Source organism: Oncorhynchus mykiss, chromosome 2, assembly GCF_013265735.2.
Source record: "Oncorhynchus mykiss isolate Arlee chromosome 2, USDA_OmykA_1.1, whole genome shotgun sequence".
NCBI lineage: Eukaryota > Metazoa > Chordata > Actinopteri > Salmoniformes > Salmonidae > Oncorhynchus > Oncorhynchus mykiss.
The window spans coordinates 8,464,589-8,536,677 of record NC_048566.1 but is presented as its reverse complement, the minus strand read 5'-3'; the positions used below and the strand labels follow the sequence as shown (position 1 = coordinate 8,536,677).

The following is a 72,089-nucleotide window of genomic DNA, read 5'->3' as shown; positions in this document are numbered from 1 at the left end:
GTTAGCAGAGAGAGCAGAGCTAACCGCTACCCCCCCCCAGAGGAGACTTAAACACGGCACCCTACTGGGTCATAGGCTAGTGATCTAACTATTAACCCAAACCTCTCGGCTCAGTCTGGACTCAATATGAACTGCCTTGTTCAGACATCCCTCCTACCGCAATCACACTACCATCAGAGTCCTTTGGCTTGACCCCAAGATATTACTCTGACGTCTGCAGGAAGCAGTAGGTGCAGACAGTAGATTTGTGACAGGAAGGTCAAAGGTTGACTTCTCTAATGGGCTCTGGACTTATAGCGTGTCGTGATCCAGGCCGTGGTTGACTAAAACGGCAGCTTTTTCCCCTGCTGTTTTGATTCGTTCAACAACACAGCCTGGCCGGTAGGCTGGTCCTATAACACATTCCTTCCACCCTTCTCTCCTTTTCCGGATTTCCCCCGTCGCTGATCCCTCGGCGACGGCTTTGAAACGAAGCGGAAAATGGAAGCGATTTATTAACGAGACATTAGGGGCACTTTTTTTAATAACCTTCCCATCCTGCCCAGCGGGGTGCTGGGGGATTACACCACACAGGTTTCGGTGACACCAGAAAGGAAGTATCCCGCCAGGCGTGTGAAGAGTGCGGAGCAGGGCACAATGGCCGGCCCGGGGTTCTCACATCCCGCGCTGGGCCCTCACCCCGGGGGAAGGACAATGGGCTAAAAAGGCATGAATGTCCCTGCCCTTCCAGGACATAATGTAGGTGCTGCCACCAGGCTGAATGGGCTGACAGAGCAGCAGAGGAGGGAGAGAGAGGCACAAAGAAGGGCCATAATAAAGGAGATTCCTCGGGTCAGTAAAGCATTGCATTCACCTCTCCTCTAGGCCTCTACAGCTAGCTCTCTCTTCTGTTGGCTCTCTCTTTCTCCCTCTCTCTTTCTCTCCTGTCTTTGCTCTCTCTTTCTCACTCTCTCTCTTTACTGTCAGCTCTCTCGCTCACCTCTTTCTCGCTCACCTTTCTCTCTCACCTCTCTCTCTCTCTCTCTCTCTCACCTCTCTCTCTCTCTCTCTCTCTTTTTCCCTCTGTCTTCTCTCTCTTCCTCTCTCTCTCACACACTAGGCTGCACTCTAAAGCTACTAGGTAGATGCTGGATAGAGACAGAGCCAATGAGGTGGACTTGCTGCCCTGAGATCAGTGGGCATGAGGATAAGTTAGGGGCAGCAGTAAGATAAGTATGAGGGTAAACTACAGACAGAATTAGTCCTAATACATGTCAAATATCTCAGCCTTTGACTCCTGTTTATGACTTACCAAATATTTGTGATTCAGTGTGAATTTTGTTCACAGATTTGTTCGGATGTACATAACAGGCTATTCAAGGAAAATCTATTTGTCATGAAATTGAACAGGAATTAGGTTGAAATCAAAAGTCTGTCTAGTGTTTCTGACAGATTATGGTCAGTCTCTGGAGAGAGGGTGTTTGACAAAGCACAGTTAGAGAGCTGCTCCACTCCCTTCAAAGCAGGAGGAAGGATTAGAGACATTCCTTCCTGGGTATCAGATGGCATATGTTCGTGCAGAGGTGTGAGAAATGAACAGCTTTACAACAACACATTACTTCCCCTGTTAGAGGCCTGTGCTTATTCACAACACTGTAATTACTAAGCCTTTGTCCGTGTCCATCTGTAGCTTACAGTTCCGTCAGTAGGTTATAGAATTCCCTATCAAAACTAAGTTGATTACATTTCAGTCAGTAGGTTATAGAATTCCCTATCAAAATTAAGTTGATTACATTTCCGTCAGTAGGTTATAGAATTCCCTATCAAAATTAAGTTGATTACATTTCCGTCAGTAGGTTATAGAATTCCCTATCAAAATTAAGTTGATTACATTTCAGTCAGTAGGTTATAGAATTCCCTATCAAAATTAAGTTGATTACATTTCCGTCAGTAGGTTATAGAATTCCCTATCAAAATTAAGTTGATTACATTTCCGTCAGTAGGTTATAGAATTCCCTATCAAAATTAAGTTGATTACATTTCAGTCAGTAGGTTATAGAATTCCCTATCAAAATTAAGTTGATTACATTTGCTTTACCTAGTTCAAAAATAGTACTGAACGTGTTATAACTTATAAATTATGCTTATAACTTTGTATATTTTTTAAAATATTTTTTTCATTCTTCAACGTATTGGAAACATCAACCTAACCCATGAATGGCATTGACCACCAATACGTGTCACTGAGACTGAGTGCGTAATCTTTCAAATGTTTAGCCATTGTCTGATTCACTGGCCGGATGGATCAGATAATGGAAGGAGACAAGGGAGCTGTTCTCAGACAGACGCATGCCTTTAGCTCACTTTAATCTAACTAAAGGAAATAAACTTACAACTGATCACCTTAGTGACAAAACGCTGCTGAGAAAGCTCATTTGCTTCCTCCCAATGGCTCCTGCAACAGATAATACAGTTTTATTACACAAAGGTCACTGGGGAAATTAACTTCTGGGCCAGCAAATAAAAGAAAGGCCCTGGCACTCAGAATAACAAGTATATACTGATTACATTGAATCAGGAGAATCCCAGTTCGATTGCGACACTGACCTTTCTGCCAACTCCAGAGAAGATCAGATACGTAGAAGGACAGGACAGCAGGATAGACCACAGCCACATTACAACCATATGTGTTGTATTGTGGGAATAATCAACCAGGGCAGCGACTACAAGGTAGATTCTACAAGTTATCAGTTTGAAAGTGGCTCGATTGTAATGCTTGGATTGAAAATGTGTGGTTTTTGGAGAGTCTTGAGAACACTAAATTGGATTAAGGATCATCAGTTGAATTCACAACAGGGAAAGTACAAAGAAGTGTACATTTTTTGGTTGCTGTTTTTTGTTTTAAGTGTCGGTTGCATTGGACATGTTGCTGTTCCTGTTTTTCCAACAGTAATATCATGTATTTGACCACTACAACCAGGCTACCAAATTCATTCTTTTTGATAAAAGTGCAGTTTGTTTTTTAAACTTTAAACTAATACATCCCAGATTCATAGCACCCTTTCATTTAATCTTCTGGCTTTCATCGTGCAGATAGCAGTCAATCAATGTCTCCTTTGGTGTCTGTGATTCATGCTAACAGGTCATTGTAATACTCTTCACTCATTAGTTAGAAAGTAACAGAGGAGAGCACTTGCTGCAGTGAGGTATGGCTTGAAATAAAGGGAGTGATTTCACTGGAGAGAGAGGGGAGAAAGAGAGAGAGAGGAGGGGGGAAAGAGAGAGAGAGGAGGTGGGGTGAGAGATGAAGGGGGGAGGGGGGAGAAAGAGAGAGAGAGAGGAGGATGGAGAGAGCGAGGGGGGGAGAGGGGGAGAAAGAGAGGGAGAGGAGGGGGGGAAGAGCGAGAGAGGAGGGGGAGAAAGAGAGAGAGAGGAGGTGGGGTGAGAGACGAAGTGGGGGAGAGAGGGGAGAAAGAGAGGAGGGGGAAAGAGAGAGGGGGAGAAAGAGAGAGAGCGGGGGGGGAGGAAAAGAGAGAGAGAGAGAGGAGGATGGAGAGAGCAAGGGGGGAGAGAGAGAGAGAGAGAGAGAGAGAGATAGAGAAACGTCGCATCAGTGTGATAATAGCCCTCTGAACTATTGCATGTTTCAATCAATGGAGACAGAAGTGAATAAAAAAGCCGGGAGGGAAGATTCACAGACATCGATCCCGTCTCAACACAGAGAGAGCCGGCTGACAATCTAAGATCTGGCCCTGTTAATGCTCCCAGTCATCCACAAAATCAATAGAAACTCATCCTTTCAATAGCATCCAATTATTAGCACAAAGTAAAGGCAGGCTACCACAATAAATCAGCAAACTTTATTGAAAAGAGACACAGACAAGATAAATGTTGATTGGAATGCAAATAATGCACAATACTGTGCTAAAAGATACAGCCTCCGATTTATTACTTACCATTTATTTGAGATGGTTATGTTTGATGAGATGGTAGTACAATTCACTGACAAGTAGTTCAAGATAAATGAACAGAATGAATATGATCGTTCATCAATCTCTCCAACTCTAAGTCATAAACTTAATGTCAACAAATTATTTAAAAGGGGAACAGGTTTACCGCCGGCTTCTCTAACACCATCTCCATGATACTGTACTGTCAGTGTGTCTTTAGAGGCTTCACTAACACCATCTCCATGATACTGTACTGTCAGTGTGTCTTTAGAGGCTTCTCTAACACCATCTCCATGATACTGTACTGTCAGTGTGTCTTTAGAGGCTTCTCTAACACCATCTCCATGATACTGTACTGTCAGTGTGTCTTTAGAGGCTTCTCTAACACCATCTCCATGATACTGTACTGTCAGTGTGTCTTTAGAGGCTTCTCTAACACCATCTCCATGATACTGTACTGTCAGTGTGTCTTTAGAGGCTTCACTAACACCATCTCCATGATACTGTACTGTCAGTGTGTCTTTAGAGGCTTCTCTAACACCATCTCCATGATACTGTACTGTCAGTGTGTCTTTAGATGCTTCTCTAACACCATCTCCATGATACTGTACTGTCAGTGTGTCTTTAGAGGCTTCTCTAACACCATCTCCATGATACTGTACTGTCAGTGTGTCTTTAGAGGCTTCTCTAACACCATCTCCATGATACTGTACTGTCAGTGTGTCTTTAGAGGCTTCACTAACACCATCTCCATGATACTGTACTGTCAGTGTGTCTTTAGAGGCTTCTCTAACACCATCTCCATGATACTGTACTGTCAGTGTGTCTTTAGATGCTTCTCTAACACCATCTCCATGATACTGTACTGTCAGTGTGTCTTTAGAGGCTTCTCTAACACCATCTCCATGATACTGTACTGTCAGTGTGTCTTTACAGGCTTCTCTAACACCATCTCCATGATACTGTACTGTCAGTGTGTCTTTACAGGCTTCTCTAACACCATCTCCATGATACTGTACTGTCAGTGTGTCTTTAGATGCTTCTCTAACACCATCTCCATGATACTGTACTGTCAGTGTGTCTTTAGAGGCTTCTCTAACACCATCTCCATGATACTGTACTGTCAGTGTGTCTTTAGAGGCTTCTCTAACACCATCTCCATGATACTGTACTGTCAGTGTGTCTTTAGAGGCTTCTCTAACACCATCTCCATGATACTGTACTGTCAGTGTGTCTTTAGAGGCTTCTCTAACACCATCTCCATGATACTGTACTGTCAGTGTGTCTTTAGAGGCTTCTCTAACACCATCTCCATGATACTGTACTGTCAGTGTGTCTTTAGAGGCTTCTCTAACACCATCTCCATGATACTGTACTGTCAGTGTGTCTTTAGAGGCTTCTCTAACACCATCTCCATGATACTGTACTGTCAGTGTGTCTTTAGAGGCTTCTCTAACACCATCTCCATGATACTGTACTGTCAGTGTGTCTTTAGAGGCTTCTCTAACACCATCTCCATGATACTGTACTGTCAGTGTGTCTTTAGAGGCTTCTCTAACACCATCTCCATGATACTGTACTGTCAGTGTGTCTTTAGAAGTTCAACACTATCCTCTCTTTAAGTTGCTAATCATTCTCTCAGCGGATTGGACCTAAACAGATGACTGGATGCACATGAGTGGCTCTCGTCTGATTGGTCCCCAACAGCTATGAAGTGAGGGAAAACAACAGTTATTCATGTTCACAGTATAGGCTTTGTAGTCATGGAGATGGATAATTACATTAAAGGTGGCCATTTGAAGTTGTCATAGAGAACTCTCACAAAGGATGGGACTAAATATGACACTATTAAATTATGTATGTTTGGATTTGCACACGCTCTCTTTGTCCTGTATGGGGGGTGGTGGGGTATAGGGGGAGGGGGGGGTGTCAACCCTTTGCTGCCCCCCCCCTCTAATAATCATTAATATCTCATCATAGTTTGTGTTAATTAAAAAAGCTGCAAAGTGAGTTGGCGTTAAATGTAATCATGTTGGATCTAATGTTCCTTTGTGAGGATCCCATCTATCATGGCTCTGGTTATTGAGACTTGGTTTAATCAAATAGAGAGGGAAGTCTTCTCCCCCTTTATGTGGAATGATCAGTTCTACTTCATCATCTCATCTCACGCCGAGACACAACACACCACTTTTCTACCATCGACTAAGACTTGCCAATATTCATATTTGCAGAGCTAAAGAAATGATTTAAGTTGACACCAACGAACACATCGTAGGTAGTAGACATTGGATGGGAGTTTAGCAGCCATGTTTTGCATATTGGGAATCTTGGTTTGTTTGCCAGTGAGGTCTTGTTCATCAGGATATGTGTTTGAGTAGTTTTATTAGGATGTATATGTGTTTGGAAGTTATAATGGTTTGGACAAGTATAGAGTGCATTCGGAAAGTATTCAGACACCTTGACTTTTTACACATTTTGTTATGTTACATCCTTATTCTAAAATGTATTATTAAATTCAATAAAAATCCTTACCAACACACAATACCCCATAATGACAAAGCAAAAACTGTTTTTTTTTGCAAATGTATTACAAACAAAAAAATGGAAGTATCACATTTATATAAGTATTCAGACCCTTTACTCAGTACTTTGTTGAAGCATCTTTGTCACCGATTACAGCCTCAAGTCTTCTTGTGTATGATGCTACATGCTTGGCACACCTGTATTTGGGGAGTTTCTCCCATTCTTATCTGCAGATACTTCCAAGCTCTGCCAGGTTGGATGGGGAGCTTCGATACACAGCTATTTTCAGGTCTCCCCAGAGATATTCGATCGGTCCAGGCTCTGGCTGGGCCACTCAAGTACATTCAGGGACTTGTCACGAAGCCACTCCTGCGTTGTCTTGGCTGTGTGCCCTGGGTCATTGTCCTTTTGGAAGATGAACCTTCACCCCAGTCTGAGGTCCTGAGCGCTCTGGAGAGGTTTTCATCAAGGATCGCTCTGCTCTGTACTTTGCTCCGTTCATCTTTCCCTCGATCCTGACTAGTCTCCCAGTCGCTGCTGCTGAAAAACATCCCCACGGCATGATGCTGCCACCACCATGCTTCACCGTATATATGGTGCCAGGTTTCCTCCAGACGTGACGTTTGGCATTATGGCCAAAGAGTTCAATCTTGGTTTCATCAGACTAGAGAATCTTGTTTCTTATGGTCCGAGAGTCCGTTAGGTGCGTTTTGGCAAACTCCAAATGAGCTGTCATGTGCCTTTTACTGAGGAGTGGCTTCCGTTTAGCTACTCTACTATAAAGGCCTGATTAGTGGAGTGCTGCAGAGATTGTCCTTCTGGAAGGTTCACCCATCTCCACAGATGAACTCTGGAGCTCTGTCAGTGTGACCATCGGGTTCTTGGTCACCTCCCTGACCAAGGCCCCGATTGCTCAGTTTGGCCGGGCGGCCAGCGATAGGAAGAGTCTTGGTGGTTCAAAACTTCTGCCATTTAAGAATGATGGAGGCCACGGTGTTCTTGGGGACCTTCAATGCTGCAGAAATGTTTTGGTCCCTTCCCCAGATCTGTGCCTCGACACAATCCTGTCTCGGAGCTCTACGGACAATTTCTTCAACCTCATGGCTTGGTTTTTGCTCTGATATGCACTGTCAGTTGTGGGACCTTGTATAGACAGGTGTGTTTCTTTCAAAATCATGTCCAATCAAGTTGTAGAAACATCTCAAGGGTGATCAATGGAAACATGATGCACCTGAGCTCAATTTAGAGTCTCCTAGCAACGGGTCTGAATACTTGTGTAAGTATGGTATATGTTTTTTACTTTTTTTAAAATTTGCTCAAATTTCTAAAAATGTGTTTTTGTTTGGCATTATTTAAGACATTTTTGAATAAGGCTGTAACGTAACAAAATGTGGAAAAAGTCAAGGGGTCTGAATACTTTCCAACTGCACTTTGTGCCAGACCATTTTTAATAAAGAGTAAGGAAGGGTTATCCCCAAGGGGTTCAGGAGTGTTTGGTCTAACAATAATGGCTCCCACTGTAGGATGGTCAGCCTACCAGCAACCAGCCAGCCACTCACTCTCTTTGATCCCCTACTGTCAGAGCTCCATATAGATATGGATATATTGGCCTGGGTGGGACACAGTTACCATGAGACACAGTAATGTTGAGAAGCAACCAAATGAAGAGTGACAACTCCCAAATAAGTCAATTGAGTCGTCTGGACACTCAACAGAAGGTAACAAATGGTTCTGTTATCGTAGCCTTGTAAAAAGTAAAGACATTGGACTGACACTGCATAATGACATTGGCAATGTGCAAGATTGATGCTCATAGCATAACGTGCTTGGTGCTTTTTTCATATACATCATTTGGCTATTTTAATGATGTAATGTGTTTTCAAACTAAGTTTGTTGCTCGTTTGTTCCTATGTCCTTCACTTACTGTATGTCAATCAAGTCAATCATCGGCCTACTCCAGTATATTAGGCTAGCAAGCTAACAGAGATGCTAAGTGACTATACTAAGTGGCTATGCTACTATTATGATTAATCTGGTTCTTCTGGCTAATGGGGCGTTCACATGCTGTCGGGGTTAACGGAAGTTAATGTTGTTACTGGAGTTGCCGAGTTGTGATGTTTTCACCACTGACCTTTCACCTTTTCAATGTTAAGTAAGCTAGCTAACTTTATTATTAGCAATGTTAGCTAGCTTATCAAGCTAGCTAAAATCGTATTGGTTGAAGAATTGGTCCGACTTCAAAAGCACTTGAACACAATCAAGTCATACTAATGACTTCCCAATTCCAAGTTTCCCACTTCCCAAAAGCACACGAATGCAACATAAAGGCTATAGCTCTGTAATAATGAGGTGTCTTCTCAATACCCACACTCATGACACAGCATGAAATATATCAGAAATATATCCAATGTCCTTCATCCTCAATAACCAGGTGGCAAATCCCATATTCTTAGTGTTTTCAAGTCTTGTATTTATCAAAACAACAGTCCTGAGGTTTTCTGTACTTACTACCCAGACGATAAAGATCATGTCATTCACTTATAGGATAGAAGGAGAATGCTGTAATACTGTATACCATAGAATCTCTATGACCCATATACTGTATGGGTAGAGTTGACATGATTGCCAACATCCCTTCACAACATAGCCTAGTCTCCGTTGTGGTAGCCTAGTCTCCGTTGTGATAGCATAGTCCCCGTCCTAATATTTTTGGTTAATGAGCCAGAAAATATGTTCCTTTACTGTAATGTTGACCCCTTAATTATAAAGTATTGCTGCTATTAAAAACCAGTATATGTCATTCAGACAAAATAGTGGAGGAGGGGAGGAGGAGGGGATTAACATTGTTCATTTATAAGCCTTCTCTCAATGCGATAAATCAACTACAGATGCAGGATCTTAATTTGATCAGTCTTTTCTTACTGATCTTTTTTTTTTTAGATAAGAAAATGGGATGATTATACAGGGCGTTCGGGAACTATTCAGACCCCTTGACTTTTTCCACATTTTATTACGTTACAGCCTTATTCTAAAATTGATTAAATAAAAAAAAACCTTATCAATCTATACACAACACCCCACAATGACAACGGAAAAACAGACTTTTAGAAATTTGTGCAAATAAAAAATTACAAATAAATGAAAAATCGCATTTACTTAACTATTCAGACCCTTTGCAGTGAGACTCAATATTGAGCTCAGGTGCATCCTGTTTCCAGTATTCATCCATGAGATGTTTCTAGAACCTGATTGGAGTCCACTTGTGCTACATTCAATTGATTGGACATGATTTGGAAAGGCACACACCTGTCTGTACAAGGTCCCACAGTTGGCAGTACATGTCAGAGCAAAAACCAAGCCATGAGGTCAAAGGAATTGTTTGTAGAGCACAGAGACAGGATTGTGTCGAGGCACAGATCTAGGGAAGGGTACCAAAACATTTCTGCAGCATTGAAGGTCCTCAAGAACACAGTGGCCTCCATCATTCTTAAATGGAAGAAGTTTTGAACCACCAAGACTCTTCTTAGAGCTGGCCGCCCAGCCTAACTGAGCAATAGGGGGAGAAAGGCCTTGGTCAGGGAGGTGACCAACAACCCAATGGTCACTCTGACAGAGCTCCAGAGTTTCTCTGTGGAGATGGAAGACACTTCCAGAAGGACAACCATCTCTGCAGCACTCCACCAATCAGAGCTTTATGGTAGAGTGGCCAGATGGAAGCCACTCCTCAGTAAAACTGCCCGCTTGGAATTTGCCAAAAGTTTGCCAAAAGGTACCTAAAGGCCTCAGACAATGAGAAACAATTTTCTGGTCTGATGAAACCAAGATTGAACTCTTTGGCCTGAATGCCAAGTTTCACATCTGGAGGAAACATAGCACCATCCCTACGGTGAAGCATGGTGGTGGCAGCATCATGCTTTGGGGATGTTTTTCAGCAGCAGGGACTGGGAGACTAGTCAGGATCGAGGGAAAGATGAAAGAAGCAAAGTACAGAGAGATCCTAGATGAAAACCTGCTTCAGAGCGCTCAGGACCTCAGACTGGGGCGAAGGTTCACCTTCCAACAGGACAACAACCCTAAGCACACAGCCAAGACAACGCAGGAGTTGCCCGGAATTGAAACCCATCGAACATCTCTGGAGAGACCTGAAAATAGCCGTGCAGCTACGCTCCTCATCCAACCTGACAGAGCTTGGAAGTATCTGCAGATAAGAATGGGAGAAACTCCACAAATACAGGTGTGCCAAGCTTGTAGCATCATACCAAGGAAGACTCGAGGCTGTAATCGCTGCCAAAAGTGCTGAATAAAGGGTCTGAATACTTAGGTAAATGTGATATTTTAGTTTTTTATTTAGAATAAATTAGCAAACATTTTTTTTCTTTTTTTATTTTACCCCTTTTTCTCCCCAATTTCGTGGTATCCAATTGTTTTTTAGTAGCTACTATCTTGTCTCATCGCTACAACTCCCGTACGGGCTCGGGAGAGACAAAGGTTGAAAGTCATGCATCCTCCGATACACAACCCAACCAAGCCGCACTGCTTCTTAACACAGCGCGCATTCAACCCGGAAGCCAGCCGCACCAGTGTGTCGGAGGAAACACCGTGCACCTGGCAACCTTGGTTAGCGCACGCTGCGCCCGGCCCGCCACAGGAGTTACTGGTGCGCGATGAGACAAGGACATCCCTACCGGCCAAGCCCTCCCTAACCCGGACAACGCTAAGCCAATTGTGCGTCACCCCACGGACCTCCCGGTCGCGGCCGGTTACGACAGAGCCTGGGCGCGAACCCAGTCTCTCTGATGGCACAGCTGGCACAGTACAGCGCCCTTAACCACTGTGCCACCCAGGAGTAGCAAACATTTCTAAATACCTGTTTTTGCTTTGTCATTATGGGCTATTATGTGTAGATTGATGAGAGGGGAAAAACTATTTCATACATTATAGAATGAGGCTGTGATGTAACAAAATGTGGAAAAAGTCAAGGGGTCTGAATACTTTCCGAATGAACAGTACATCATGATCTGATCCACCTTCTATCTCACCCCCCCCCCCCCCCAAACACCACCTATCATCATAACACAGTGTCCCAAATTGCACCCTATTCCCTATATAGTGCACTACTTTTGACAATAAACTTGACAAAATAGGTGCATTATATAGGGAATAGGGTTCCCCACTGTGTGAGCCTCTGCTGTATTAATGCACAGTGCTGTGGATGAGTGCACAAGAGAGTGGCCTGACTTTTAGTTAACGGTGTTGTGAGGGGGAAAAAATCAGATTAAACAATTAGTGTCAATTAGCCGGCGGCCAAATCATTCTGCAAACAATTGGTCTCTAGTGCCCTGCTTAATTACGGACGACTTTCAGCTCCTTATCATGAGGCGCGTCGCCCCGTGATTCATGTCCAACTCACGCCTGTCCCTCAAGCACCATCAATTATCCGCCAGTAAACAAATCCCTGAGAAGAAAAAATCACAACCACACCGGGTGGGAGGCCTGATTAGCATAGCACCGTTTGCATCCTAAATGGCACCCTATTCCCTGGAGACCCTGGTCAAAAGTAGTGCACTATATGGGGAATATGGAGCAATTAGGGACCTAACCTCTGTTATTTATGCAGGTCTGGCTGTTCTGTCTCCTGGCTGTCCTGTCTCCTGGCTGTCCTCTCTCCTGCCTGTCCTCTCTCCTGCCTGTCCTGTCTCCTGCCTGTCCTGTCTCCTGCCTGTCCTGTCTCCTGACTGTCCTGTCTCCTGGCTGTCCTGTCTCCTGACTGTCCTGTCTCCTGGCTGTCCTGTCTCCTGGCTGTACTGTCTCCTGGCTGTCCTGTCTCCTGCCTGTCCTGTCTTCTGGTTGTCCTGTCTCCTGCCTGTCCTGTCTCCTGGCTGTCCTGTCTCCTGCCTGTCCTGTCTCCTGCAGCTACAGTAGAGAAAACCCAAGTGATCAAAACCCTACCTGCCCTGATGACAGAGATGGACAGTGGATGTAGTTAGAGTCCATCCTTCCCTGATGACAGAGATGGACAGTGGATGTAGTTAGAGTCCATCCTGCCCTGATGACAGAGATGGACAGTGGATGTAGTTAGAGTCCATCCTGCCCTGATGACAGAGATGGACAGTGGAGGTAGTTAGAGTCCATCCTGCCCTGATGACAGAGATGGACAGTGGATGTAGTTAGAGTCCATCCTGCCCTGATGACAGAGATGGACAGTGGATGTAGTTAGAGTCCATCCTGCCCTGATGACAGAGATGGACAGTGGATGTAGTTAGAGTCCATCCTGCCCTGATGACAGAGATAGACAGTGGATGTAGTTAGAGTCCATCCTGCCCTGATGACAGAGATGGACAGTGGATGTAGTTAGAGTCCATCCTGCCCTGATGACAGAGATGGACAGTGGATGTAGTTAGAGTCCATCCTGCCCTGATGACAGAGATGGACAGTGGATGTAGTTAGAGTCCATCCTGCCCTGATGACAGAGATGGACAGTGGATGTAGTTAGAGTCCATCCTGCCCTGATGACAGAGATGGACAGTGGATGTAGTTAGAGTCCATCCTGCCCTGATGACAGAGATGGACAGTGGATGTAGTTAGGGACCATCCTGCCCTGATGACAGAGATGGACAGTGGATGTAGTTAGGGACCATCCTGCCCTGATGACAGAGATGGACAGTGGATGTAGTTAGAGTCCATCCTGCCCTGATGACAGAGATGGACAGTGGCTGTAGTTAGAGTCCATCCTGCCCTGATGACAGAGATGGACAGTGGATGTAGTTAGGGACCATCCTGCCCTGATGACAGAGATGGACAGTGGATGTAGTTAGAGTCCATCCTGCCCTGATGACAGAGATGGACAGTGGATGTAGTTAGAGTCCATCCTGCCCTGATGACAGAGATGGACAGTGGCTGTAGTTAGGGACCATCCTGCCCTGATGACAGAGATGGACAGTGGATGTAGTTAGGGACCATCCTGCCCTGATGACAGAGATGGACAGTGGATGTAGTTAGGGACCATCCTGCCCTGATGACAGAGATGGACAGTGGATGTAGTTAGAGACCATGACAGATAAGAAAGGAGTCCATGACACGGAGGAGGAATGCAAACAATTCCACCTTCTGTGGCCTGGTTCTGGTTCTGGTTCTGAATATGTATTGTACCGTGTGCATTTAGTCTGGGTTACAGCCATAAAGATGCACCTTAAATGGAGTTAAATAACTGTTTAATCAAGTGTCCCAAAATTGTTATGCACCGTATGCATTGCATCTGAAAATGTGTGAACGTAATGGAAAATAACATGTCAAACCAAATCACATTTGATTTATCACGTGCCGAATACAACCTTACCGTGAAATGCTTACTACAAGCCCTAAACCAACCGTGCAGTTAAAAAAATAAATAAGAGTTAAGAAAAATATTTACTGGATAAACTAATGTAAAAAATAAAAGAACAACAATAAAATAACAATAACGAGGCTATATACAGGGGGGTACCGGTACAGAGTCAATGTGGAGGCTATATACAGGGGGGTACCGGTACAGAGTCAATGTGGAGGCTATATACAGGGGGTACCGGTACAGAGTCAATGTGGAGGCTATATACAGGGGGTACCGGTACAGAGTCAATGTGGAGGCTATATACAGGGGGGTACCGGTACAGAGTCAATGTGGAGGCTATATACAGGGGGTAAAGGTACAGAGTCAATGTGGAGGCTATACACAGGGGGGTACCGGTACAGAGTCAATGTGGAGGCTATATACAGGGGGTACCGGTACAGAGTCAATGTGGAGGCTATATACAGGGGGGTACCGGTACAGAGTCAATGTGGAGGCTATATACAGGGGGTAAAGGTACAGAGTCAATGTGGAGGCTATATACAGGGGGTACCGGTACAGAGTCAATGTGGAGGCTATATACAGGGGGTACCGGTACAGAGTCAATGTGGAGGCTATATACAGGGGGTAAAGGTACAGAGTCAATGTGGAGGCTATATACAGGGGGTACCGGTACAGAGTCAATGTGGAGGCTATATACAGGGGGTACCGGTACCGAGTCAGTGTGGAGGCTATATACAGGGGGTACCGGTACCGAGTCAATGTGGAGGCTATATACAGGGGGTACCGGTACCGAGTCAGTGTGGAGGCTATATACAGGGGGTACCGGTACCGAGTCAGTGTGGAGGCTATATACAGGGGGTACCGGTACCAAGTCAGTGTGGAGGCTATATACAGGGGTACCGGTATCGAGTCAGTGTGGAGGCTATATACAGGGGGTACCGGTACCGAGTCAATGTGGAGGCTATATACAGGGGGTACCGGTACCGAGTCAGTGTGGAGGCTATATACAGGGGTACCGGTACCGAGTCAGTGTGCGGGGTAGAGGTTAGTAGAGGTAATTGAGGTAATATGAACATGTAGGTACAGTTGGGGTAAAGTGACTATGCATAGACAATAAAATAATAAACAGCGAGTAGCAGCAGCGTAAAAAGGGGGGCGGGGGTTAATGCATATAGTCCGGGTAGCCATTTGATTAGCTGTCCTACAGTCTTATGGCTTGGTAGTAGAAGCTGTTAAGTAGCCTTTTGGACCTAGACTTGGGGCTCCGGTACCGCTTGCCGTGCGGTAGTAGAGAGATCCGTCTAGGACTGGGGTGGCTGGAGTCTTTTTGGGGTGGCTGGAGTCTTTTTAGGGCCCTCCTCTGACACCGCCTGGTATAGAGGTCCTGGATGGCAGGAAGCTTGGCCCCAGTGATGTACTGGGCCAGTATGCACTACCCTCTGTAGCGCTTTGTGGTCGGAGGCCGAGCAGTTGCCATACCAGGCACTGATGCAACCAGTGCTCTCGATGGTGCAGCTGTATAACTTTGAGGATCTGAGGACCCATGCCAAATAATTTCAGTCTTGTGAGAGGGAAATGGCGTTGTCGTGCCCTCTTTACGACTGTCTTGGTGTGTTTGGACCATGATAGTTTGTTGGTGATGTGGACACCAAGGAACTTGAAGCTCTCAACCTGCTCCACTACAGCCCTGTCGATGAGAATGGGGGCGTGGTTGGCCCTCCTTTTCCTGTAATCCACGATCATCTCCTTTGTCTTGATCACGTTGAGGGAGAGGTTGTTGTCCTGGCACCACACTGCCAGGTCTGTGACCTCCTCCCTATAGGCTGTCTCATTGTTATTGGTGATCAGGCCTACCACAATTGTGTTGTCTGCAAACTTAATGATGGTGTGGTGACTTATGACTATAATACTATCTCTGTCTTCTATATTGATATGCACTGCACTAAGTTATGTGTATTTCTGCACTAAGCTATGTGCATTACTGCACTAATTCATGTGTATTACTGCACTAAGTCATATGCGTATTACTGCACTAAGTCATGTGTATTGCTTCACTAAGTCATATGTATTGCTTCACTAAGTCATATGTATTTCTTCACTAAGTCATGTATATTACTTCACTAAGTCATGTGTATTACTGCACTAAGTCATGTGTACTACTGCCATATACAGTATAAATAAAGTTTCTGATATGTTATTCTGTAATGCTGCCGTCAGACTCTAGTCTTTATCCCAGTAGTTGTCAACATTGATAACTGGGAGTTAGGTTGGTTTGGAGATTATACAGACTGTCACAAAGGTGGGCGACAGGCCGCATCCTCGTCCATACCCTCTGAGACTGTGGCTGCATGTGTCATCTGTTGCAAACGACCATGGGGAGCACCTCAGACACACACACACACCACACACACGCGCAAAACATGTTGCGGGAAGAGACCGCAGCAGGCGTGATGACATGTTAAATTACCCCGGTGATGTATAGCTTAATGAACCCCTTGTGTTGATCAGGCTCCACATTAATCAACAGCCATGAACAGATTCCCTTATTTTCTCAACGCTGCCTTGATAAACTGCAATTTCATTTAACCTTGGACAGCAACTTTAATAGCTTCCACAGGACAACTGTCAATACTTTCCGGGGTGTACAGTGATTAAATTGCAGGGCGAGAAGTGGGTCCCAGCTTCCTCCTCATACTCATCCCTCTATCCTCTTCCCTTCCTCGCTCCCCACCCCCCTTTACTTCAAATCACAGTTTGTACTTCCACACTTGCACAGTCTGCATGTGTAGGTGCCACGTGAAGTGAAAACAGAAAACAGACATTTCGTGAAATCATCAAAATAATCCAAAGATATGCATTGTGGGTTTCTCTTTGACACATAAATGACGTTGTCATTCTAGCAACAGCCCATGAACATGACATGAATGTATTGCGCCCAAAGGAGTGAAAGAAAGCCAGCGAAACCTGTTAATGTTTTGGCAACCTACAAGACTGTGTTGCTGGGGTTACAAACCAACCTCACAGTTTATGTTTCTCTCAGCAAAGCAAAACATTGCTCCAAAATACCCCACACCACTTTGCTATTCTTCAAAGACGAAACAACACCAGAGACGTATTGGCTGCCACGGCAACACATATCCTTGTAGAGAAAATATAGATGTGCACCAGGATATGCTGTTTAAAAAGCACTGAACCAAAGATATTGACGCCAATGGCCCAGTGGCCTTACCCCAGTAGCCTTAGCCCAGTGGCCTTAGCCCAGTAGCCTTAGCCCAGTGGCCTTAGCTCAGTGGCCTTAGCCCAGTGGCCTTAGCCCAGTAGCCTTAGCCCAGTGGCCTTAGCCAAGTGGCCTTAGCCCAGTAGCCTTAGCCCAGTAGCCTTAGCCCAGTGGCCTTAGCCCAGTGGCCTTAGCCCAGTAGCCTTAGCCCAGTGGCCTTAGCCCAGTAGCCTTAGCTCAGTGGCCTTAGCCCAGTGGCCTTAGCCCCGTGGCCTTAGCCCAGTAGCCTTAGCCCAGTAGCCTTAGCCCAGTGGCCTTAGCCCAGTGGCCTTAGCTCAGTAGCCTTAGCCCAGTGGCCTTAGCCCAGTAGCCTTAGCCCAGTGGCCTTAGCCCAGTGGCCTTAGCCCAGTGGCCTTAGCCCAGTGGCCTTAGCCCAGTGGCCTTAGCCCAGTCATAGTGATTTTCAGAGGCATCCACCACCCTTGTCAATTTAGCATAAATGATCAGCCTGGAGAGGCATGCTAGCTGATTAAAACCAATTGTCAGGGAAGGGAAGGACAAGGCAACCTCTTTACTGCATGATGAACTAACTACATGGAAGCAGACAATCTCCCCCCTCAGGGAAATCACTCCAGGTCTTAATTAAAGCATTGTGTTTTCGCTCAGCTTTCTGTATTATCACCACGTGTACGTACTTGAGAGAAGAATAAGGACGTTACCAGGAAACTAAGACATCAGATGAAGAGAGATGACAGCAGAGGACCGGCCCTGTTGTCTGTCAATGTAGGATAATAGAGAGGTGAAATGTTTAGTACACATTCAGTAACTAAAACTGAATAATGTTCTCCAAATGTGATAATTGTGTCACTGCTCACTCCCTCATACTAGAATATGTTCACAGGTTGTAACAATTGATCCTCCGTCACAATAGAATATGTTCACAGATTGGAAACTTTCATCCAATGTTCTGGAAAGATTGACTTACCTGAAACGTGTGTGACATGGCGTTTCACAACTCTATTATCACGTCCACAACATTGTTTCCCTGCCGTGCTGCAGCTCTAAAGTCACCACTAAGGCAATGTGAACATCACTGTTTCCCTGCCGTGCTGCAGCTCTAAAGTCACCACTAAGGCAATGTGAACATCACTGTTTCCCTGCCGTGCTGCAGCTCTAAAGTCACCACTAAGGCAATGTGAACATCACTGTTTCCCTGCCGTGCTGCAGCTCTAAAGTCACCACTAAGGCAATGTGAACATCACTGTTTCCCTGCCGTGCTGCAGCTCTAAAGTCACCACTAAGGCAATGTGAACATCACTGTTTCCCTGCCGTGCTGCAGCTCTAAAGTCACCACTAAGGCAATGTGAACATCACTGTTTCCCTGCCGTGCTGCAGCTCTAAAGTCACCACTAAGGCAATGTGAACATCACTGTTTCCCTGCCGTGCTGCAGCTCTAAAGTCACCACTAAGGCAATGTGAACATCACTGTTTCCCTGCCGTGCTGCAGCTCTAAAGTCACCACTAAGGCAATGTGAACATCACTGTTTCCCTGCCGTGCTGCAGCTCTAAAGTCACCACTAAGGCAATGTGAACATCACTGTTTCCCTGCCGTGCTGCAGCTCTAAGGTCACCACTAAGGCAATGTGAACATCACTGTTGATATCGATTCATTGGCTACTGTTCACAAGTATAAAGAACCTACCCATTGGGGCAAAAACTGGTTGAATCAATGTTGTTTCCACATCATTTCAACACAAACATTTTATGTGATGACGTAAGGTAATTTCGTATGTTTTTCACCCAACTTTTAAACTAAATCCAACAGCGGGACATTTTTGGTTGTTTTTTTGGGGTTGTTTTCGTGTCAACTAATGTTTCATTAGTTGACAACTCAACCAAATGTAAATCAAAACTAAACGTTGATGTCTGTGCCCAGTGGGTAGCTAAGTACTTTGTAAGCTAGCCATACTTCAGCCCCCATCCGTTCCGTTCAGTGAACTAACAAAACAAAGTCATGTGTATCTATTGTGTTCCATGGGTGACGTAACAAGGAAAGCAAACATTTCTCTCCTCTCGCTCGCCTTCTCCACCCACACTTGAGAGGTGATGGGCGAACACACAGACTTCCATTATTATCCCACACGGCCAGAATGCCTGCAGGAGGATAATTAGAGAAAGTTGAAGGGCCAGGGCTAATCCTAGGTACTTGACTCTGTATGCCTGCCTTCCTCCCTCTCCTCCAGCCCGCCTGTCTCTTAGGCTGCCGCTCACACAGACAAAGTGTAACGCTTCGGCTCGCTGAATGCCAATAAGAGGACCTCGTGGCCTGCAGACGCACTAGTCAAACCAAATGGCAGCACAATATACTGTAAACTGCCTTATTCCTGGACGCACCTCAGACACAGCAATCTATCGCTCCAGTCATGTACCAAACACACAGCTACTAGACATAGAAAAGAGTGAACGAGGCGTTATCAGCTAGGCCAACTGTTAATCAGTACTCGCTATAGGGATAACGCAACCACTTTGTATCTATCGTAGATGGCCAGTCATTTGCGTGAACTGTGAAGCGTATGTCAAATCAGAAGTAAACAGTAACTTCACGCTGAACACACTACTGGAGCAGATGTCTGAGTGTCTCCCAACAATGATACGTATTGATCCCGAAGTGAGAGTGAAACACACAGGCAGCTTGTGGGATCAACAGCGTGTGGCTTCATAGATAACAATTATTATTATATCATATACTGTATGTATGGACCATACAGCCAACATTAAAGCCTAAATACGACCTAAAAGTAGCAACTAAACTTCCATAATGTCTCTTTTGTTCCTTCTGTTCCGTTTCCCTTGGTTCCTACAGTTGGATCTGGGCCTACATGCCTAACAGCCCAAGCAGCTGGAGACGTGCATGTAGGCTGATGTACATAGTCCCAGTGACAGACAGGTGTTAAGAGTGATCATTAGCACACCATCACTGCCATCATGGTCTTACAGCCTCCCCCAGCCTTCACTTCAGCCTCTGGGGACATGTGTTGTTTAGCGTACAATTAGCTTGATATTATACATAGGACCAATTATGTCCATGTAAATTACCCAGTGGCTCTCTTGGTGTTGAATCTTTTCCCTGTAAACTTAGAAACGTACTGCGTTGCGTCAGCAACACCTGTGCAGGGAACAGAGAATAAGGTTCTGTTGTGGCTTGTTAAAACTCTAAAAATAGAACCATGGAGCTAACTAGGACATGCTAACTAGGACTAACTAGGACATGCTAACTAGGACTAACTAGGACATGCTAACTAGGACTAACTAGGACATGCTAACTAGGACTAACTAGGACATGCTAACTAGGACTAACTAGGACATGCTAACTAGGACTAACTAGGACATGGTCCACAAGGAAGTAAAGCATTTATTAACTATCAACTATATTCCATTACCTAACTATTACATTGCCAAAGAAAAGCTCTTTTTAAAAATGAAACCTAAAACATTTTATTACACTATTTCCCCCTCCAAAAAAAGCTAAGATAAAAGGAGGATAAAAAGCCTTTGGAGGCCCCAGCCCCAATCCATTCATCCCTGAACCAAAGAGGTCCCGCTAGACAACACCGCCAGCAGCTGGCTGATCGATATGTCACAAAAGATCAGAGGTTAAGGCAGTCAAAAGATTGTTAACTAGCCATTTTATCTGCCAGACATTTATATCATTGTTTATGGTCCAGTGCTTCTCTTCAGTACTGGCCATGCTGCACACCTGTGCCTGGATCACTATGAGGGAACACTATTTTCCCACTGTTGATGACCTCCTGGCCTGGCCCAGAAAGCCTGCCTGCCACACCACTCTCTCTCTGACGGACGTGACATCCCAGAGAAAGTAGATTACTTCAAAACGTGTAAAAAAATAAATAAAGACAGTTGCACGCTCTCTAAAATCTCCCAATACTGTAATGGATAAACACCAGAGTTTCAGCACACAGTGTCTTGTTCAGAGTTTGTTTACATGAAAACAAACATGTTGCATGTCTTTGAGAGCTTTTAAAAATAGAATCATTATGATAGCTTTGCTTGGTTTTTGAGAATTCTAGCTACAGTTTCAATGTTATTTCTTAACAATGTCTTCAAGTTGTCTGATGTCTGTAATGGCTATACGAAGGTAAATCTAGCCAACTCACCGTGATAAGATATTTAGGAGCTTTTAAATCTCTTCTGAGCGGAGCACCACCCACTGATACTAATTTACTGACACAGAGTTGGATGGGATGTGAAAGCCACTGAAATAAACTCAATTACACTATATGTTGCATTGTTGCATGACACTGTGATTATAAAGTATATTTACTCTCAATCAAAATATGGTCATCTTCGTCACCCATTGGTGTGTGTGTGTGTGTGTGTGTGTGTGTGTGTGTGTGTGTGTGTGTGTGTGTGTGTGTGTGTGTGTGTGTGTGTGTGTGTGTGTGTGTGTGTGTGTGTGTGTGTGTGTGTGTGTGTGTGTGTGTGATACTTGAGTGCTCGAGTGCAACTGTCTATACATGCATGTGAGTATCTCTGTGCATGTGTGTATGTGTTTATGTGTGCATGCATCTCTGAACCACAACAGTATGCTGTGTAACACATGGGTTTGTTTGCTGCCCCAACTCTGTCTCTGTCTCTCTGTGTCCCTGGCTCTCTGCGTCCCTGGCTCTCTGCGTCCCTGGCTCTCTGTGTCCCTGGCTCTCTGTGTCCCTGACTCTGTCCATCTGGATGCATTCCAAATGGCATCCTTTTCCCTATAGGGCTCTGGTCAAAAGTAGTGCACTATATAGGGAATAGGGTGCTATTTGGAACACACAACCTCTGTGTCCCTGCTGGCTTGCTGGGAGAGGGGAGGCCCTCAGTGAGTGTGGCTCACCCAGGCGGAGACAGGCTTCCTGCACATCCTTTGTCACACCATTTGGGCCCTTGTGTCTGTGGCTCCCCTGCTTCAGACCTACTTGGCAGCTCACAGGGCAGACAGACATCTGCTCCTCCTAACCTCCTGCATGGTGAACGGAGAGGAGAGGAGAGGAGAGGAGAGGAGAGGAGAGGAGAGGAGAGGAGAGGAGAGGAGAGGAGAGGAGAGGAGAGGAGAGGAGAGGAGAGGAGAGGAGGGAACCACCACTAGCCCACACCAGCAGTCAGTCAGTCAAAAACACTTGTGTCCCCATATCCTGTTCTGTCACTTGAGTTAACACCATGCTCTATATATGATCACATCTATGGGCAGAGTGAGTAACAATAGTGGAATAGTGGAGCCTTTCAATCCTATTATGTCACTTGAGATATATTGCATAAAACAACATATCATAGGCTAAGTATGGCAGGGTTGAAACATGGGTTTGATAGGCATCTGTAAGCTACCCTAGGACACTCAACTCTTTATTTCTCTTCATTTAACATGAGGTGGTGCCCCTAAATCCACAAACAATGGTTTCATTTTTGTCATTCTTCCAAGACAATTATTTGCATGGTTTTATGCAAAGATCTAATTTCACCACGATAAGTCGACTAATTGCTGTGGCAAGCCTGAACCTGTAGTTTACTTGCGAGCATGGATCTTCAGCAGTAAGACCCTGAGATGATCAAGTTGCTTTGTTAAACACCACATTTAGAGCAGAGTTCTCCATCCCTTTCATCCGGCTACTTCCCCCTCAGACTCTCCTTCCCTTCATTTTCTATGCAGAATAATTGTAAAGAAGACAATATTGAGCACATTTTGTTCGTGCTCAGCGGCCCTGAATAACGCGGTCATTATGGCGGTGAAAGCGACAGGTTTGGAGTTTGATTTCATGACGGTAATATAGTCCATGCGTGTAGGAGAAAGAAAGCCCTAAATGGGGACATCTGTTCAATGTGACGTACAGTTAGTGGGGAGACAGGCGATCAGAAAGAACAACCTGTGCCCGGCCTCACCATATGAACTCAGGCCAACCCACCCTCACTGTGACTGGAAGGTTTATGGGAGAGAGTCTGTGCGCACAAATTGCCGACAAAGGGAATTGTTTTAATTGTAAAATCCGGATGGGTAAAACCACCCTAGTAAACATGTGAAAGTCAACTGACCATTTGGAAGTGTCCAATCTCTCTCTACCATCAATGATGTAGTTGTCCATCAGTGACATGTTGAAACATGTTGCATGGGGAACTGTGATCTTGCTGACCTATCATATCAGCCTGCTTGATAATACAACCCAGCAATTTGTCAATGTGACATACCATGGTTTCCACACATGGGGACTTGTTTATAAAGATAACCTCTCCATCTTTCCACATCATAGAAAAATACAGCATCACATGTTTGCATCCCTTATGTTAGCTCTCATACCTACCTGGGATATTTAGGTAAGCACGTGACTGCGCAACCTTGTCAGTTGGCTAGAACACATGTTGTGATTAGACCACCGGTGGACGAGCAAGCCTCTCTCTCCTCAGTTATTCCTAATTAAACGCAATTCCCAAAGTACCATTTATCTTGCAGGAGACAGGGTCTACTGTTGTACCGCCTGCGGGTGGAGGGGATGCAGCGCTGCGCTCAGCCTCGTGCACTACAGACAGAAACATCGAGGGTCAATCGATATCAATATGGCGCCGAGTGGAGCACGGTATGTAAGCCTCTATCTAGGCTACACATTGTATTTTTTAAATAATTTGGTGTATCTCTTTAACGTTTTTGGACTTTTTGTTGTTGTTGTCATTTGACCTAAATTGTTTAGGAAGAAATGACGTCAACTAATCAACTGATTGAGTTCTAGTATAGCGTGTACTTCTATTCTTATGGAAACTCTGTATTGTTTTTTTATGGTTATCATACATTTTAAATAGCATATTAGTGAGTTTTAAGTTTAATATTGGAGACCCAGTTTTCCCGAAATTATAAGCTAAATGAATGGGTTGCATTAATTAAGCTACAGGCAAGTTTTACAAATCTAAAGTTTGATTTATTTTCAAAGAAGGTTTCTATTTCAATATTTGCAGAAATCACAGTCAATAACAACCAATGATAAAATGTAAAACTGAGATGTGAAGAACTCAAAAGACGTGTTTTTAACGTAGGCCTACTACAATTGTTAAACTATTTCTACAGTTATTGAATGAACACGAGAAATGATTGTCAATATTAGACTGGTGCATAGACATGACACAGCACAACTGTTACTTAGGCGATATCAACGACATGTAGAGTAATCATTTTTAGTCCAATGCTCTCTGTTACTTAGCCTAGATATTTATTTATTTCATATTTTGTTTTTCCAGCACTATAGACACATTTTGACTGCACCTTGTTCGCTCTAGCAGCGTAAATTAAATCCAAAAAGCTGTTGTCCAATCGAAGAAACAGAGGAATTAATCAGATAGTCCATCTATCACACAGTGTAATAAAGGAAGCGACATGGGTTAGGCAGATGATGTGATGAATAATCCCTGGTCGTTTTAATTAACTTTTCGCTGTCTTGTAATGGCCAAGCTGGTCAACAGACCCGGTCAATAAGCATGTTAATATCAAACATATAAAACTACGCATGATTAAAAACCTCCTGCGTTATTAAATTTGAAATTCAAATTAAATGTATGCTGCCAATGCACATTGCATGCTAATATAGCGAGGGGAAGAGAGAGAGAGAATGAGAGAGAGAGAGAGAGAGAGAGAGAGAGAGAGAGAGAGGGAGAGTGACAGGGAAAAGGAGAGAGAGAGTCCCCGGGTTGTTATGGCCTTCAAGTCCCTGTTATGTAACGAACGGAAGCTATTATTATTATTATGTACATGATGCTACATGGGCTCATAACAGTTGAGATGTGATGGAACATATTCGATATTATCAAAATAGCTTTTAATTTTATATTTGATCGAATGTGTAAGATCCGCAAAGGCTGTACGAAAACAGATAGAAATGTGCATTGTATCGTTGTAATGCGCCTGTAGGCTACACTGTTTAATCTAAGATCCCATTGATTAATTATCAACGATATAATGAGGCTACACAGACCTCACCTGGACACACAAAACAGGGAAAGGTAAGAATGATTAAATTAAATGAAGCTAATTTCCTTTTATTTGAGATGTGGTCTGTTCTCCTTTATGCCTCCTCCATCTCTCTTTCTATCCGCACACACACACACACACACACACACACACACACACACACACACACAGTAACTCCGTGGACTGATGTACCAATGTAAACGAACTAGCTAAATGAAGTGTATAATTATTTTGTCAAACTATGAAGTTAATGATAAAGTCAGTCATCTATTTTCTGGAATGCAGTGCATTGTAGTTTTAATCAAAATTGTCAAAATAATTGAATGCAATTACAGTAAAGTGACATTTTCAAAAAAGGTAATATTGGTCCTGCATGTGAAAACAGTGGAGTCTTTTGTAGGCTTCATAATCGTTGTTCGCATGAATTACTTAAAAGTAATGACAACAACATTAATGTAAAACTTCGAAGGGAAATACGCCACAGAAGGTTAGCTAAAACATCTGTGTCCTCAATGTAACACTGGTAGAAAGTGAAGCAAAAGCTTTGAAAAAAGGGATTGAAAATCTCCTAAATAGTCATATACAAAGGTTTGATACCACTGTAATAACCACAAAATATAAATAACAATAACAGCAACAACGAATAATAACCTAATAACAATAATTATGATAACAATAAATAATAGCACAAGTAGTCTCATTTTAATCGTAAATGAATACAATTCCCAAATTTCCTCTTTCAAATTTGAATAAGTAATTATTTTCACTCTCATTTAACTTTACCTTCTTCCGTTCTTTTATTATGAAGAGGGTGGTGAAGGGGTGGAGAGCTGTCTGAAGTAGTCTACTGATGACCTCACGTTAGAATGTGGCAGTGTGGTGGAACAGAGGCGCTGATTGGTCGCCCGTGTCACAGCGGTACTTCAAAGCCGGAGAGGACCTACAATTGTGGTGGAATGGGCGGAACACATCATTGTATTGCACACCTCTAAAAAAACACTGCTGTGATTCATAAATATAAAAAGATCCTCTGAGGAGGGCACTTTTTGTGATGGCAACTTCACTTCTAGGGGTGAGTCTAAGGGGTTTCTTGCTGGTTTAATTAGTTATTTTATTGTCCAGCGGAGGGGATTAACATTGCTTCCGTCACACTAGGAAAGACAGTTCGTTGATTATGTTTTAAGCAAGTGGGTCACGAGTAAAACGCTGAGATTCATTTCGCAACGACAGAGAGACGCGCGCGGGATATAACTTTCTACTGATGTGCACAAGACGCGCATGTTGTTGTACATGTCATATGTAACGTCATTTAATAGTTTTGTTATAGCTACATTTTGGTGCGTTCTATTTCATCTCAGTCTACAGGTATGTTATGACTCTGTTATGACTTGGAAAAGATGCCTGTTTAAACTGTCCCGCTAGTTGGCCTATTGCAAATGGAAATAGTTTACAAAGTAGCTTTTGCATTAGCACGGAATTAACTTTTCACCGACCAAATAATCATTGTTATTGTAGCCTACTATAGGAAAGGCTATTAGGCACCAACTGACCAAGCAAACTGAAAGGTGCGTTATCGATATCAACATGTTGTTTCTTGTCATTTCAGGAGGAGCCGAGGCTAGGATCGACTCCTTTAGCCATGTTGGCTGCGACATGCAACAAGATAGGGAGTCCGAGCCCATCACCATCCTCCATTTCGGATAATTCTTCATCTTTTGGGAAAGGCTTCCACCCGTGGAAGCGAGCCACCGCCAGCAGCTGCAGCCTTGGGTCCGGCCTGTCCGGTTTTGGAGTGTCCCGTAACGGAGCTGGTCTATCGGATTCGTTTGGCACCAACAGCTCTCCCGGATCCAGTGCCTTCTCCCTAACGTCCGGCAACTCATCCACGCCCCACTTTGGAAACGACTATTCTGTATTTCAGGCCTCCGTTACAAACAGTTCTCAAGAACCCAGCCATCAGCCCGTCTTCATTTCCAAGGTGCACTCCTCAGTGGACAGTCTGCAAGGCATCTACCCGAGAATGAGCGTTGCACATCCGTACGAGTCCTGGTTCAAGTCGTCCCATCATGGTATCCCCACAGGAGAGGTTGGCACCACCGGCGCGTCTGCATGGTGGGATGTGGGAGCGGGTTGGATTGATGTTCAGAACCCGAGTGGAGCAGCTCTACAGTCCTCGTTGCACTCCGGTGGACTCCAGACATCGTTACACTCTCCTTTAGGGGGCTACAATTCCGATTACTCCAGCCTAAGTCACTCAGCCTTCAGTACAAGTCCCTCTCCACACCTTTTGACAACCGGACAACACCTGATGGACGGTTACAAGCCGGTGTTATCCTCTTATCCGGACTCCAGTCCGTCTCCATTAGGCGGAGCAGGGGGGAATATGTTATCTGGGGGGCCAACGGCCTCTCTAGCGGGGTCTCCCCGGTCCTCCGCACGGCGCTACTCTGGCAGAGCCACCTGCGACTGTCCCAACTGTCAGGAGTCGGAAAGGCTGGGGCCGGCAGGAGCAAGTCTGCGGAGGAAAGGGCTCCATAGCTGTCACATTCCAGGCTGTGGAAAGGTTTACGGCAAAACGTCGCACCTCAAGGCGCACTTGAGGTGGCACACCGGAGAGAGACCGTTTGTGTGTAACTGGCTGTTTTGCGGGAAGAGGTTTACGCGCTCTGATGAGCTCCAGCGACACTTGCGCACGCACACCGGGGAGAAAAGATTCGCCTGTCCGGTCTGCAACAAGAGGTTTATGCGGAGCGACCATCTGAGTAAACACGTAAAGACTCACAGCGCCGGGGGCTCCGCCGGGTCTGGCTCTGGCAGCGGGGGAAAGAGGGGAAGCGATACCGACAGTGAGCACAGTGCACCGGGGAGCCCTCGATGCCATTCCCCCGACCTGTTGCAAGCTCCCGAATCTACCCCGGGTACGGGAAACGAACGGCCTTTCTAAACTCTCTCGACTAAGTATAATATCTGAGAAAACATATGATCTGAGGGAAATGGCTAAACTACAGTGGACATACGTCGAGTATGCGTAATTATGCTAATGTGTGCAAGTTGAGTTAATCAAGTGATTTAGACTACTGATCAAATGATATCTCCTAGTATCCTATTGATGACGTGGGGTGTACAGGTCAAATACAGTACTGGTAAAGTAATCCTGAAGGCACACTGGAACACTGGGGCACAATGTAAACACATCAGTGTTCTTCTAACGCACAGACTGATCCAACCGGGGACGCCTATACTTTGGTGTATGTACCCTTTTGAGTGTTTTTACGCAACCTGGTTATTACATGGGTATTACAATAAGCAAGAAATAGACAACGTTGTTCTATCACTTGGTGATAATATGTGTCCTGCAATATCGTGTTACTGCTGTGCTGACGTACTTTTATTCAAAACCAAACTGTGGCACTTTATTAGCCTGTTGAACACTGAAATGATCAGTACTCGTCCTTTTCGACGGCTCCTTTGTAAGAACAAATCACTGTAGCTGTTTATGTGCGGTGATCCACGTTTTGTTTATGTCCTGATCTACCCTATCGAACACTTCGCCTGTTTATTATTAATAATGGAGGAAAAGTTATGTCACCCGTTGGTAAAACGCTCCACGGATACTATCAGAAAGAGCCTGTCCAAGTTTGTAATGAATACTTACATTTCACGTCACTGCAAGGCTGTATATAATGAGAAATGTAATAGCCTAGAAAATTATTCCGCACCAATGTAAAGGTGAGTTATGTATTTGTCCATGAGACGATTTTGTATAGTCATTTCTAGTTGTACATTTGGCTCTAGTAAATATCTGAACATGTACGGAAGTGTATTTTGACATTATTGTTTTATTTTGTTTTGTTTGTTTGTCAGGATATAAAAAATGTTATTGTGGGGAGTTGTATTTAACCACGAGTTTTACTTGTATTTCTGAGTCTTTTAATAGACGCACTTTGAATTTATTTGTAAGAAGATTTCGAAATCATTCACTGTTTATTATTCTCATCTTTTAATTTAAGTAAGCATGTTGTAAAGTGACGTTAAATTCACAAGCATCATTTCTCAGAGACTGGCTTTCTAATTTAAGCCACTCAATAAAGTCGGTATGGATTCAGAATCAATTCGTTTAGACTGAGTTTGTTTGCTTCCTAATTGAAATTGAACACGTCATTGGCACAGTCGACAATGCTATTCTCTGCAATTTAGAAGTAGGCTAAAATTGTTACTGGTAGAGCCCACCCAAAATGTTGCTATGCTGTGGCAATTTCATAAATAGTTGACATAGGCCGATGCTGCACATACATTTGTATGTACAATTTACAAGTTCATTCAATCAAATGTCTTTGATTCTCCGATCTGCTGCTTCTTAAACAAATAAGAACGTTCAAACAAACGATTTAATAGAACATATTCGTTCATCAGAATTTCATAGCCTAAACCATAGGTTTAGTTTTTCTTAATAAAGTAGTATTAGCGCTGAACTTTCTTTCTGTGACGTTTTACATCCAGATGTGCAAAACATTTTATATAAAAACAAATACAATTCTATATTTGAATGTATGTAATGAAATTGTTATTACCTATGGGCAATTATAATAAAAGTATATAGTATATATGACGTTTCCACGCCAAGATACGTGTCTGACAGTTTGGGTAGTTTGAGTAAACGAACATCCACATTAAAAACAAACATTTCAGCTGGATTGCATGACCATGTTTGAAAAATAAATACTGTAACTACTATTTTAAGTATTATAATTTTCCTGTGATCCCATCTCATTTTCTGAACATAAAAGCTCGCGTCCAGATAAAGAAAATGCTGCGTGCTTAAAACCTGTTCCATATTTGGTTGCGAATGTAGCGTGTCACTTTTAGAAATAGACAGAAGTAGTTTTTCTTTCTAATATGTATAAGTTTACAGCACTTGTTAATTTGCCATAAGGTAATATGTATAGGATGTTTTTAATATCAGCATTATTCAAACAAAACCAAATATAAAATGGGCAAAAGTCGGATGAAAAAGTTGAGGCGCAAAACTTTTGTAGATCCGTCAAATAATTTTCATCATAATACTTATTATATTTATTGTAGTGCAAAACTTCTCTAGAGCCACAAAATTATTCGCACGAAATAATATATTATATTTATTGCTTTAAAAAACTATAGCCTGTCTATAGTATATATTTGAGTAATCTCGGCAGTAGCACCCAGAACCAAATCAGCTACTGGATTTGGGAAACAGTGCAGCGGTGCATGTTTCACCTGCTGTGGGAAAAATGTAGGCTACGTTAATATATACAACTCTTAGAACTATTAATAAAACAAATATGTAACGAAGTGAATACATTGGCGAAGAATAATACATGTCTCCCAAAATGTTTTAGGTTGACTTGACTGAGAAGAGCATGTACGATAGCGATAACTGGTTCATCGCTTCATGTTGGGCCTTTTGAAATAGGCCGACATCGTTTAACACCAAGCCTGGGACTATCGCGATTTTATCATTTTACGATTTTGATGACAACAAAAATATTTTAACGTGTTTTTTAAATCATTTTCTTATGGCCAACTGTAGACTATTATTTGATTGAATTCGGGAGGTTGAAATACAATTAATGTTGCCGACGTGCAAGATAAGAAATGTTACCTTTACACCATTTTTTGGGGAATGTAAACCAAATAAGATAATTTCCATAACACTAGACTAAAACGACGTGGTCATATATTTCTACAATTATGCCACCTAGTGCTATTTAAACCTTCTTTTACAGTTGGAAAACAAGTGGCATTTTTACCGAAGTTAGCCGTGGTTTGAGATAGGCTACATTTAGCGGCATTTGAAATAGGCCTCAATCGAATGGAAGTCTTTTCAAAGTTCTACTACCCCACTAACGTGTGTCATTGGCAACGGGCGCCATCTTGTGTCCATCAGCCCTCTGTAGCCTTCAGTAGCCTATTTAGTCTCATTTAAAATGAACGAGTTCCAAGTTTATTTGAAAATGTATTGACATATTCCCCACAATCTAATTTAGATTGTAGATTAATCATTATGTCACTTTAGAATCAGGTTAAACATGACATGTTATGGGATGTAATGTTTTATTTGAATGCATATTTACAAACAAGTAACAGCCTTACATAGTGTACTCATTTAAATATATAGATATTCTTCAAATGCATACTTTGCCTTTTAGAGCATAAAGAGTATAGAGCATAGAGAGTGTCCCTGTTTAAAATAATACAAATATCACAGTATACAATAACATACAACAGTCTTCTGAACATCAACCTCTCATATTTACAAGTATACAACCTTTCCCAGTCACTGCTTTTATCCAGTCATTTAACTGTGATAATGTGTCTTTCTGTTTTTCTTATAGAAATACATACTGTACCTGTTGTCTTCAGACAATGAAAGGTGCCATGGTCAAGAACAGTTCATTCATTCGAGGCAGCTTATCAAAACTTATTTGTGCTGATGTCCGTGCTCCAGCATTACTGCTAAAGTGAGTAATACAGTGAGTAACCAATAGCACAGTAACCCAATAGGCTACATTTCAGTGCACCACCTACATGTGATCAAACCAATTGACACTGAGACAGTTTGTATCATGCAATTGAACATCATTTTAGCAGTCCGTTCAAAGTGAGTTATGGCTGCCATATCATCGTCCATATAGATTCCTTATTCTTTATACATTTTTATAAATAACCTTCATTTAACCAGGAAGTCCCATTATGGACAGGAGACCTCTTTCTCAAGGGGGACCTGGCTAAGAAGTGCAGCTCAATAAAAAGAGCTCACAAAACAACATTCAACAGAACAGTACATACGCTGCAAAACATCAATCTGAATATGAGTTAGTGGTTGACCTGTGCGTTGACCAGGGCATAGTAAGCCCCCCCTTTAGCCATGAGGTCAGTATGTGTACCCTGCTCTGTCACCTGACCATACTGAATTACCGCTATCTGGTCTGCGTTCTGGATGGTAGACAGGCGGTGGGCGATCACGATGCAGGTGCGGCCCTGCCGGGCGGCGTCTAAAGCATGTTGGACAATCTGGGGGAGGGAGGGATAGGGAGAGAGAGAAGGAGGGAGGAAACAGAAAGACAGAGAGGTTATTTGGGAAGGAGGGAGAGGACAGACTGTGTGAAGATAAGCATTTGTGTGTGACCTGGCCATTAAGTAATTAATGAATTAATGAATAGGTAGAAAATGAGATGGCGGCACTCAATGTCCATGCGACTTACCTTCTCACTCTCTGTGTCCAGGGCGGAAGTGGCTTCATCCAGCAGCAGTACTTTAGGCTGCCTGACCAGTGCTCTGGCGATGGCTATCCTCTGTTTCTGACCTCCAGACATCTGGGTCCCCTTGTCCCCAACCCTGGTATTGTATTTCTGACAAAAACAACACAAATTATAGTGTTTGTCTATATTGAACACTTTTAAAATATAAATTAAAATATAAAGTCATAACAGCCCGTCTTGGGCTAGTCAATAGCTATTCTATATGAATATCTGTAGAGACATTAGTTTAAGTTCTACTGTGACCTCACCAGTGACATTTTTTGGATCCCCTTTGAGAAGACTTCAAATATCATCCTACAGCTACAGCCTATCCTGTCTACTCCAATCTCCCTCACTATACTGTTACTATACCTCTGGCAGGCCCATGATGAAGTCATGGATGTTGGCGTTCTTGGCTGCCTCCTCTATCTCATCCTGAGAGACCTCTCTGCTGTTGTCCCCATACTGGATGTTCTCTGAGATGCTGCAGTCGAACAGGATGGGCTCCTGGGACACCAGGCCCAGCTGAGACCTCAGCCACGACAGGTTCAGGGTCTTAGTATCCAACCCATCCACTAACTGAGACACCACAATAATACCACAGATTTAGGTCAACCCCTTCATTAACTGAGACACCACAATAATACCACAGATTTAGGCCAACCCCTTCATTAACTGAGACACCACAAGAATACCACAGATTTAGGTCAACCCCTTCATTAACTGAGACACCACAATAATACCACAGATTTAGGCCAACCCCTTCATTAACTGAGACACCACAATAATACCACAGATTTAGGCCAACCCCTTCATTAACTGAGACACCACAATAATACCACAGATTTAGGCCAACCCCTTCATTAACTGAGACACCACAATAATACCACAGATTTAGGCCAACCCCTTCATTAACTGAGACACCACAATAATACCACAGATTTAGGTCAACCCCTTCATTAACTGAGACACCACAATAATACCACAGATTTAGGCCAACCCCTTCATTAACTGAGACACCACAATAATACCACAGATTTAGGCCAACCCCTTCATTAACTGAGACACCACAATAATACCACAGATTTAGGCCAACCCCTTCATTAACTGAGACACCACAATAATACCACAGATTTAGGCCAACCCCTTCATTAACTGAGACACCACAATAATACCACAGATTTAGGTCAACCCCTTCATTAACTGAGACACCACAACAATACCACAGATTAAGGTCAACCCCTTCATTAACTGAGACACCACAATAATACCACAGATTTAGGCCAACCCCTTCATTAACTGAGACACCACAATAATACCACAGATTAAGGTCAACCCCTTCATTAACTGAGACACCACAATAATACCACAGATTTAGGCCAACCCCTTCATTAACTGAGACACCACAATAATACCACAGATTTAGGTCAACCCCTTCATTAACTGAGACACCACAATAATACCACAGATTAAGGTCAACCCCTTCATTAACTGAGACACCACAATAATACCACAGATTTAGGCCAACCCCTTCATTAACTGAGACACCACAATAATACCACAGATTTAGGCCAACCCCTTCATTAACTGAGACACCACAATAATACCACAGATTTAGGTCAACCCCTTCATTAACTGAGACACCACAATAATACCACAGATTTAGGCCAACCCCTTCATTAACTGAGACACCACAATAATACCACAGATTTAGGCCAACCCCTTCATTAACTGAGACACCACAATAATACCACAGATTTAGGCCAACCCCTTCATTAACTGAGACACCACAATAATACCACAGATTTAGGCCAACCCCTTCATTAACTGAGACACCACAATAATACCACAGATTTAGGCCAACCCCTTCATTAACTGAGACACCACAAGAATACCACAGATTTAGGCCAACCCCTTCATTAACTGAGATACCACAATAATACCACAGATTTAGGTCAACCCCTTCATTAACTGAGACACCACAATAATACCACAGATTAAGGTCAACCCCTTCATTAACTGAGACACCACAATAATACCACAGATTTAGGTCAACCCCTTCATTAACTGAGACACCACAATAATACCACAGATTAAGGTCAACCCCTTCATTAACTGAGACACCACAATAATACCACAGATTTAGGCCAACCCCTTCATTAACTGAGACACCACAATAATACCACAGATTTAGGCCAACCCCTTCATTAACTGAGACACCACAATAATACCACAGATTTAGGCCAACCCCTTCATTAACTGAGACACCACAATAATACCACAGATTTAGGCCAACCCCTTCATTAACTGAGACACCACAATAATACCACAGATTTAGGCCAACCTTCACAAATATTAAAATGCTAAAAAGTGGCCTAACAGTTTTACTATATTTGTTGCATTCCAATTCACAGTATACTGGTTTAGCACTTTGAAATAGTTATGAAAGCGTGCTTTATATTACATTTATGATTTGATTATTTTTGGTGTTGGTCTCACCACTTGTCCTTCAGCAGGGCTATAGAAGCGCTCCAGTAGTTGTATGGAGGTGCTTTTACCACAGCCACTCTCCCCGACCAGGGCCAGGGTCTGACCAGGCCCCACTGACACGTTCAACCCCTGGAGAACCCTCACGTTCTGACGGGTCGGGTACGCAAAGTGGATCCCTCGGAACTCAATGTCCCCGACAAAGTCCGTCTGGAAAAGACAACATTGTCCCAGACAAAACACAATGTTATATCATTGTCCCAGACAAAACACAATGTTATATCATTGTCCCAGACAAAGCACAATGTTATATCATTGTTTTTATGTTTATATTGGAGTAAGACACATTATATCTCACTCACTGGCTTCTCTCCCTCCTCACTGTAAATGTCAATCTCTGGTTTCTTCTCCAACAAGCCAAGAATTCTCCCCGCAGCTGCTTTCGCTTTGGCAAAGTCAGGAGCAAAAGATGCTGATTCTCCTATGTTCATGGCAGCAAATATGATCACAGAAAACACACTGCGAAAGAAAAGGACAATGTTGTACTATCACTGCCACTATATCGGCAGACCCTGGTCATGACCCAACTCAACGAGGCTGTCTCAGGGAGATTTGGGATATGCAAAAAACACACATGTGCATTAATACACATGTGTGAAATAGGACAAATATAAGCACCCACCAAATTAATGTTATAATTATATTATTACTATAATTTTTATGTTACCGTGTAGTGACAATGTGGCAGCCAAGGGTTCTAGTCAGGGTTGGGGTACATTCCATTTCAATTGCAATCAATTCAAAACCCAATTCCAACAGCACATTTTCCTCAATGAAAAGCTTTGAAGACAACTGGAATTGGAATTTCAGTGTACTTCCTGAATTGACTGGAATGTAAATGGAATGTACCCCAACCCTGGTGTGAATGTATTCATTTGAGATATAACAGTACCAGAATGTATACTCACAGGAAAACATTTTCATATTCTGTGTGACAGTGAGCAATAAGCCAGGACCCGAAGCGGAAGATTGCAGCATTGACCATGTAAGGGATTGCTTGGGCAACGGCAAATGTTAGTCCGTAGATGGGAGCCTTCACCAAACCGTTCCTGATGTATTCAGTTGAAATCTAATCAGTACTTGACTGTAGGTTATAAGGTCAAACAATCCAAAAGCTGAGTCTATAACAAAGTGAATAACTGTACTCTTACTGGTATGGTCTTTCTAGACTGTCCATGAACTTGTGAAAGAAGACGTCCTCCCGTGTCAATCCAACAACTGTCTTGAAGTTTTCAACGGTCTCTGTAGATATCTACAAAAGATGAATAAAGATTTATTAACGTTTTATTTGAACACATGGTGTCACACACTGATATAGCCCACTGTCTCAAAGTGCATTGCAATTAGGGTTGCATAATAGCAGTAACCTTCCTGAAATTCCCTGGTTATCCAGATATCCTGTTTTAAGGTTTCCCCGATTTTCTGCTTATTCCCTCCTGATTCCGGAAAACCTATAACTGGGATTACTGGAAAATCTGGGAATTTTGGAAACATTTTGCAACCCCAATTGCAATAGAAAGTTGATGTTAACCTTCCCAGACTGCTCCAGGGCACCCTGGTCTTTGGAGGCGTGGCCTGCCATTGCCCTCATCTGAATGAAGTTGGCTCCAATGAGGAAGGGCACACAGGCGAGGATGAGGAGGGTGAGCTGCCAGCTGTGGATAAAGGCCACCACAATGGCGATGGTGAGAGCACAGACTGTGTTGGTGGCCAGACCCAACCTAGACCCAGTCGCCTGGTGGTGAGGAGAGAGGAAACAAGTAGGTTCCATCCATTATCAGACATTGCAACTCTAAAGAACGCAACTGTAAATACATGGAAGCATATGTACAGGTAGACATTTTTAAAGATTTGTACAGTAGAATGATTCTGAATTGACATCGACTTGATGTGATAGATTTTGATCGGTATCTCAATGTGTAAATCAGAGCATTGTGCTTACTTACCCCTTTAACCAGAGATGCATCTGTGGCCAATCTGGTGGTTAGAACTCCCACTGCATTGTTGTTGTCATCAAACCATCCAATCTCCTGTAAGGAATGCATTTTAGCAAGGTTCTGAGGCAGAACACTGCAAAGTGGCAGTTCAGAATCGTAATTTTAGCAAGGTTCTGAGGCAGAACACCACAAAGTGGCATTTCAGCATCATCCTTTTGCTGGTATTATCAATACAGTAAAGTAAATTAGCAATGACAAGTCAGTCTTTTTAAATTGATGTACAATTGCTGAAGTATACATGTTCCCGCATGACAGTTTATCCTACCTGTCTCATCATGGCATGGAATACCTGCCTCCTCAGCCTCATGGTAAGAAGCTCTCCTGATTTTCCAAACATGTAACCCTGAAACATAGAACATACAGCAGAAATGTACCCAACCAGACATACCCACAACATATTACATGTTTGAGATAGTGCACTGTATAGGGCATAGGTTGCCATTTTGGACACAGTTTAGATCTATAAATTAGAAAACCTTTAGGAAGTAGGTGACAAAAGCCACTCCTCCGATGAGAAGGAAGAGCAGGGAAAACATCATGGTTTTCTGTCGTTTGACTTCCGGGTCAACCTCGGAAAACACCTAGAGAAGGTCACGGGGTGGAGAGAAACCCCCCCAAAAAATAGATAACAACAGAAAATGGAAAGGCTGCTTTGGAAAATAAGAGCCAAAACCCACCAACCAACGACCATCAAATAAATGATGTGGAAAAATAAGACCACCTTGTTTAAATCAAACTCAATGAAGACACCTAGGACATGTGAATAGTCTCTGCAGTATTTAACAATGCTTCATATTATGAAGACAAGGAGGTGGTCTTGTGAAACACTTACTCCAATGATCTTGGCGAAGATGATGGCGACACAGGGATAAACGGCTCCCCCCACCAAGCTAGACAGGGTTCCTACCAACATGTACGGCCACTCGGGCTTGTTCAAGGCCAGGATTCTGGTGAAGGGGATGTCTGGAGCTTCATCTGGTTTCTTTTCCTTCTGTCATCAAACATTGTCATCAATGACAAAACTAAATGACCAAGGACCAACATGATGTAACAGATCTTATTTCTGAAGACAATGAACTACCACTATATACAGTAGGGTGGCAGGTTCGAATCCCCGAGCCGACTAGGTGAAAAATCTGTCGATATGCCCTTGAGCAAGGCACTTAAACCTAATTGCTTCTGTAAGTCGCTCAAGAGCTTCTGCTAAATTACTAAAATGTAAATGAATGCAACCATACATTATATACCATTCATTATATTCACCATACATTATAAACCATACATTATATACCATTCATTATATGCCATACATTATATAATAGGTATGATGATAGTTTAGCAATAGCACTATAACAAAGCCATGTTCCTATATAGCACATGAAGGACGTCATAAAGGATTATCTATGTAATAGTACCTTCTTGTCCTTCTTGGACTTCTTAGATTTCCTCCTGGTCGGTTTCATTTCCACACGGCCACTGCTGATTGAGTTCTTTTCAAAGCCGCCGTTTTCTATTCCTTCCTCGTTTCCCACTTCCAGCTCATCCATGTCAGATGAGTCATATAGGACATAATCCAGATCCTCATATTTAGGAGGGTTATCCTCTTCCACAGGGTCCTCTTCATCTTCCTCTGGCTTCCCTTGACTCTGAACAACAGACAAGGTGTGATAGTGGATTTGAACATGTTACACACAGAGCCTGTTTATTACTGATCATATAGAAACAGGCTTGATAAGGTATATTGCTCTGATACTGATGATATACGTCTCTAAATATGACTCTGATCAACATGATTTAGACGTTGGCTGATTCTACTGTTGAGGCAGAGTTGGGGCCCTGGTGGTCAAAAGCAGTGCACTATAAAGGGAATAGGGTGCCATTTGGGATGTAGTGAGCGTGATACAGTACCTGCTGCATGACCAGAGAGTAGTAAACCCCCTTCTTGGCCATGAGTTCCCTGTGTGTTCCCTGCTCCACCACCTCTCCGTTGCTGAAGCCAGCGATCACGTCAGCAGTTCTGATGGTGGACAGGCGGTGGGCGATCACTATTGTGGTGCGGCCCGCTCTGGCCTATGGGAATGGGAGGAGACAATATAGCCATCATTTGTTCCAAATCATTTTTTTCATTACGTCTTCATTTTGGCTGAGATGGATTCCAACAGGATCTCATGGATTCACTCTGATTCTTGACGTTTGTCAACTGCTGCAAACGTGAACTTGCAAGGCTGCAGTCAAACAAATCGAATCAGGCTATTAGGTTGCGCAAAAGCAGGTTTGAGAACAACCTTAACCATGGGTCTGGTCCTCAGGGAGGGTACTGACCTTATCCAGAGCGGCCTGAACGACCGACTCACTCTGGGTGTCCAGGGCGGAGGTGGCCTCGTCCAGCAGGAGGATCTTCGGGTTTTTGACCAGGGCCCGGGCGATAGCTATCCTCTGCTTCTGTCCTCCACTGAGCTGGGCTCCCCGCTCCCCCACCATGGTGTTCAGCTTCTGTTAACGCCACATGAAATGGGATGGAGATGAAATAATCATGTTTCAATTTGTCCATTGGGATAACATCATCACTATTTGGCCATTTCCTTACACTGTATACAATTTCAAAACAAAAACCAAAAAACATTTCAATTCAACACAGTCGCCATAGAAACAACAGAATATCTGCTGTCCTACTCACTTCAAATCATTTGTACACCATAGATCATTTAATGTATAACACATGTGAAACACTAAAGCCATTGTATGTACTCATTTGTCAGTATCCCCACGTACATCGGGGAGTTTGGAGATGAAGTCGTACGCGTTGGCCTCTCTCACAGCCCGTTCGATGTCCTCATCTGTGGCATCCTCTCTGCCATAGCGGATGTTTTCTGCAATGGTTGTTCCGAATAGCACAGGTTCCTGACTGACGATACCCATATTCTCCCTCAGCCACTTCACATTCAGGGTCCGGATGTCCCGACCATCCAGGGTAATCTGACAACAAACCAGGGTCATATTCATTAGGCATGCAAATGTCTCTGCTTTGCTGACAAGTATTTTCTATGCTCATACAGGAGTAATAAAGGTGGGAATGTTGTTTATTATTATTGTTGTTATTTATTTCTTATTTTGATTTATCAGGAGGTGCTGCAGCAGCCTAAGCACCCCTACCACCCTCAGCTATGCAAACAAAACATACAGCGTTTCTGACAAATGATATATCAACATTCCACAAGAGGGCACTACAATACTATTTGACTTTTTACTGAACTGAATTCAACACTAAACCTGATAAACCAGAACTTGGGAATGAGTGTACATGAGTGAATGTTTTTGTGTACATTACACGTGTGTGTGCATGTGAGTCTCTGTATGCACTATGGGTCAGGTGTTTGAACTTTAATGCGCTCGTGTACTGCATACCTCTCCTGAGGTTGGATCATAAAGCATGGTGGGTGGAGCTATTGGAGGACGGGCTCATCAAATGCACTTTAAACACACTTTGAATAAGCCTCGATCAGATTTGTTCATACCTCTCCTGAGTCTGGATCATAAAAGCATGTGAGTCCTTCACTGGAGGCTGGTGGGTGGAGCTATTGGAGGACGGGCTCATCAAATGCACTTTAAACACACTTTGAATAAGCCTCGATCAGATTTGTTCATACCTCTCCTGAGTCTGGATCATAAAAGCGCTGCAGTAGCTGAATGGTGGTGCTCTTCCCACATCCACTGGCTCCAACCAGAGCTATGGTCTTCCCACGAGGCACTGTCAGATTCACTCCTTGAAGAATCTACAGCGACAGGGAACACATCCCACAACGTATTTAACGTGTATTTTTACCTGTCATTTTACAATTGTACGGCTTGTCATTTTGTTTTTGCTAATCCAACTGGAAACTGAACATTTAACTTAGCTTCTTCCTTATTGTGCATTTTTTCAAATCATTTGGAGACAGGTTAGTGTCTGGATCTGGTTCGATTCAAATCCACTACTTACTTTGACGTCTTTCCTGGAGGGGTAGCTGAAGTGGATGTTCTTGAATTCAATGTCTCCTTTCACACAGTCTGGTTTGTGACCTTCCTTTGAACTGCTGTCTATGGGCCGCGGCTATGACAAACAAATCAACTCATCAACCGCGGCAGTAGGACAAATGTCTAAATTCGACTTGAGTTCTTGAGATCATGTTGTTCTGAGTGAGTTAGAGTGAGTTCATACGGAGTCAGTGCTATGGTGATTTAGGGGTTAAACTGAATACTTCCGGTACCTGGTCAATGGTATTGTAGACTTCATAGGCAGCACCCCGGGCTTTGGCGATGGCTTCCAAGTTAGGCGCACCCTGGCCCAAAGAGAACGCCCCAATCATCACAGAGAAGAAGACCTAAAAATAGCAGCAACAAAGAATGTAATGAAGAAAGGAATTATATTAATATCAGACAGAGTAACAGGTGTGAAGACATTGCAGAGGCCTCTTCACAATAAAATGTAAATGCATCTATTGGAAAATAGTAAATTCCTACTTAAAATCTTCCATAAAAGCTTACTGTAATGGTTTTTCCAATGGTGTAGTTTTCAGGCTCGTCTACAGAGAGCTTGGTCCCGTACCAGAAAGCCAAGGCGTACGTCCCAAATATGACAAACTGGGTGAAGCCCATGGACACGTTAGTGGTGATGGCTTTCTTTATTCCAAAGTTTTTAGCATCCTCCAAGTTTCTTTCATACCTAAAATATATAGAAGACATGCCTAAATAGGGGAATGTGTCTTGGTTTTGGTAAATCATATGAATAATTATGGAAAGATCCACTGTTTTATGCAACTCATTAATTAGTTAGTAACTGACTAACCTTTCCACAGCTTTCTTCTGTCCATTGAAAGCCACAACTGTCCTGATAGCCACCAGTATCTCTTCAGCTACCGCCCCTGCTTTGGCATAGGCAGACAGCTCCTTACTGGTCAGGGTGGCAAGTATCTGAAATCAAATAGAAACTGTTCATGAATACGGTATCTTACAATGCTGATGTAAAAATGTCTGTGATGTGATTGTGGAAAACTGAGAGGATTGTATAAGCATAAACTAGGGGTGGATTTGGGATTGGGCACAAGAGTAGTGATGCGACCACTGTTTAGTGACACATATGAAAACAATATGGCATCTTATTCCCTATATACAGTGCCTTGCGAAAGTATTCGGCCCCCTTGAACTTTGCGACCTTTTGCCACATTTCAGGCTTCAAACATAAAGATATAAAACTGTATTTTTTTGTGAAGAATCAACAACAAGTGGGACACAATCATGAAGTGGAACGACATTTATTGGATATTTCAAACTTTTTTAACAAATCAAAAACTGAAAAATTGGGCGTGCAAAATTATTCAGCCCCTTTACTTTCAGTGCAGCAAACTCTCTCCAGAAGTTCAGTGAGGATCTCTGAATGATCCAATGTTGACCTAAATGACTAATGATGATAAATACAATCCACCTGTGTGCAATCAAGTCTCCGTATAAATGCACCTGCACTGTGATAGTCTCAGAGGTCCGTTAAAAGCGCAGAGAGCATCATGAAGAACAAGGAACACACCAGGCAGGTCCGAGATGCTGTTGTGAAGAAGTTTAAAGCCGGATTTGGATACAAAAAGATTTCCCAAGCTTTAAACATCCCAAGGAGCACTGTGCAAGCGATAATATTGAAATGGAAGGAGTATCAGACCACTGCAAATCTACCAAGACCTGACCGTCCCTCTAAACTCTCAGCTCATACAAGGAGAAGACTGATCAGAGATGCAGCCAAGAGGCCCATGATAACTCTGGATGAACTGCAGAGATCTACAGCTGAGGTGGGAGACTCTGTCCATAGGACAACAATCAGTCGTATATTGCACAAATCTGGCCTTTATGGAAGAGTGGCAAGAAGAAAGCCATTTCTTAAAGATATCCATAAAAAAGTGTCATTTAAAGTTTGCCACAAGCCACCTGGGAGACACACCAAACATGTGGAAGAAGGTGCTCTGGTCAGATGAAACCAAAATTGAACTTTTTGGCAACAATGCAAAACGTTATGTTTGGCGTAAAAGCAACACAGCTGAACACACCATCCCCACTGTCAAACATGGTGGTGGCAGCATCATGGTTTGGGCCTGCTTTTCTTCAGCAGGGACAGGGAAGATGGTTAAAATTGATGGGAAGATGGATGGAGCCAAATACAGGACCATTCTGGAAGAAAACCTGATGGAGTCTGCAAAAGACCTGAGACTGGGACAGAGATTTGTCTTTCAACAAGACAATGATCCAAAACATAAAGCAAAATCTACAATGGAATGGTTCAAAAATAAACATATCCAGGTGTTAGAATGGCCAAGTCAAAGTCCAGACCTGAATCCAATCGAGAATCTGTGGAAAGAACTGAAAACTGCTGTTCACAAATGCTCTCCATCCAACCTCACTGAGCTCGAGCTGTTTTGCAAGGAGGAATGGGAAAAAATTTCAGTCTCTCGATGTGCAAAACTGATAGACATACCCCAAGCGACTTACAGCTGTAATCGCAGCAAAACGTGGCGCTACAAAGTATTAACTTAAGGGGGCTGAATAATTTTGCACGCCCAATTTTTCAGTTTTTGATTTGTTAAAAAAGTTTGAAATATCCTATAAATGTCGTTCCACTTCATGATTGTGTGCCACTTGTTGTTGATTCTTCACAAAAAAATACAGTTTTATATCTTTATGTTTGAAGCCTGAAATGTGGCAAAAGGTCGCAAAGTTCAAGGGGGCCGAATACTTTCGCAAGGCACTGTAGTCTACTACTTTCAAGTAGTGCACTACATAGGAAATAGGGTACCATTTGGGATGAAGCTTTTGTCTTTGCAGATCATTGGTAGTCTTACTTTGGACCAGACGGCAGCTGATCCTGCCAGGAGAGGACTGACGGCCAGGATGACGAGGGTTAGCTTCCAGCCGAAGATGAAACCAATGATGAACCCTGACAAGAAGGTGCAGAAGAACTGCACGAACACACAGATCTTGTCTCCAAGGCCTTCGTTGATTGTGTTGATGTCACTGTAGAAAGTAAAAGTATTAAATTATTTATATTATAATAATTTACATTATTGAAACAATCTGTAGTTGCTCAATGTGATCATATATGCTAAAATATGACATTGTCTTTGATTTAAAAAAAATCCCAATCATTCATCCAATGTATCAAACTCACTCTGTTAACCTGACGTTGAGAACTCCTATCTGGTGTGTATCAAACCAGGACATCTGTTGGTGGAGGATGGCATGGAAGTATTTCTCCCGGATCCGTTTGGTCTGTTTGGTGGCTGTCAACAAGAACAACATCACCTGAAAGGTCCCCAGCAGGAACACAGCACAACCGATCCCAACGAAGTAATAGGCATGTCTGGAAATTCAAATGTATGTATCACACAGTATGTTTTTAAGCAATAAGCAATGGGGATGGGGGGGTGGGGGGGGGTGTATATGGCCTGTTCTTATGCACGATGCAATGCAGAGTGCCTGGATACAGCCCTTAGCCGTGGTATATTGGCCATATACCACAAACCCCAGTGCCTTATTGCTATTATAAAATGGTTACCAATGTAATTAGATAAGTAAAAATACATTTTTTTGTCATACCCGTGGTATACGGTCTAATATACCACGGCTGTCGGGCCAATCAGCATTCAGGGCTCAAACCACCCAGTTTATAATCAGAAATAAAAGCCACATTGTATTTACATGAGGATATATTTATGATATAATATATTGATAATGTGTGTCTGTTATCTACTGTACTCATTATCACTTGCCGAGTCATTAGAGCCTCTATATCAACTCCAGGAATTTGAATACATCCGTCAGTTGAGTTCAATAAAGCGCTGATCTCCTCCACAGTGAAATTGGCTGTGGAGAAATGACAAAACCAGTAGTCAATGTTCACAATCTGGCGTGCCTAACATATGATATGTGTAGTATAAAACATAATCCACAAATCACCATTGTACATGGTGAAGATATGCCTAAACAATGCAACCCATAATATAAATAATCACATATGTAGCTCACTGTAATACATGGCCACAAAGGATCCCTGCACTTTATAGCCAATACACAGATGTAAAATCTTAATTTGAGCCAGTTTGTTACAGCAGGAAAATAATCCTGCAGCAACAGGACAGGTGGATTATAATGAATGGGCATTGAATGGTGCTGGATTGGATAGCGGCCGTTTGACTAGTTCCTGACCAATTCTGCTGTTTAGTGTATTTTTTTGTGTGTGTTTTTTTTGCATATCCCCCTGTGTTTGATGGTCTTTTTTGTTAGGCTACATATACATTTTACACACGTTTTACATACATGGCACTTTTTTAATGATAAAAAAAACTATTTACATACCGTCAGGAGTCAATTATTTGAGTACACAATATGACATTTCATAGGAAGGAAGTAGAGTTTCTAATACAATATGACATTTCATAGGAAGGAAGTAGAGTTTATAATACAATATGACATTTCATAGGAAGGAAGTAGAGTTTATAATACAATATGACATTTCATAGGAAGGAAGTAGAGTTTATAATACAATATGACATTTCATAGGAAGGAAGTAGAGTTTATAATACAATATGACATTTCATAGGAAGGAAGTAGAGTTTATAATACAATATGACATTTCATAGGAAGGAAGTAGAGTTTATAACACAATATGACATTTCATAGGAAGGAAGTAGAGTTTATAACACAATATGACATTTCATAGGAAGGAAGTAGAGTTTATAATACAATATGACATTTCATAGGAAGGAAGTAGAGTTTATAATACAATATGACATTTCATAGGAAGGAAGTAGAGTTTATAATACAATATGACATTTCATAGGAAGGAAGTAGAGTTTATAATACAATATGACATTTCATAGGAAGGAAGTAGAGTTTATAATACAATATGACATTTCATAGGAAGGAAGTAGAGTTTATAATACAATATGACATTTCATAGGAAGGAAGTAGAGTTTATAATACAATATGACATTTCATAGGAAGGAAGTAGAGTTTATAATACAATATGACATTTCATAGGAAGGAAGTAGAGTTTATAATACAATATGACATTTCATAGGAAGGAAGTAGAGTTTATAATACAATATGACATTTCATAGGAAGGAAGTAGAGTTTGTAATACAATATGACATTTCATAGGAAGGAAGTAGAGTTTATAATACAATATGACATTTCATAGGAAGGAAGTAGAGTTTATAATACAATATGACATTTCATAGGAAGGAAGTAGAGTTTATAATACAATATGACATTTCATAGGAAGGAAGTAGAGTTTATAATACAATATGACATTTCATAGGAAGGAAGTAGAGTTTATAATACAATATGACATTTCATAGGAAGGAAGTAGAGTTTATAATACAATATGACATTTCATAGGAAGGAAGTAGAGTTTATAATACAATATGACATTTCATAGGAAGGAAGTAGAGTTTATAACACAATATGACATTTCATAGGAAGGAAGTAGAGTTTATAATACAATATGACATTTCATAGGAAGGAAGTAGAGTTTATAATACAATATGACATTTCATAGGAAGGAAGTAGAGTTTGTAATACAATATGTTGTATATTATTCTCAGAAAATAAAATGTCGTCCCACCACTCACATGGTAGGTCTGTTGCTTGGTCAAGAGTTGTTGATACCTGATACAGTTTTACATAATACGTCCCATGCATCAACTTTATTTGTCCGAGCATTGTTTATCACAGCCACGGATCGCTCTATACAAACATGATCTTGAAAATATGATAAGCATGTTTGTGGTGAGAGGATTGCAGGGGTAATCGAAGCACTAAGGATAACTTGTTTTGTTGCTGTTAACTCTGCATAAATGAAATGGTCATTTTCTGAACCAGCTGCAGTCATACATGGTACTTTTATACACAGTAATTACACAACAAATATATCTGTTTCTGGATTATACACATTACATTTTGGATAGATACTGGATATGTACTCAGTGTTTTCAGTAATAACTATCACTGATCATAAGCGTTTTAATCTCACCCCTCTACTACTCTCAGTCCAGCCCACCTACAGTAAATGTAAGACCATCCTCTTTTGATTTCCACGAGCCATATATCTTTCGACTGTGCTGTGATGTCTTATATGAATTTTGAACCTTTCTAATGACATAGTATCCAGGGATTGTAAGTTTTAAAGATGAATATTTTCACTAAAATTATTATAATATTGTTGAATGATTGACTTTCCAAATCTCCCAACAGTGCAAATAGCCGAGTTAATTTTAGGTAAATGTAATAATTTTTCAGCCATTCCTGAAACTGAGACCAGAAACAAACTCCATTGTGCTGATCTAAACTTTTTTGTACATAATGTTTCCCCCATGGTTTGCTATGACCAAAAAGAGCTTCTGGACATCAGAACAGCAATAAATAATCTTGTGTTGGATGAGGATTTCTACTTCAACCAGTTGGCGGTGCAGGACATACTTTTCACCCCGGACCAGACCCTAATCCTCTGCACTCGGAGGAGAAAGTGCAAGAGAGGCCGACGTGCGGGCACCCTGACAAAACTACAGTCGTGGCCAAAAGTTGAGAATGACACAAATATTAATTTTCACAAAGTCTGTTGCCTCAGTTTGTATGATGACAATTTGCACATACTCCAGAATGTTATGAAGAGTGATCAGATGAATTGTAATTCATTCCAAAGTCCCTCTTTGCCATGCAAATGAACAGAATCCCCAAAAAACATTTCCACTGCATTTTCAGCCCTGCCACAAAAGGACCAGCTGACATCATGTCAGGGATTCAGTGATTCGTTAACACAGGTGTGAGTGTTGACGAGGACAAGGCTGGAGATCCCTCTGTCATGCTGATTGAGTTCAAATAACAGACTGGAAGTTTCAAAAGGAGGGTGGTACTTGGAATCATTGTTCTTCCTCGGTCAATCATGATTACCTGCAAGGAAACATTGCCATCATCATTGCTTTGCACAAAAAAGGCTTCACAGGCAAGGATATTGCTGCCAGTAAGATTGCACCTAAATCAACCATTTATCGGATCATCAAGAAGTTCAATTGTTGTGAAGAAGGCTTCAGGACGCCCAAGAAAGTCCAGCAAGCGCCAGGACTGTCTCCTAAAGTTGATTCAGCTGCGGGATAGGGGCACCACCAGTCCAGAGCTTACTCAGGAATGGCAGCAGGCAGGTGTGAGTGCATCGGCACGCACAGTGAGGGGAAGACTTTTGGAGGATGGCCTGGTGTCAAGAAGGGCAGCAAAGAAGCCACTTCTCTCTAGGAAAAACATCAGGGACAGACTGATATTCTGTAAAAGGTACAGAGATTGGACTGCTGAGGACTGGGGTAAAGTCACTTTCTCGGAAGAATCCCCTTTCTGATTGTTTGGGGCATCTGGAAAAAAGCTTGTCCGGAGAAGACAAGGTGAGCGCTACCATCAGTCCTGTGTCATACCAACAGTAAAGCATACTGAGACCATTCATGTGTGGGGTTGCTTCTCAGCCAAGGGAGTGGGCTCACTCACAAATTTACCTAAGAACACAGCCATGAATAAAGAATGGTACCAACACATCCTCCGAGAGCAACTTCTCCCAACCATCCAGGAACAGTTTGGTGACGAACAATACCTTTTCAAGCATGATGAAGCACCTTGCCATAAGGCAAAACTGATGACTAATTGGCTGGGGGAACAAAACATCGATATTTTGGTTCCATGGCCAGGAAACTCCCCAGACCTTAATCCCATTGAGAACTTGTGGTCAATCCTCAAGAGGCAGGTGGACAAACAAAAATCCACAAATTCTGACAAACTCCAAGCATTGATTATGCAAGAATGGGCTGCCATCAGTCAGGATGTGGCCATGAAGTTAATTGACAGCATGCCAGGGCGGATTGCAGAGGTCTTGAAAAAGAAGGGTCAACACAGCAAATATTGACTCTTTGCATCAACTTCATGTAATTGTCAATAAAAGCCTTTGACACTTATGAAATGCTTGTAATTATACTTCAGTACTCCATAGTAACATCTGACAAAAATATCTAAAGACACTGAAGCAGCAAACTTTGTGAAAATTAACATTTGTGTCATTCTCAAATATTTTGGCCACAATTGTACATAGATGAATACATAAACTGCCTCTACCCTCTGTTCTATTAGCGAACGTGCAAGAGAACAAACTGGACAAGCTCTTTTCGAGACTATCCTATCAATAGAACCTGAAGAACTGTAATATCCTATGTTTCTTAGAGTCGTGGCTGAACAAGGACACAGATAATATACATCTAGCTCAGGTAAGATCAAGGGGGGAGGTGAGTGTCTCTGTTAACAACAGCTGGTGAGTGATATTAAGGAAGTCTCGAGGTTCTGCTCACCTGAGTAAGAATACCTCGTGATAAGCTGTAGACTATACTATTTACCAAGATAGCTGTGGATTTAACACCACAAGCCTAGAAGACGATGTGTGCCCTCAGACATGGAGGGAGGCAAAGGTAATTCCGCTACCCAAGAATAGAAGAGCACCCTTTAATGGTTAAAACACCTGACAAGTCAGCCTGTTACAAGTGCTTAGCAAACTTTTGGAGAGAAAAAATAGTTTGATCAAATACAAAGTTATTTTACAGAGTTAACAACAGACTTTCAGCATGCTTATAGGGATGGGCACTCAACATGCTCAGCACTGACAAATGGCTGATGATTGGATGAAAGAAATGAATAGTACGAAGATGATGGGAGGTGTTTTGTTAGACTTCAGAGCAGCTTTTGATGTAGTGATCCTAACCTATTGCCGAGGATTTTCATCCGCTGCCTTATTATGGATTGAGAGTTACCTATCTGATAGAACACAGAGGGTTTTCGTTAATGGAAGCCTCTCTCATGCAAATTCCGTTGAGTGTGATGTACCGCAGGGCAGCCGGCTAGGGCCACTATTGTTTTCTGTTTTTACAAATGACCTTCCACTGAACTTGAATAAAACCTGTTTGTCTATGTACACAGACAAAATCAACAGCATACACGTCTTCTGCAACAGTAACATAAATAACTGACACCCTTAATATAGAGCTCCAGTCAGTTTTAGAATGGGTAACTAGCAATATTCTGGTGATACATATCTCAAAACAAAAAGCATTATTTATTTAACAAATCAATCAGTCAACGTTAAACCTTGATTAGATCTATTTCTGAATAATGTGGCTATTGAGTAAGTTGATGAGACTAAACGTTAAAATTAGCGATGTAACCCTAGGTAGTAAGCTGTCATGGTCAAAACATATAGACTCACTGGTTGCTAAAATGGGAAGAGATCTGTCCATGATAGGGCATTGCTCTGCCTTCTTGATATCTCAGTCAACCAGACAGGTCCTACAGGCCCTAGTTTTGTCACTTCTGGACTACTGTGGTCATGTGCAGCAAAGAAGGGACATAGGTAAATTGCAGTTGGTCCAGAACAAAGGAGCACATATCGCACTTAGATGTACAGTACATGGAGGGTAAGTGTCAGTAACATGCATATCAGTCTCTCCTGGCTCAAAGTTGAGGAAAGATTGACTGAACCACTATTGGTCTTTGTGCAAGGTATTGATGTGTTGAAGATACCGAACTGTTTGTTCAAGCAGTTGGAACACAGTTCGGACACTCATCGGTACAGCACATGACATGAACCAGAGGTTTCTTCACAGTCCCCAGGTCCAGAACAGAGGCTGGGAAACGTACAGTATTAAATAGAGCTGTGACTACATGGAACTCTATCACTCCAGGTAACTCAAGCTAGCAATGAAATCAGTTTAAAAAACAGGTAAAAGAACACCTCGCTGCACTGCCATTTTATATATTTTGTACTGTAATGCTAATTGCACTGTTTAGATCTAGATATTGTGTGTATGTACTGATACGTAGGCTATGTGTGATGTTTCAAATGTATGCATTTCAGTGCTTAACTAATAATGTGCTGTACTATGTATGATGTTAGTATGTTTCATGTGGACCCCAGGAAGAGTAGCTGATGCTTCTGCAGCGGCTAATGGAGATCCTAATAAATGTCAAATACCAAAACGATGCTGGCACTAAGACCGCACTCAACAAGCTGTATAGGACCATAAGCAAACAAGAAAATGCTCACCCAGAGGCAGCGCTCCTAGTGGATGGTGATTTTAATGCTGGAAAACTGAAATCCTACCAGCATGTCACCTGTGCAACTAGAGGTGAAAAAAACTCTAAATCACCTTTACTCCACAAAGAGAGATGCATACAAAGCTCTCCCTTACCCTCCATTTCTGCAAATATGACCATAACGCTATCCTTCTATGCTCGCTTCGAGGAAAGTAACACTGAACCATGTATGAGAGCACCACCTGTTCTGGATGACTGTGTGATCACACTCTCCGTAGCCAGTCTGAGTAAGACCTGAAGGGCTCTTTTGCTCTCAAAACAGCCTCAATTCATCGGGACATGGACTCTACAAGGTGTCGACAGCGTTCCACAGGGATGCTGGCCCATGTTGACTCCAATGCTTCCCACAGTTGTGTCAAATTGGCTGGATGTCATTTGGGTGGTGGGCCAATCTTGATACACATGGGATACCAGCAGCGTTTCAGTTCTTGACACAAACCGGTGTGCCTGACACCTACTACCATACCCTGTTCAAAGGCACTTAAATATCTTGTCTTGCCCACTGACTGCTCCCTGAGAGCCAATGACATCGATTAAGGCAGCCCCCCGCACCTCTCTGATTCAGAAGGGTTGGGTTAAATGCAGAAGACAACAGTTGTGCAACTGACTAGAGATCCCCTTTCCCTTTCCTTGGCTGAGATGGGAGAAGCTGCCAGAAGGACAACGGTCTCTACAGCACTTCACCAATCTAGGCTTTATGGGAGAGTGGCCAGATGGAAGCCACTCCTGAGAAAAAAAGAACATGACAGTTGGAGTTTGCAAAAAAAAGGCACATGAAAGACTGAGATCATAAGAGAAAAACATGCACAGCTCATCACCTATTTAACACCATCCCTACCGTGAAGCTTTTAAGTGGCAGGGACTGTGAGACTGGATAGAGGGAACAATAAATAGAGCCAAATCCTTGTTGTGAACATGCTTCAGAGTGTAAATTATCTTAGACTGGGGCAAAGATATTTTTAGGGGTGTACTTTTTACCCCAATTTTGTGATATCCAATTGGTAGTTACAGTGTAACTCGTTGCAACTCCCGTATGGACTCGGGAGAGGCGAAGGTCAAGAACCATGCATCCTTCAAAATACAACCCTGCCAAGCCGCACTGCTTCTTGACCCACTGCTTCCTTAACCCGGAAGTCAGCCGCACCAATGTGTCAGAGGAAACACCGTACAATTAGCGACACGAGTCAGCGTGCATGCGCCCGGCCCGCCACAAGGAGTCACTAGAGCACAATGGGACAAGGACATCCTGGCCGGCCAAACCCTCTCCTAACCCGGACAACGCTGGGCCAATTGTGCGCCACCTCATGGGTCTCCCGGTATCGAACCCGGGTCTGTAGTGATGCATCTATCACGGCAATGCAGTGCCTTAGACTGCTGTGTCACTCGGGGGGCTGGGGCAAAGATTTACATTCCAAAAGGACAATGACTGCTGACAGAACCAGGAAGTGCTGGAGTCAGTCCACATTCTCAGTGGGGAGGGGTGAAGTATATACAGTAAACATTCACAAGGTGGGATACACTAGCAGGGGGGACAGGATGAAGTATATACACTAAACATTCACGAAGTGGGATACTCTGGCAGTGGGGACAGGGTGAAGTATAAACAGTAAACATTAGCTGCGTTGTTGGGAAGGACCCACTCTATTTTTAGCTGGCGTTATGGCAGGGCTAGTGTCAAACTCACTTTCATTTGCAATTTCGACCTCTTCAAACCAGCGCTCTGCTATTGTTAAACTATTGCACAAGGATTGGTCATTTCCCTGTCTTGTTCCAGCTTGCTTGCGCTCAGATGGGTGGAAATATTTGAGGTGCGTCCTTAAAAACATGATCAAAGTGCTAATTTCAGGGAGTGCTGGCAGGGATATTTAAGACCAAACAGAAGATGGTTTTACCGATTTATACAGCGGATATCCAGCTGTGACTCACACTGCCCATATGAACATGGAACAAGAGTAATGGGCTTTTGGTGCCTGTATAGGCCTTCATAGTATTTAAAAACATAAAACACTATATTTTCCCCCCCATTTTGTTTTATTTGATAAAAAACCAAGCATAGCCTCCGATTCTGTCAATGAAGGCTGTTTTCTTTTTGTCCTGCCCAATGCAATCAAGTAGGCTAGTCAAGATTGTAAAAGGGTTGGAAACAAATCTTAATCACCAAAGCTTTATTAAAAGATCATGTTTGAGAGGAGTAATTATGGAGCCTGTAACTGTATTTAGACATAGCCTATTTAATACAAGTGCATTTTTTGTTTCAAATGTGATTAGCTCTCTTTTTAGACCTTAGCTTAGCCATAATGCAATTTACAGTAGGCCTAGCCCCTATATCAGTGTGAATGCTATGTATTTATGTCCACATTGAAACCATGCAATTACTTAGAACAATGAAGACTGGAAACAAGTTCAAGTTGACCTATTTAGCAAAGAGAGGATAGGTCTACATTGTGTTATTTAATTTCTGTAAGCTGTTTAAACTATAATGGACTAACTTTGGAATTGGAGTTAATTCCAAGGTGATACATAAAAGACCATAAATACACAACTTGAATAAACCATATATTTAGCCATTGAGCACTTTCTGAATGGCCAGTGAGGGGCCAAGCCTGACACACCCACAACTAGTTTAATCGTCAAAACTAAGCCCTTTCTCGCCACCGTCAGCACTGCGCCAATCATTTTTGGTTGTGAAAATAGAAAAATATTTTCTGACAAACCCCCAACCTAAAGCCCTACCGCCAGCATTTAGATTTACCATTGCATTAGGTTTGTTAAAATAGAGCCCTTGTCCTGCGACAGAGTGATCAAATTAAGATTCTACATCTGTACCTTGTCAAACAGAATATGTACCTGTAAGGTTGAGCTGCTGTCCACTTTGTACAAAGCTGTCGGTCATCTGTCCAAACACAACACACATAAGGGGCAGGGCTATCCCGTGGAGGGCAGCACATAGCAGGCCGATTATCATCAGGAGCACCTCACAACCAGTAGCGTAGCGGAACTGCAACCACAACACACATAAAACCACAGTCAAATGCAGCAGACATTGGAATGACTGGAGAATATGAATCTTGATCACTTGTAACAAATTATCCCATTTTGACATAGACTACATGTACTACCTTGCCAAAAGATTATTGTGTATTTCCTACTATTTCTGAAACCAAAATCAGGACATACCAACTGGAAAAATCCCACTGCTTTGGCTGGTTCTTTTTTCTTCCTTCTTGAAAATGAAACAGATTCATGAGCAAACCAAAATATATTTAACAGTAATAGCACACTGTAATAGGAGTAAAGTAGGAATGGCAATGTTGCTTACCCGAGGCCCTTCTTTGGCTTGCGCTCCGTGTCAACGGTTGGCTGCCCCTCTGTCATCCGCTCCTGAGGCTTCTTATCCTCATGGAAGGCCAGGTTAGGGTAGCCTTTTGCAAATACCTCTGAATCAATTACCAATGATCAATTAAACATAGACATCATTTAGAAGACACTCTTTGTCCATATTTAAATTGCCATGCTAAAGGACACATGAACAGATTTATCACCTAGTCAGCTTGCTAGTCCATTGCTCTTAACCACTAGGCTACCTGCCATCCAATGATACAGCCTGGTCTCATTGATTAGACATAACATAGTAAATGTACATTCGGTACACTCAATTTTAATGTTAGCTAATCCTTCCCCTAACACTAAATGTAATCATTTTAGCTAACCCTTCCCCTAACCATGATCCTTTTAGCTAACCCTTCCCCTAACCCCTTTAGTTACCCTTCTTATAACCATAACTCTAACCTTAACCCTTTAACCTAATTTCAAACTTAACCCTAACCTTAACCCTAACCCCTAAACCTTACCCCTAGCCTAGCTAATGCTAGCAAGCTAGCTAAAGTTAGCCACCTAGCTACCTAGCTAGAATTCGTAACATATCATACTTTTTCTAATTCGCAACATATAATACAAATTGTAATTCCTAACATGTCATACAAAATGAGTGATGGACATCCACAAAGTAATACATACCATCCAAAACTTAACATATCATACTAAATTGATTTTAGGATTTACATAGAGAATAATATGAAGTGCTCTGAAACCAGGTTGAACGACACCTCTCACTTTGGTGTACTGACTGTACAGAATTATTTAATTTCACTTACTGATTATATCAGTCAACCACAACTCCTTCTAATCTACTCTTAACTTGGAATTCTATGCCAATAAATAAGACCTTAAATGATGTGAGACAGACAATACCCTCAGGGATGGTTGGTAGAGAGTCTGGCATGTCCCCATCCTCTCTCCCCATGGTGAATGAACTCAGACGCTACGTTCCTGGAATTCAGAGAAAGCGATTTTTAACTGTAATGTCAATATAGTAAATATGAGAATATTTGCGGACCCTAAATAAACGAGTTAATGTACATTTTGAAAAGTGAATAATGATTTATGTACTAAACAATCTGAATGCTATGCTAGGGCGAGTTGAGGTTTGCCTTCATGTATGTATGTATGCATGTTGTAGTACATGTTTTTAAGCTGCTTTGAACTAGACAAACTTGATTGACATACAAGTTAACTTGTGTAACGTCTATAAACTGTGATGTCATTTAGCAAATAATTACAGTAATGTATTTTAATGGAGGGTTCTTTCCGGGAACCGGGAGGCCAGGGAGCCAGGGAGGCTGTACAAGGGTAATGCTCATCAACACTTGCTTTTCTTACAGCATCTCAAATTATTTTATATTTTCAATATTCATTAAGGGAGCATTAAATTGCAAATATTGGCAAATGTAGTATTATAGTAATAATATCTTTACATTTCTAATACCGTGTTAAGCTACATATCAAAAAGTGCATATTGGCTTTTATATCTTGTGGAACAAAGTTCAACATTTAAAATGAATGAATCACAATAAGAGGGGTTTTTGTCAACAACAACAACAAAATTAAAGCTATGGAATATTTTTTTTTAAAGCATGTTGTACCAAATATTGTAGTCTACAAACATAATGTGTACAGATGTGGGCTACTTACCTTCAGAGAATCCAGTATGAGGCTTTTAGACAATCCACAAGCTATTCTCTCAACATAATACCACCCTTACTAATTGTCAGATGAATGTAATCATTCTTTTGGGAGCTGGGAGATTTTATATCGCTATGCAGGACAGCATCATCATCAGGTGTCAGGTGTCAGGTTACCTCAAGTTCAGGATCCTATTGACATTCCACACAACTGGGGGAGGTGCTTCATGACACATTATACAATTCATCAATAATGACACTTCATGTCACTGATGGCATATTTCATAGACAGGAAATTTGATAATGATTTATTCTGCCTTCGATTTATGTGATAAGTGTATGAACTTATGAATTGAAGTTCTTCTGACAGGTGCACTGTCACACCTCAAAGTCATGTGGTTGGCATCATAGTTCTGCTTCTGTGGGTGTGACAAGCAACTTTCATAACCTTTGAAATGCATCCAAGTGCTAATCTGAAATTGTCCTCAACTAGGATCCTGAAATCTCAAAGGAAAAGAGAGACACATCGTCATTGTAAGTTATTTATTTCATTAATGAATATTCAGCATACACATTTGTACCATTGTTCTAATGGCATGATGCATTCATTCAAATTATATTTGCCATGGCCTGCCAAGTGAATATTAGGGTAATCAACAACCTGTTTGAATATTCCACTTATTTTTTAACCTTTATTTAATTAGGCAAGTCAGTTAACAACAAATTCTTATTTTCAATGATTGCCTAGGAACAGTGGGTTTATCTGCCTTGTTCAGGGGTAGAACAACAGATTTCTAGCTTGTCAGCTCAGGATTTGATCTAGCAACTTTTTGGTTACAAGTTCAACACTCTAACCACTAGGCTAACTGCCACCCCACCATGTTAAAATATTGGAGGATCAATAACATGTCTTAATATTAGGCTAATCATACCAATGTCCGAATATCATGAGGATCAATACAATGTTTGAATATTAGGATGATCATGTTTGGCCCCACTATGGTTCTTCTTCAGGACTATGGTTGCCCAAAACACTGGCCCCTCAAAGCCAATGGTAATGTCGTACTTCATACATTCATCCCATCACATATCAGTAAAAGTGGAATAAATATAATCCTTATAAGTGGAATAAGACCACTCTTACTAGCAGATAGTCTCCCATCAGACAACAATGTTTTTCGTTTTCAGAATAAAACGTATGATTAAATTAGATGCCAACCTAAGAATCTTGTTTCTTGTTATTTTATGTCCAGAATAATATCTGGACCAAGACTTTAATTTGAATGAGCATTTAAATGTTTAATTGTATTAATATTAATAATCTCGACCCAGTGATCAAGTCAGATTAATCAACCTGACATTGATCTGATTTTCCTTACTGATTTTTTCCTCTACTTAATTGCGCATCTCATGAAAATGTCATTACTTTCATGACATGTTAGTGATCGTGCTACTTAAGATAAACGAACTCTCCTAACACCATGTTGTTGAGGAACTACAGTATGATCTGGTTTCGGGAACTAAGAAATACCTGATATGTGCGTGTGTGTGCACAACCGTGTGCGTGTGTTTGAATAATGCACAGGTCATGGCGAGAATGCAGAAGATGCTATCTACAATGCATGAGATGCTATCTAGAAAAAACAGGTTTGTCTGAGTATTTGGAGAACTGTATTGTTCAACATATATGAACTCTGAACACACTGGCTTGTACAACCATTCATTCCAGATAGATTGAATTACATAAACTACTACCTTACTGTTTAATCTAGAAAAAGGGTTCAGGCTAACTATGTTCTCAACAACTGTTGGTCCCACTCTAGACAAAATGTAACTGTTAAGGCTTAATTGAAGCCCATGGACAGTAGATGCTGTGTTCATATTGCATTCAAATGCAACATTTGGAAAAGCATAAGAAGTAAAGACCTTTTTATATCACAATGAATGTTTGCATATCAATTGTTTGTGAATCAGTATAGCTTAAAATATGAACATACTGCACTGTGAGAGTCAATACTAGCCTACACATGTGTAGGGCTAACATAGCACACAGTAAATGAACTTTCTTCACATTAAATGAACCTGCTATGGCATTTGAAGCACCAGGAACCTGCATCCACTAGGTTCCCTGGAGGTAAACAGTCCCACTGATATAATCTATAGGTGTAGGATCTTAATTTGATCACTCTTTTGTTGCTCAGAATGTATGGCCTAAATGTTTAAATCCTTATTTTGCTGTGACAGTATAGGTCAAATTAAGATTCTACATCTGTACAAACTTTTAACTTTTAACCAGGTGAGAGGGCTTAACCCCTTGCCACTGTCACGTCTACTCCCGCTCATGAGACTCACCTGGACTCCATCACCTTCCTGATTACCTTCCCTATATCTGTCACTCCCTTTGGTTCTTTCCCCAGACGTTATTGATTCTGATTTTGTTTCATGTCTACACTAATCGTATTTCATGTTTTGTTACGGTATTTATTAAATTCACTACCTGTACTTGCTTCCCGATTCTTAGCGTACACGTTACAGCCACGTGCAGGAGCCGTCAAGTTTGGACACATACTCATTCAGGTTTATTGACTGCGTGAATAAAGCCTTCGTGGTCGAATTGCTGCAAAGAAACCAATACTAAAGAACACCAAATAGAAGAGATTTATCACATTTAAGCTATAACCCAGATGCAGACAGTTTTGAAGAAAAACAAGTTTATTGGTTAAACAGGGGCAGGCAAATGACAGGGCAAGGCAGGCAAGGGTCAATAATAAAGAGAGGGTGTAAGGGTTGATGACTAACACGTGAAACGTAAGCATGCAATGCATACATTATTTTCTTCTCATCTCAGAGCTAGTTCACGCCCACTAACGCTCATATCTGCTTTTGGTTAGGTTGTAATGATGGTAGAACTCTTTCCATGTTCTAAAAATAATGTATGCATTGCATGCTTATGTTTCACGTGTTAGTCACCAGTTATCTTGCTTCTATCTTTCTTTCTGTATCCTGCTGACCATAGTATGTCCAGCTGTCATAAATGTTTGTATGGTCTTGGTTAATGTACTCTTTCAAAAATAGAGTATAGCCTGGGTGTCATAAGGCCTGGGTGTCATCTTCTCTTAATGTGCATGTCCTTGCTATTTCAGCCTGGCAACTAGACCTATTTAATGCTCAGCTCTCTCCTTAATGGTTCGCTCCAACAGGGTCCAGAACGCAAGACAGTCTCAGGGTCAGGGCAGGCAGTGGTCAAAAACAGGGAAAGACAAAACAGGAGCAAGAAACAGGCAGGAGCAGGGAAACAAATGCTGGTAGGTTCTACGAACGAAATAAACTGGCAACAGACAAACAGAGAACACAGGTACACAGGGGATAACAGAAAAGATGGGCGACACATGGAGAAGGGTGGAGACAAACACCAAGACAGGTGAAACAGATCAGGGTGTGACCCAGAAACAGGCGACAAAGGGCTGCGAGACATGGGTTTAACTGTAGATATGTGAAAAGTAGGATGTATACGGGAGGGTACGGGGCAACAGAAGACGAACAGCAGAGGGGCTAATGATCTTGGAGCATGGGAGAATGGTCTTGGCTCCTGGGGGTGTACTCCGCGGAAATGGCGAAGAGGTCCGGGGCAAGTCAATAGAGAGACCAGTCAATAGAGAGATTGTGTCGCTGGAGCCAAAAGAATCCCAATACCACGGGAACCTGCAGAAACTTAACTAGCAGGAAATGGAGCGTCTCGCTGTGGTTCCCTGACACTCGTAGGTTGATGGGGGTGGTATGGTGGGTGACCCGGCCTATGGAGCACCCATCCAGCGCTCTAACATTCATGTGAATTTTATTTATTTTATCTTTATTTAACCAGGCAAGTCAGTTAAGAACAAAATCTTATTTTCAACGATGGCCTAGGAACAGTGGGTTAACTGCCTGTTCAGGGGCAGAATGACAGATTTGTACCTTGTCAGCTCGGGGGTTTGAACTTGCAACCTTCCGGTTACTAGTCCAACGCTCTAACCACTAGGCTACCCTGCCGCCACAGAATGGGGTAAGGATTGATTGAATATGTCCGTAAACACACCAGCCAGCTGGTCTGCGCATGCTTTGAGGATGTGGCTGGGGATACCGTCTGGGAGTGCAGCCTTGCGAGGGTTAACATGTTTAAATGTTTTACTCAAGTCGGCTGCAGTGAAGAAGAGCCCGCAGGTTTTGGTAGCGGGCTGTGTCAGTGGCACCCTATTGTCCTCAAAGCGAGCAAAAAAGTTATTTAGTCTGTCTGTGAGCAAGACATCCTGGTCCGCGATGGGGCTGGTTTTCTTTTTGTAATCCGTGATTGACTGTAGACCCTGCCAGATACCTCTTGTGTCTGAGCAGTTGAATTGCGACTCTACTTTGTCTCCATACTGACACTTAGCTTGTTTGATTGCCTTGCGGAGGGAATAGCTACACTGTTTGTATTCGGTAATGTTTCCGGTCACCTTGCCCTGGCTAAAAGCAGTGGTTTGCGCTTTCAGTTTCGCGCGAATGCTGCCATCAATCCAGGGTTTCTGGTTTGGGAATGTTATAATCGTTGCTGTGGGTATAACATCGCCGATGCACTTTCTAATGAACTCGCTCACCGAATCAGCGTATTCGTCAATGTTGTTGTTCGACGCAATGTGGAACATATCCCAATCCACGTGATCGAAGCAATCTTGAAGCGTGGAATCAGATTGGTCGGACCAGCGTTGAACAAACCTGAGCGTGGGAGCTTCTTGTTTTAGTTTTTGTCTGTAGGCTGGAAGGAACAAAATTGAGTCGTGTCAGCTTTTCCAAAAGGAGGGCGGGGGAGGGCCTTATATGGAAGTTAGAGTTACAATGATCCAGGGTTTTACCAGCCCTGGTAGCACAATCGATATGCTGATAGAATTTAGGGAGTCTTGTTTTCAGATTAGCATTTTTAAAATCCCCAGCTTCAATGAATGCAGCCTCAGGATATGTGGTTTCCAGTTTACATAGAGACAAACAGAGAACACAGGTATAAATACACGGGGATAATGGGAAAGATGGCTGGAAGAGGGTGGAGACAAACACAAAGACAGATGAAACAGATCAGGGCATGACAAGACTTGCTGGTCCCAAGAAACATGAGCAATGGACATTAGTCTGGTGGAAATCTGTTCTTTGGTCTGATGAGTCCAAATTTGAGATTTTTGGGTCCAACTGCTGTGTCTTTGTGAGACGCAGAGTATGTGAACGGATGACATTGCATATGTGGTTCCGACTGTGAAGCATGGAGAAGGAGGTGTGATGGTGTGGGGTGCTTTGCTGGAGACAATGTCTGTGATTTATTTAGTATTCAAGGCACATTTAACCAGCATGGCTACCACAGCATTCTGCAGCGATACTCCATCCCATCTGGATTGTTCTTAGTGGGACTATCATTTGTTTTTCAACAGGACAATGACCCAACACACCTCCAGGCTGTGTAAGGGCTATTTGACCAAGAAGGAGAGTGATGGAGTGATGCATCAGATGACATGGCCTCCACAATCACCTGACTTCAACCCAATTGAGATGGTTTGGGAAGAGTTGGACCGCAGAGTGAAGGAAAAGCAGCCAACAAGTGCTCAGTATACAGTATGTGAGACCTCCTTCAAGACTGTTGGAAAAACATTCCAGGTGAACTTGTTTGAGAGAATGCCAAGAGTGTGCAAAACTGTCATCAATGCAAAGGGTGCCTACTTTGAAGAATCTAAAATCTATTTTGATTTGTTTAACACCTTTTTGGTTACTACATGATTCTATATGTGTTATTTCATAGTTGTGATGTCTTCACTATTATTCTACAATATAGAAAATAGTCAAAATAAAGAAAAACCCTTGAAGGAGTAGGTGTGTCCAAACCTTTGACTGGTACAGTACTTCTTTCCATCCTAGCTGGTTTAGACATGTATTCATACATGTTGCTGGTCTGAAGTTAGTGGCAGTTGTGAAGTAAAAATATATATATAATAATTACGGTCTCTTCTAGCCCATAGACTGCTTTCAGGGCAATGAATCGCCTAATGTTGTAATTTGGGTAAAATATATTCATGCAATTTCGAACATGCTGCTGCCCCAAAGTTAACAGTTAAAAACTATTTGAAATGCTGAATACGGTCTCTTCTGGCTAATAGATGACTTCCAGTGGTTCTCAACCTTTTTTTATTGTACCACCAATTTAATTTAGCTCTGACCGGAGTGCCCCTGAAGGAGCCCCTCATGTGCCATTTACCAGTAGGCCTATGGTCTCATGAGTCTTCTCAAGTACCCTCTGTGTGTAGGTCAAGTACCTGTAGCGGTCCAAGTAGACCTGGTAGGGAACCACTGATGTAAGTAATGTTGTAATTTGGGTGAACTATCCCTTTAATACAAAGTGATTAACATATTGCTACTTTCCACAGAGACTCTAGCCCCATTTATACCTGGTTCTAACATGCGTCCCTTGTCTTGATCTTGTCCACATTCAGATTGTGGCCACATTTTTAGACAGGTGTAGATGATTAACAGATGCATTATGAACTGATTTTGATCAGATTTTATGAGTGTAAACGGATAAGATTGGGACAAGATCAGGGCAAAGGATGCATGTTAGTGGCAGGTATAAACGGGCCTTATGATGATGTCCATGAACTCATTTTTGAGTAGCAAGGCTCTATATGAGGGGAAAGACTTTTTCACTAAATGTACATTCCGTCAGTCATCTAGTAAATGTTTATCCTGGCACAACAATACTTTAAGAACACCACTAGAGAGCAGACTTTAGTCAACTTTCTCAACAGCATAGTATCTAACCAGCATTGTGATGCAAGTTTGTTTGAGGATGACCAGTAGGAGGCATATCTGTCTCACTTCTTTCAAGTCATTGTCAGTAGAGTTGTCCAAAGCATCGACTACTACAGTACCAGTTTCAGGGGTATGATATGTACAATACTGAAATATTTGATCAATCATGTTTTATCAAAAAAAGTTTTAATTTGAGGTTTGAGCACCAAAAGGGCATAACCTTAATCTGTAAGTGAAGTTTTATTTGCATTTTGCCTTTCACAATAATTGTATGTGTTACCCAGAGTTTTAAATAGGTGCTGTATGACCTCCTTTTCCCCATAAAAAATGAACATTCATAATCTACTCAGGAGCGCTTAGTCGCATTCCTCCAACACCAGCTACTTTCAGAGACCAAGGTCAACACGACACCACACCGGCTCTGGCCACAATAATAGTGGTTCTGGCCACAATTCATCCACATCAACTTTTCATTGAGTTTGGACATTGGGTTTGGATATTGAGTTTGCATATTGGGTTTGGATATTGAGTTTAGACAAGATATATGAGTGCAAACTCAACACCACAAACATATGGTGTGCATTTTTTTTTATATAGTTTTAAAAATATTTTTATGTCATCTTTATTTAACCAGGTAGGCAAGTTGAGAACAAGTTCTCATTTACAATTGCGACCTGGCCAAGATAAAGCAAAGCAGTTCGACACATACAACAACACAGAGTTACACATGGAGTAAAACAAACATACAGTCAATAATACAGTATAAACAAGTCTATATACCATGTGAGCAAATGAGGTGAGATAAGGGAGGTAAAGGCAAAAAGGCCATGGTGGCAAAGTAAATACAATATAGCAAGTAAAACACTGGAATGGTAGATTTGCAGTGGAAGAATGTGCAAAGTAGAAATAAAAATAATGTGGTGCAAAGGAGCAAAATAAATAAATAAATAAAATAAAATAAATTCAGTAGGGAAAGAGGTAGTTGTTTGGGCTAAATTATAGGTGGGCTATGTACAGGTGCAGTAATCTGTGAGCTGCTCTGACAGCTGATGCTTAAAGATAGTGAGGGAGATAAGTATCTCCAGTTTCAGAGATTTTTGCAGTTCGTTCCAGTCATTGGCAGCAGAGAACTGGAAGGAGAGGCGGCCAAAGAAAGAATTGGTTTTGGGGGTGACCAGAGAGATATACCTGCTGGAGCGCGTGCTACAGGTGGGTGATGCTATGGTGACCAGCGAGCTGAGATAAGGGAGGACTTTACCTAGCAGGGTCTTGTAGATGATATGGAGCCAGTGGGTTTGGCGACGAGTATGAAGCGAGGGCCAGCCAACGAGAGCGTACAGGTCGCAATGGTGGGTAGTATATGGGGGCTTTGGTGACAAAACAGATGGCACTGTGATAGATTGCATCCAATTTGTTGAGTACGGTATTGGAGGCTATTTTGTAAATGACATCGCCAAAGTCGAAGATTGGTAGGATGGTCAGTTTTACAAGGGTATGTTTGGCAGCATGAGTAAAGGATGATTTGTTGCGAAATAGGAAGCCAATTCTAGATTTAACTTTGGATTGGAGATGTTGGATGTGGGTCTGGAAAGAGAGTTTACAATCTAACCAGACACCTACGTATGTGTAGTTGTCCACGTATTCAGAGTCAAAGTCAGAGCCGTCCAGAGTAGTGATGTTGGACAGGTGGGCAGGTGCAGGCAGCGATCGGTTGAAGAGCATGCATTTAGTTTTACTTGTATTTAAGAGCAATTGGAGGCCACGGAAGGAGAATTGTATGGCATTGGCTGAAAGAAACACCCACGTTTATACTAAGAGAGAGGATCACAATGTTATTCACATACAGTACCAGCCAAAAGGTTGGACACACCAACTCATTCAAGGGTTTTTCTTTATTTGTACTATTTTCTACAATGTGTAATCTCAAATCTCAAATATATTTGGATTTGTTTAACACTTTTTGGGTTACTACATGATTACATATGTGTTATTTCATAGTTTTGATGTCTTCACTATTGATCTACAATGTAGAAAATAGTAAAAAATTAAGAAAAACCCTTAAGTGAGTAGGTATGTCCAAACACATACACTAAATGCACTAATTGAGTAACACAATATATAACTTCTAATCAAAACTCTTTGTTTAAAGCAATTAGTAAATAGCTTATACGTGTGTTATTATGACCCATTATTTATAATAGCTTAAATGATTATGCATGATGAACCAATTTTGTAATTGAACTGTCTGCCCTTCACATAATTGCATCCGCGGGAGAAAAAAAAAGTATCTCTACCGTAATGACAGAACACTGAACCGACCTAGTTTCTGCTGCAGTTTCAGGTGTTGCAACACTCTTTGCGTAAATACAGGATTGCATTACGGATATTGTAGTTGTATAATAAAGTTAAACCAGCTCATTTGAAGAGTAGCCTCATTGTTTTGAACTACTAGTCCCGGAATGCTTGTAGTTTCAAAGCAAACAGAAGCCGAGAGTTGTGGCGTGAAGGTGTAAAGATATGATTTGGTTAGTGTCTAAATAAGGCTATGGCGGAAACCTAATTACCATGGATCAAAAGTGAGATTCCCCGACATCTCTGATACACAGTTTGGCGAGACATGGTAAGTAAGTATTGTTACAATATTTCTGCTCTTTCTACCGACGCTGGAAATTGTAGGCAAGTGTGCAAATCTAGTAGCTGAACGGAATCATAACATTTGTATGAACATAGTACAGGTAGGTCTATCTTGTGTTTGAAAGTTTGACAGCGACGCTATATATTTATTTATTGTTATATATATATTTCATCTTACAGAACTACATAGCCACTTGTTTACCGTAGTTGAAGCGCACAAGCGAGCGTTTGTAAGTCACCTGTTGACTCTGCGGAAACAGTATTTTTGTAAATCTGGCATAGACAGAGGAGCAGCATTTCTACATGTGAAAAAACAACTATTACAATAGTCATACTGTATGTATGTAGCCAAATTTTGATGATGGTTTGTCGATGATGATGGTTTATTCACACCTAGCTCTGTCTCTATATATTTTCTCAACGATAAGGTAGGCTATCCAACAGGTGCGCCTGAACAAGGCTTCTGTATTTCGAGATAACGCGAAGGTGAAATTCGACAGGAGGGTTGGCTACCCACCCACCCACACATTCAAGAATCGGCTTTGCGGAATAACTGATTGTTGAATCCCAGACAAGAGCAACCTGTTTGTGTGCACTCGTGTACAACCCAAATTAATTATTACTGACTCACTGCGACAGCAACATAGGGTATACATGAATCATAAGAAGTATCCCTTTACGCAAACAAATTACAGCCTGAATGAATTCATGCTTTATGCTCTGTAAAATAGGTTACCTCAAACTAATCCCACAGGTAGCCCCAGGTAAAGAATCTCAGGTGTGAACCAGTGTGGAGGAAAATGACTAACAATGGCATAGGGCTGGGCAATCGGGCCCAAAAATATGAATTTGAGATATCGGCCAGCCCTACTACAAAACAACTTTTGGTAAACGAAAGAAACTGTAGGCCTATCTAGATATGTTGTTTCTCTGTGTTTTCATAGGCTTTTTTTTAGATTCCGCTGTAGGCTACTTTATCCGTATTCTTAAACTATCATGTTTGTAGCCACGTTTTATAGAATAAACAGCCAGGGTAGAAAACATATAACATTGGCCAATATATTTTAGCGACCTTAACTCGACACCTAGAGACCTTGTCAAGTGGTTCGGACCTCTTGGCATAACGGTTAATGTCTTGGCTTCACAGCCGCTGGACCCGAATTCGAGCCACGGCAACCCTCCGAATTCTGAAAAATATTATATAGGTTATACTGTGTACTCTATATTATTATGCCAACTGATTGCAATTTGAGGTGTAGTAATTGTGTGTGTAACTTATGAATCTTATTGTTTACAGATGTAAAGATGGCAGCTGTCAGAGCAAAGTCATTTCGTCGCCAAGGAAGTCTCATTAGGAGCAAATCTGAGGGGACGTTGATTGATCTAGATGACACTGGAACGCTGAACATCAACAATTTAAATGGTAGCCTACTCTAACGTTTATAAAATATATTGTCTTTGAACTAGATGTCATTAATAGGTTTCCAAAAATCGGGTAACTTTCCCAGGTTTTCCAGAGATTCCAGTTGGAAGATTCACAGAATCAGAAGAGAATAAGCAGGAAATCCAGAAACGGGATTTTTAGAAAGCCTGGTAGTCTTGGGAAAGTTACTAGATGTTTGCAACCCTGGTTATGAAACAGTTTCAAATAGAGGATTGCATTATGTGTTTTGTACAGTAGCTCCTTTGAGTGGTACCCTCGTTTAAAATAATGCCTCTTTAAAGAGCAACAACCAGTATTGAAGCCCATTCTGTGTGATTTTACCATGCTCTCATATGTATGTTTTATATTAGTAAGTAAGGCTTTGATTTGACACAGATATTTTGTATTTTCACAGGGAGTAGTTACATAATAAATCAAGTGGCAAAACATTCAGAGTGGCCTGTGTTGCAGCCGGAGGTCAAACATGGAAGTCAAACCACAAATCCATTCTGGAACAAACTGTCTATATCCAATCCGTTTTTGGATGACATTTTACACACAAACAATGACAAAACATTAAACAACGCTGATCTATCAGTACAGAAAGATGAACCTTCGACTCTGTTTGACACTGAGAACTTTGACGCCAGTAGCACATCTTCGGATGAAACAAACTTTGCCCATTTTGCGGATACGAAGCAAAAGAGCATAAGACAATCAGGGAGATGGAGGAGTGCCTCGGATATTCTCGACGACCAGGAGAGAAAGGAACCGAAAAGGGAAAATGGCCTCAAATTGTCAGCAGGCCCATTTCTGAATGCAGATTTTGAGTGGTTGAAAAATGACCGGGAGGCGTACAAAATGGCCTGGTTGAGTCACAGGCAGCTAACGAGGTCATGTCTTGACCTAGGCCTGATGAGTCAGAGTCCTGGATGGGCCCAGACCCAAGCCACCGACTCTCAGATAGTCTGCAAGATAGGTCACAGCGGAGGGTCACTACAGTTACCAGACTCTGATATTACCGCCCATATCCCAGAGGGCCATGTTCCTGCTGGGGAGGTTCAGGAGGTTGCACTGAAAGCCATCCTGGAGCCCCCTCACGGGCTGAACAACAACTACATGACAACCGTGAGTCCGCTCCTGGAGGTGAGTCTCAGCAACACGAGCGGAAAGGAATCCATCACGCTGGAAATGAAAATGGTCGCAGAGGTCAAGAAGGATCCGATAAGTCAGGTCATGACCACATTTGTGGGACTAGTGTCCAACAAGAGAGAGGGACCTTATCAGAAAGTGAAGGACTGTTACATTTACAAGAACATCATGCAGATGAATCTTCAAGACTTAAAGTCTCATTTCTATGTTATTGTAGCCGCAGAGGCCTCGGTTATCCAGCCCCCTGCTACATCCGTTTGGGATTACCTGGATCGTCAAGTCACCGTCGCCGTTTATGGCCCAAAGTATATCCATCCATCTTTCAAAGTGGTCGTGGTCGTCTCTTGCCACGATAACGTTCCACCGAGGCTTCCGTTCTCAGATATCCACAGGGGCAACAGAAACTTGCCCCCTCTGGTGCTACAGCTCTGGGAGAAGCACCAGTTTAGCCCAGAGAGACTGAATGACCTACACATTGCGACTTCCGTCATAGCGTCAAAGTTCGAAGTCAAAGCCCAGGATAAAAGGAAAGAGGTGAAACAAGGGCTACTCAAACTGGGTAAAGTCATCCACCTGCCTCTTGAGCTGGCCAAGATGGGCAATGGGGAGATGGATTCCTTTAAACTATGCCTCCAGGTGAGGGATTCAAACAGCGTCACAGTAGCAGAGTTCCAGGTGTCTTCCCCTGCAGCGGCACCTATTCGCTCTGAAAAGCGAGATCCCATGCGAAACAAAATGTGTCAATCGCTATCTATACCGGAGGAATCCGTCCCAGAGTTCCCCAAATTCTGGACCAGACCTGTGAAGGTGCAGTGTTACGGGGTGGCACTGAAGTCAGTGCTCCGTCAACCGCGAGTGGAGTACCTCCTGGAGTACTTCAAGGGTGACACCGTGGCTCTCCTCTCCAGAGAGACCGTGAGGTCGGTGGGCCAGTCCAAAGTCAAGGAGTGGTACATCGGCTTCCTCCGAGGCAGGACCGGCCTGGTCCATTGCAAGAACGTCAAGCTCATCACCCGAGACCAAGTGATCGACTTCAACGGCACTGACTTCACCACCGAGACCCTCTTGGACAACATGGCACTTCCGTTCAAGAAGCTCACCTACATCTACTCAGACATCCAGACACTGGTGACTGAACACATCCCCAGCTGGAGGGGCTTCGCTGATGCCCTGGGCTACTCGAGCTTGTTGCTGGACACAATCACACGGAGACATGCTGAAACAGAAGCCGAGAAGGTGGCCTGCGTGCTGGAGAAACTGAAGGAGGACTGCCACACTGAGAACAGCAAGAAGAAGTTCCAGCACAAGCTCATGATCGTAAGTGTAGAAAGGACGGGACATGTTTGATAGTATTCCGGTTTAGAGAAGAATCTTCAAACCAGCTTGACCTTTGTTTTGAATGACTTTTTCTCTTTTCCAATTGCGCTTCATTTGTTGCATTTCAAGTAAGTGTTTTGTATGTTGCTTTTTCCATCCTAGGGTCTGTTGAAGATGGACTCTCAGGCTCTAGTGGCTCATCTGATCCAGAACACGGTCATCCTGTCCACAGCGGTGGAGCTGGGTATCAGGTGGAGGGAGCTCGCTGAGAGGCTGGGGAAACTCTCCAGTGCTCAGATCGCTGCTTACGAGGCACCACACCGGGGGAAGAGTGGAGAAGTTAGCGCCGTGGTTAGTTCATTTGACTTTTATTTGTTCTATTTAGGAAAATGTGTTGTTCTTAGGAGATCATCCCTTCATGATCTCATTGGATCAACAGACAACGATTAGGGAGGCTTTACCAATACTTTTTTTGTAAAGTCCATTATAGATGTGCTGTAGATTTATTTCCACTGCTTTCATTGTACCATTTACACCCTGCGTATCCTGTGCATATGACGAATAAACTCTGATTTGACAGTTAGTTGATAGTTCGAGAATCTATCAACTGAACTTGTGGATCCTCCTCTCTCTATTGTAGTCTATGTGGAAACCTGCCTATGACTTCCTGTACTCATGGAGCCAGTTGTACGGGGAGGGCTACCAGGACATGATCCAGGACCTCCACCTGGCCCTAGACAAGATGAAGAGCCCAATCACCAGACAGTGGAGGCAGCTGACCGGGGCGCTAATCGCAGTCAACTGTCTGGAGATCCTCAGGGTCTCAGCCTTCCCCAAACCATAGAACCCCACTGAGGAGAAGAATGAGCATGCTGGAGAGCTCAAATGGGTAACAACTGTAGAACTGAGGCCACAGAGGCCCTTTGATCAAGCTTACTGCAGTTCCCACTGTCTTTGAATATGGAGGTCCTTGTTACGATGCAGAGGGGGAGGCGAAGATGAAGTCAATGTTTGTTCTTGTTCTTGTATTGTGTCGTGTCTTTGCCCACTTTGTCAGAGTTTCTTCTTAGAGTTCACTTCATGTCGTAAACATAATTATAGCTATATTTAATTATTAATTGGGGCTAGATACTTAAACTATATTGCTAGATGTTGTTCATACAAAGCCAGAACCAGTGTATGGACAGATTCTGTTACACAGGATGCAAACGAACATACAGTGCCTTGCGAAAGTATTCGGCCCCCTTGAACTTTGCGACCTTTTGCCACATTTCAGGCTTCAAACATAAAGATATAAAACTGTATTTTTTTGTGAAGAATCAACAACAAGTGGGACACAATCATGAAGTGGAACGACATTTATTGGATATTTCAAACTTTTTTAACAAATCAAAAACTGAAAAATTGGGCGTGCAAAATTATTCAGCCCCCTTAAGTTAATACTTTGTAGCGCCACCTTTTGCTGCGATTACAGCTGTAAGTCGCTTGGGGTATGTCTCTATCAGTTTTGCACATCGAGAGACTGACATTTTTTCCCATTCCTACTTGCAAAACAGCTCGAGCTCAGTGAGGTTGGATGGAGAGCATTTGTGAACAGCAGTTTTCAGTTATTTTCACAGATTCTCGATTGGATTCAGGTCTGGACTTTGACTTGGCCATTCTAACACCTGGATATGTTTATTTTTGAACCATTCCATTGTAGATTTTGCTTTATGTTTTGGATCATTGTCTTGTTGGAAGACAAATCTCCGTCCCAGTCTCAGGTCTTTTGCAGACTACATCAGGTTTTCTTCCAGAATGGTCCTGTATTTGGCTCCATCCATCTTCCCATCAATTTTAACCATCTTCCCTGTCCCTGCTGAAGAAAAGCAGGCCCAAACCATGATGCTGCCACCACCATGTTTGACAGTGGGGATGGTGTGTTCAGCTGTGTTGCTTTTACGCCAAACATAACGTTTTGCATTGTTGCCAAAAAGTTCAATTTTGGTTTCATCTGACCAGAGCACCTTCTTCCACATGTTTGGTGTGTCTCCCAGGTGGCTTGTGGCAAACTTTAAACAACACTTTTTATGGATATCTTTAAGAAATGGCTTTCTTCTTGCCACTCTTCCATAAAGGCCAGATTTGTGCAATATACACCTGATTGTTGTCCTATGGACAGAGTCTCCCACCTCAGCTGTAGATCTCTGCAGTTCATCCAGAGTGATCATGGGCCTCTTGGCTGCATCTCTGATCAGTCTTCTCCTTGTATGAGCTGAAAGTTTAGAGGGACGGCCAGGTCTTGGTAGATTTGCAGTGGTCTGATACTCCTTCCATTTCAATATTATCGCTTGCACAGTGCTCCTTGGGATGTTTAAAGCTTGGGAAATCTTTTTGTTTCCAAATCCGGCTTTAAACTTCTTCACAACAGTATCTCGAACCTGCCTGGTGTGTTCCTTGTTCTTCATGATGCTCTCTGCGCTTTTAACTGACCTCTGAGACTATCACAGTGCAGGTGCATTTATACGGAGTCTTGATTACACACAGGTGGATTGTATTTATCATCATTAGTCATTTAGGTCAATATTGGATCATTCAGAGATCCTCACTGAACTTCTGGAGAGAGTTTGCTGCACTGAAAGTAAAGGGACTGAATAATTTTGCACGCCCAATTTTTCAGTTTTTGATTTGTTAAAAAAGTTTGAAATATCCAATAAATGTCGTTCCACTTCATGATTGTGTCCCACTTG

The 72,089-nt window shown here is 42.4% G+C and overlaps 3 protein-coding genes across 10 annotated transcripts; 2 read left to right on the top strand and 1 right to left on the bottom strand.

The window, feature by feature from the left end:
- The first annotated feature begins 23,316 nt into the window (after window positions 1-23,316).
- Window positions 23,317-29,099, top strand: LOC110506629 (transcription factor Sp8). 3 transcript variants are annotated; one of them, XM_036937134.1, is made up of 2 exons: window positions 23,317-23,619; window positions 26,605-29,099. In XM_036937134.1, exons 1-2 carry the CDS (start codon window positions 23,536-23,538, stop codon window positions 27,940-27,942), a joined length of 1,422 nt encoding a protein of 473 aa, XP_036793029.1. In that variant the 5' UTR covers window positions 23,317-23,535; the 3' UTR covers window positions 27,943-29,099. The 3 variants fall into 3 exon arrangements, with proteins under 3 accessions (XP_036793029.1, XP_036793033.1, XP_036793024.1); XM_036937138.1 differs by lacking the exon at window positions 23,317-23,619 and adding an exon at window positions 25,758-26,070; XM_036937129.1 differs by lacking the exon at window positions 23,317-23,619 and adding an exon at window positions 25,785-26,363.
- Window positions 29,100-31,074: 1,975 nt separating this feature from the next.
- Window positions 31,075-56,162, bottom strand: LOC118936502 (ATP-dependent translocase ABCB1-like). Of its 4 annotated transcripts, none has more exons than XM_036937049.1 (29): window positions 56,044-56,162; window positions 55,264-55,341; window positions 54,332-54,449; window positions 54,190-54,235; window positions 53,860-54,010; window positions 44,607-44,700; window positions 44,006-44,197; window positions 43,680-43,851; window positions 41,645-41,769; window positions 41,344-41,521; window positions 41,067-41,180; window positions 40,799-40,909; window positions 40,467-40,592; window positions 39,592-39,795; window positions 39,142-39,312; window positions 38,728-38,889; window positions 38,235-38,465; window positions 37,652-37,810; window positions 37,296-37,400; window positions 37,085-37,162; window positions 36,769-36,852; window positions 36,354-36,557; window positions 35,974-36,074; window positions 35,731-35,871; window positions 35,125-35,281; window positions 34,775-34,972; window positions 32,648-32,854; window positions 32,240-32,386; window positions 31,075-32,048 (listed from the first exon to the last, which is right to left on the bottom strand). In XM_036937049.1, the coding sequence occupies exons 2-29, from the start codon at window positions 55,313-55,315 to the stop codon at window positions 31,851-31,853; spliced, it is 4,026 nt and encodes a 1,341-aa protein (XP_036792944.1). In that variant the 5' UTR covers window positions 55,316-55,341; window positions 56,044-56,162; the 3' UTR covers window positions 31,075-31,850. The 4 variants fall into 4 exon arrangements, with proteins under 4 accessions (XP_036792944.1, XP_036792951.1, XP_036792948.1 ...); XM_036937056.1 differs by having other exon boundaries at window positions 37,652-37,807; XM_036937053.1 differs by having other exon boundaries at window positions 54,190-54,232.
- Window positions 56,163-65,155: 8,993 nt separating this feature from the next.
- On the top strand, window positions 65,156-70,571 carry LOC118936301 (metastasis-associated in colon cancer protein 1-like). 3 transcript variants are annotated; one of them, XM_021586345.2, is made up of 5 exons: window positions 65,156-65,458; window positions 66,766-66,891; window positions 67,307-69,360; window positions 69,523-69,711; window positions 70,001-70,571. In XM_021586345.2, exons 1-5 carry the CDS (start codon window positions 65,452-65,454, stop codon window positions 70,202-70,204), a joined length of 2,580 nt encoding a protein of 859 aa, XP_021442020.2. In that variant the 5' UTR covers window positions 65,156-65,451; the 3' UTR covers window positions 70,205-70,571. The 3 variants fall into 3 exon arrangements, with proteins under 3 accessions (XP_021442020.2, XP_021442030.2, XP_036792991.1); XM_021586355.2 differs by having other exon boundaries at window positions 65,157-65,454; XM_036937096.1 differs by lacking the exon at window positions 65,156-65,458 and adding an exon at window positions 65,466-65,569.
- The last annotated feature ends 1,518 nt before the right edge of the window (window positions 70,572-72,089 follow it).

What these genes read in the sequence shown, in the direction of transcription:
- LOC118936502 (XM_036937049.1), bottom strand. Translation starts at nt 55,315, where the DNA reads ATGGGGAGAGAGGATGGGGACATGCCAGACTCTCTACCAACCATCCCT. An exon ending in AAGCCAAAGAAGGGCCTCGG is followed by an intron (nt 54,236 to 54,331) that starts GTAAGCAACATT and finishes TTCATTTTCAAG; the next exon opens with AAGGAAGAAAAAAGAACCAG. An exon ending in GCCCTGCTGAAGGACAAGTG is followed by an intron (nt 32,855 to 34,774) that starts GTGAGACCAACA and finishes GTGGTGTCTCAG; the next exon opens with TTAGTGGATGGGTTGGATAC.
- LOC118936301 (XM_021586345.2), top strand. An exon ending in TCCAGCACAAGCTCATGATC is followed by an intron (nt 69,361 to 69,522) that starts GTAAGTGTAGAA and finishes TTTCCATCCTAG; the next exon opens with GGTCTGTTGAAGATGGACTC. An exon ending in GTGGAGAAGTTAGCGCCGTG is followed by an intron (nt 69,712 to 70,000) that starts GTTAGTTCATTT and finishes TCTCTATTGTAG; the next exon opens with TCTATGTGGAAACCTGCCTA.
- LOC110506629 (XM_036937129.1), top strand. Translation starts at nt 26,277, where the DNA reads ATGTTGTTGTACATGTCATATGTAACGTCATTTAATAGTTTTGTTATA. An exon ending in TATTTCATCTCAGTCTACAG is followed by an intron (nt 26,364 to 26,604) that starts GTATGTTATGAC and finishes TTGTCATTTCAG; the next exon opens with GAGGAGCCGAGGCTAGGATC.